Source organism: Oryctolagus cuniculus, chromosome 12 (assembly GCF_051225735.1).
Source record: "Oryctolagus cuniculus isolate XC-2025 breed Fujian yellow rabbit chromosome 12, ASM5122573v1, whole genome shotgun sequence".
NCBI lineage: Eukaryota > Metazoa > Chordata > Mammalia > Lagomorpha > Leporidae > Oryctolagus > Oryctolagus cuniculus.
This window is the reverse complement of record NC_142878.1, coordinates 3,552,358-3,622,203: the sequence shown is the minus strand read 5'-3', so window position 1 is coordinate 3,622,203 and position 69,846 is coordinate 3,552,358. Positions and strand designations below refer to the sequence as shown.

General features: G+C 58.5%; 1 long non-coding RNA gene across 2 annotated transcripts; it reads right to left on the bottom strand.

The window, feature by feature from the left end:
- Positions 1-25,373: 25,373 nt before the first annotated feature.
- LOC149122916 (uncharacterized) lies at positions 25,374-67,581 on the bottom strand. 2 transcript variants are annotated; one of them, XR_016218663.1, is made up of 3 exons: positions 67,415-67,581; positions 35,295-35,530; positions 25,374-25,873 (listed from the first exon to the last, which is right to left on the bottom strand). It is a non-coding gene; the product is annotated as an uncharacterized LOC149122916 (long non-coding RNA). The 2 variants fall into 2 exon arrangements; XR_016218664.1 differs by lacking the exon at positions 67,415-67,581 and adding an exon at positions 35,615-37,264.
- Between the last annotated feature and the right edge of the window lie 2,265 nt (positions 67,582-69,846).

The following is a 69,846-nucleotide window of genomic DNA, read 5'->3' as shown; positions in this document are numbered from 1 at the left end:
TAGTAAAAAGACCATGTGTGTAAAATGCATATTACATCACCCATGACCATCCCTCTAATTCCTCTCTCTCTGTCTCTCCCTACCCCCTGCCTATCTCTAACCACATGTAGATAGGAATCTATGTAGTTTTTTTTTAATTTATTTGACAGAGTTATAGACAGTGAGAGAGAGAGACAGAGAGAAAGGTCTTCCTTCCGCTGGTTCACTCCCCAAATGGCCGCTACTGCTGATGCTGCGCTGATCCGAAGCCAGGAGCCAGGTGCTTATCCTGGTCTCCCATGGGGTGCAGGGCGCAAGCACCTGGGCCATCCTCCACTGCACTCCTGGGCCACAGCAGAGAGCTGTACTGGAAGAGGAACAACCAGGACTAGAACCCGGCGCCCATATGGGATGCTGGCGCCGCAGGTGGAGAATTAACCAAGTGAGCCACGGCGCTGGCCCCAGAATCTATGTATTTCAATGTATGCTTTGTGTTGTGCAAAGATTTGTTTCGTAGTCTAGGTCTGGACTCGGCTTTTCCTAGCAGTCTGGCCTTAAGCAGTTCAGGCCACTTGTTCGAGCCCAGTTCACTCCCTTGTAAAACAGGAACAGCCGTATCTGTCCTGAGGACCGGATAAGGCGAGGGTACCACGCGCACCGGTGCCACGGAGGTGCCAGGGCTTTAAGCACAGTGCCGATGTCGACTGGCAGGCTAAGCGCAAAGTACACTGGGTGGACTTCAAATAAGTGAACGCAGATGCCAATGCCATGAAGTAAGTCTTAAGCACTGCCTGCTAAAAACAATCATGTACAGCTTCTCAGGTTTGCCCGGGTTTCCCCGCCGTTGAATCGTTCCACTGGAATGCATAAGCAAAAAATGCTAAAGGACCCTGAAGCTTGGGGCTGTGTGTTAAGGAAGAGTCCCCTTGGGGCGGTGGCACCCTCCACGTGCATTACCAGGCAATCCCTCGCAAAGGTCAGGGGGCACAAGTACCCAAAGACGGATTCAAGATGTTCCAGTCACGTGGTTCAGTAATTGGGTTTTAAATACCCAGTGAGAGGCATGGGGAAAGAATGGGGATTAACACATCCAGGACAGGGTGAAAGCAGTGTGGAAGGCCGCCGTCCCCAAGTCCTGGTTTAGGCAATGTTGATAGCTCCCCGGCCTCCTCCCAGCACACGTGCACACAGACACACACACATGCACACATACCCAGGTGCACACACAGGCACACACATGCATCTTCACATACAAGCACATAGACTCATGCACACACATGTACACACACAGGCACAGACATGCACACACACTCAGGTCAGCCTTCTTGGCTTGGGTTATGAAGAAGACTAGAGTAAGCAACAAGTGGGTACCCGAGAGAGGCAGGCACCTTCATGTGGTCTCTGAGCTGTGCAGAGCCGCGTGCTGCGTCACAGGTGTAGCTGCGGCCAACCGCGGGGACAGGTGGCCTTGGTCACAGCGGTGGCTTGCAGTTAGCTATGGGGACAGGCGTGCATGGTCACAGGTGTGCCTTGAGCTTAGCCCGCTGTGCTTTGAAAGCAGAGGACTGGCAGAACCAACATGGGTCTCCCTGTGCCTCCAGAGCTTAAACCCTGGTGCGCGCTGGCTGCCTCAAGTGAACCAAGCATTATTTTGAATAGTTGGTACCTCTGGGCCATTCCCCTCTTCCATCGGCCACCAGCACACATGTTCTCCGCCTCCCTGATGTGTGTTTAGCATGTCCACTCCGCTTGCCCTGCCCTCTTTGGTCCACTTCCCTTGTTTTCTAGAATGAAGTGGAGCTTCCTGAAACAATACGGCAGAGCTGAAGCGCACCCTGAACTCCACAAGTGCGACCGGGGGGGGGGGGGGGGGGGCTCGAGCCTGGGACGTGGCTCCTCCTCCCCCTCCGTGCCTCCCGTCCTCAGAGTGATGTGACCCCACCCTGTTTGCCAAATAATCAGCCCCAAGTGGGACCTGCTCAGAGGAAGGCTCCAGTGTGGCAAGTCAAGGAGGGGGCGCAGCTGCGTCCTGGGAAGGAAAACCAACGCTTTTACAGCGAGGGTCAGAAGATGGGGTGGGAGGGTGGAGCCCCCCCGCACAAACAGCACCCATCTTCACACAGCGCTTGTGCAAACCCTGCCCCCGGCCGGGCCGAGCTCCAGGTTGCAGTAAAACTCTTCCTGGGCAGCCCTTCCAACAGCAGGCTCAGGTGAGCCGGCCATGCCAGAGTTGCCATCCCAAGCCACGGAGGACGTTGTCACAGACGGCGAGGAGAGAACCAGGGGAGAGAACAGGCGCAGTTGGATTTGTGAAACACACGGTAAGACAGCTGGTCAGGTAGGGGCTGCCTGCTGCTGCCACTCAGGCTATCCTGTGAGCCCTATATCCGTTGTGGCAATCCCTTTAAGTCAGGGCGACTGTTGCCATTTGCTTACAAGGGAGCAGCGGGCAGGACATCCAGAGGCCGTCTGTTACAGTACGCACTACGATCCAAGACGCAGACTTGGAACTGCAAGGTAGTTCCTCAGTTAGGGTGAGTTTTCCATGGCCCAGGGTTTCCCAGGTAGGTGATTTGCATTTCTGGGTAGGGCTGGAAGTCTATGTCCCTCTTTGTCTTAAGGGACCCCAGCAAATGTCCTGGGGTCACCCCTCTGTCTAAACACTGCACTTCGGTTTGCATAGGCTTAAGGCAAAGAACGGAGACCAGGCTCAGCCCCGTGGGACCAACGGCAGCCCAGCAGCACACAGGGTCTGACGCTTGGAGACAGTGAGGTGACTCCTCCCTTCCAGGCTGCGTGAGCTGAGGGGACAGAGCCAGACAGACCTGAGTCCAGGCTCTTCCATCTGGCCGAGGAACTGGGGAACCTGGGAGAACCCCTCTTTTTTCTAGCCTATAAAATGGGGAGAGTAGTGTTGCTAGGAGGATTATGGGAGAAAAGACGTGCAAAGTGCTCATCTGTGAGACTGGCTTACAGCTGGGAGCCCCTCCCCAAAGAACCTGAGCTCGTCTCAGTCTGTAAGGAAGCTTCATGCTGTGTCCGGTCATCGGCAGTCACGGTGGCCCCCAGACTCCAGCTGCAGACCTGGGCAGGGCAGTGACAGGCGTGGGGTGGCTGCCGTCGGGGGAGGGCTGACTTGTTCCATGCATCTGGCAAGGCGGGACGTCGTGTGCCCCAGGGGGAAGTGTGGCTGCTCTCAGCTAGGCCTCTGGGGATTTATCGACCCCAGCCAGCAGTGCTCCCAGCATAAACTATGCTGGGGCCGCACTGCACACCGCCGGCCCCCCGGGGCCTCTAGCAGCACCCTGCGCCCCGGAGGGAGGTGTCCTGTATGTAGGTGTTCAGATGGCTCGGTTCGGTGATGTTTGTGATCCCTGCAACTCTTCCAGAAGCTAGGAAGCTAGGAGCCCTGCCAACCAATCGCCACAGAGGAACCGATCACATGACGTCCACCGGCGAAGCCTGCACTGGTGGCCATGCTGTCACCGCGCACCGCCCTGCCCAGCCTCCAGCCTCTTACTCCCAGAGGTCTCAGTGAAGACTCTCAGAGGAAGAACGGTCCAAAGCTGTCTCGGCTCAGCCGGCCCGGCCCTGTGGGGCGGGGGCGAACCCCAAGGCACACAGGCTGCGTTATCACTGCAGACTCTGGGCAGCACAGCCAGCGTCCAGCCCCACACCTGCCTTCTGCAGATAAAGGACGGCCAGCTGGGGTGACGGAGGGGAGCCTGCAGGTGCCACGTGCCTCTGTGTCAGCCAACCAGACGTTCCGCGGCCGAACCTGCTGTGTGGCCCTGGGGGCCCTGAGCTGACCTGGAGTGCTCCCCTGGCTCCTCCCCGTCCACGAAATAAAGCAAAGTCCTTCTGGGGGATGTTCCAAATTGAGATGGAGAGTTCACTTGCCAGCGGTGAAATCTGTTTGTTCTGTTGTTTGTTCCTTTCTTTTTCTTTCTTGGTTTTTTTCTCATCTGGCTTAGACCAAGAAGCACCAGCCAAAATTAACATGCAAACCTTGACCTTAAAAAAGGAGTTAGAACAGCAGAGCAGTGTAAGTTACCTGGGGGTCCTTGGGCTGCAGAGCCCACGTCTGTGTCCCCGAGCCTGGGCTGGCGTGGGGCACAGTGGACGCCGCACATGGCCGACAGGGGCTCATGCGAGGGCTGTTCCTGCTGCTTCTGGTCACGATGTCCAGGGGCTGGGGACGTGCGGGGGTGTTGGGGCTGTGTGTTCCCACATGGGCTGTGGATCAAGGGGCAGTTTGGAGAAGCCCCGTGCCCTGTGAGCAGTGTGGGGAAATGTGAGAACAGAAGCTCCGTGGGAGACCACTCAGAAGCTCCGACTCGTGTGTCCTTAGCTGAGGAGGGGCCTGTCCGGTTCTCATCTAATGCATCTCCACCTGAGCTCTGGACCTGCATGGCTGCGGCAGGGCGAGGTCCCACGAAGCCCCCTTATTGCTGTCAAGCCTCGAGCTCCCTGGAGCAGAAAGGGGCTCCTCATTCGCTGCTGCCTTCCCCCGGGCAGGTGCAGCACCCAGAGGAAGCCATCGCTTCTCAGGGGCGGAGCCCTGGTCTCCTTCAGTCTTCCCAAGCCATGCTCGGTGCTAGACAACCCCCTGCCCAGGCACCCGGGGCTTCCCTGAGCTCATGGCGAAAGGAAGCAGCCCTAAAACGCCCAAGACACCAAAGACCGTGGAAAATGCACAGAGCCAGGCTGGCTGCACGGGAGACTCAACGCCACGGTCAAGTGCTACGTGCCCCTCAAAGCGCTGCAGTTATAGGATCTGTCTTGTGATCTTGTTTGATCCTAATTAATAACACCATGTGCTACCAGGAGCAGTACCTGGCTGTGTCCTCTGGTCTCTGTCGTCTTACAACCCCCCCGACAATGACTTCATCTGATGCCAATCAGCACACAAAGGCCGCGCCCCTCACACCATAGCTGGATTCAGAAGGCACCCTCTTAACTCTTCGTAATAGGAATTAAACTCCAACATGGTCTTTGGAGGGGGCCAACTGCAGTCAAACCATAGCATCTGGGGGCTGCTGCACGTATTGCTGGCTGAGATCAAATCCTGCCTTTCTTCTTTTTTGTTTCCCTAAAAGAAAAAAAACAGCCTCCCTCCTTCCTGCCCCAGCTTGCACCTTCACAGCTTCTGGTTTGTGCAATAAATATTACATTGATCACACTGAACTGGAGTTACTAGAATGACTTGACTTCTGCTTTTCTGTTAGTTTTGATGCCCTTCAAACGTAGGCAAGCATCCGCTGCAGAGAAAATGCCTTGATTGTTTTTGTATGAGCCACTGACCACGGAAGGAATGAATGGGTGCAATTGTTTGTTAATCTGTGGAAGAAGACCAGCGGTTTTATCTGCAACATCAGCTCAGGTGACATTCCTAGAGGGATCTGCCAAGGTGACAGCTTTTGGAAAGCGGGACACCACGTCCAGGCCCTGAGACTGTGGCGTTCAGAGCAGTTTGCTCACTGCATGGGATGAACGCAGGAACACCACCTGGTCTGCAATCCTGCAGACAGGTGCACCCTGGCTCCAGGTACCCGCTCACGGAGCCGTGATGGGACGCCCCCCTGTGCAGTGCCCCTCCTCGTCCTGTCTGATCCCAAGCGCAGGAGACACTCACGCCCTCACATGTCCTAAAAGTTGACACAGGCAGTTCAGAAACTGCAGTACGGCACCACATGAAGGCTCACTGGTTATTTTTAAACCTGGCTTTCCTTCCTTGGGTTTCTAGCATCCGAGGTCATTAAAAATGAAGACACTGTAGGCGTTTCAAACACCTATCTGACTTCATTTCCACCATCGGGTTTGCATTTTCTCCCTGCGGTTGCCTGAGGTTGAAGAGAGAAAGCTCAAGGTGACTTTCAGTCTCAGCCCCAGTGCTCACGGCCCACCTCCCTTGCGAGCCTTTGCGGGTGCTCCGTCCCCGTGTTTTGCACGTCCCCCTAGTAAGAGGGTTTGCAAAACCAGATTCTGACACTCAAAACGGAGGGTTCTAAAACTTAGGACACAGCGGGCTGAACAGAACCGCCCGGGTGTCATTTGGATGCTGGCGTTTCTGCCTCCACCGGGTAGCAGGAGCAGCACCTGTCTGGAACCTCCATCCTCTCCCCGAAGCAATGCCCGGGACCAGGAGAGCCGCCCGCTGTCACCCTGCACCCAGGCAGCGCAGACCGCACCCCCACATCTCGCCTCCTCCCCCACACTGATTTGCCCCCTGGTCCACGTCTATTCCCTTTCTAGACCGCAAGGTTCTCTGAGGCAAGGACCCCCCTCACCGTCTTCCTCTCTTCCCTGCCCCCAAGCCTCTCGTGCTGTGTAGCAGACATGTGTGTCCAGTGCATAGGAACTTTCTCTAAGGGATAACAGCTCCCTATAAAGGACCGAAGACGAGACCTCCGAGCACATTGGCATTTGGATTCTGATCGGACCCACGCACGCCAGTGACCAGGGCTTCCGTTTCTCCCAGCCTGAGTACTCCATGCAGGTTCATCAACGGGATGAGAATGTTGTGTGGCCGGGGCATGGATCGCATCTCTGGGAGTGAAGAGCCAAGCCTCGGAAGGTCAGACTCGGCTTCCACAGGCACCAGACACGAGGCTGGGGGTGCAAAGACAGCGGCTGAGTTCCTGGCGGGCTGTGAGCACACACGCTCTCTAGCTCACTCTGTAACAGGGTCTGCAATCAATACCCATATGGCACACAATGGCGCGGAGATGGGAGGCCTGCAGGCGCCGCCTCTGACACTTGGGGAGCATCTTGGTTGTCCCCGACGGCTGTCTGGCCTCCTTCGAGCCCAGGGTGATGCTGGCTTCGGGGGGAGCCTGAACCGTGCTGGTCAGAAGCCCTGGAGCAGCTTCTGAGCCGTGCAAGCCAGAGGCAGCAGAGGAGCCCGGAGTCCCTGGGCTTGCGCTTCCTCCCAGCTGGCCTGCTTCAACCCAGTGGATTATCCGTGGGGCTGGCGTCCCCAAAGGCGAGATTCGCTGAGCTGCTGGATCAGAGACACGGCGTCACAAGGCTGTCCCTGATGGGTGCCAGGGGCCCTTCCAGGTAGGCAAGGGTTGGACGTTTGACCTCAGGGCAGTGGTAAGCTCTCAGCATCGACTCCTTGTGCACAGAGGCCCGGATGTCCAGGGCAGGGCCGGCAGAGTGGGAAAGCGCATGCGTCCTGGCCCCTTCTTCAGCGCTGGGATATCTAGGCCTTCTGTTTCAACCATGCTGGGGCATCCCCATTTTAAGCAAGACATAATTGGGGTCCACATATCGCCTGTGTGGCAGAAAGTTACTTTCAGCCTCCTGTCGCCTGTGGGGCACCTTGATCTTCCTGGCCTCTTCCTTCCAGCAAAGCCCGGACCTCCACCTGCCTGTCTGTCGTGTCCAAGGCGCCTGTCTCTCCTGAACGGTAGTAACAGGGCCCCCTACCTGGTCTCTCTGTTCCCACTTTCTTCCATCTCCCGCGAGTCTCCCCTTGGCAATCTGAGTGCTCACTCAACTCAGACAGGCTCGTCCTTGTTCTTGGCCTCACGCTCTCTGCTGGCTGCGTCTCTCTGCTGTCTGTTGGGTGTTTCCAAGAATCTTGCACTGGGGTCACTGCATGTTGGCCTCAGCCCGCGGGCTAAGCTCCGCCTGGCCTCTCCTTTACGTGGATTTCTCTGCTGGACAGGTGGAATGGTCTGAGCCATCTCGGACATCGCTGTGCTCTTCCTCACACAAGGGCAGCTCCTCTCCCCGTGTAGGACTCTGCCCAATTCTCTTCATGGCTGCACCTCCGCACACCATCCTGACGTGACCACTGGATCATTCTGCTCCTCTCTGGTCCCTTATGAGGTGGCATGCATTTTAGCGATACCATCTGTCATTCTGTTTATTCTACCGTCACTATTGTTTGCATGCGATCCTCCACAAGCAGCCCTGAAGGCGGGACCTCTAGGTGGATTTGTCCGGGGCTCCTGATTCCCGCCGTGCCTGCGGCAGGTGCTTTGGGGACGCCTGAACTGAACCCCTGCATTTGAGATGAACGGCGCGTGGGTTTGCCATCCATGAAAACGCATTTTCAGGTACTGACACTTCCTGCTCATTGTTACTGCGTTGGGGTTGGCTGTGGGGATTATGCTACCTTAGAGAGCAGATTCCACAGGCCTTCCCAGGTTGGCTCGGCCAAGGAAATCCCCGTAGCCAGGGGCCCTGTTGCAGTCACCTCCTGCGGATTATTTACTGCTGCAAGGTCAGAAAGGGCCATCTCCCCAGGAGCTCAGTGCAGCCCCAAGTACAAGCGAGCGGCCTCTCCCCGACTCTCAGAGGAGCAGGGTCACAGCCAGGGCTGACGTGTTGCGGCTCCGTGTTGACGTTTGTCTCATGGCTCAAGAACATGGACTGACCTGGTCTCCTCAGTTCCCCTCCAATGCCAAGTGTGTCTGGGAGACGCAGCAAAGCTCACATGGCCCCTACTAAAGAAAAGGCACCCATCTGTCTCTGCATGAACATTCCAGACCCTCCAGCTGTTGTTCCTCATTACTGTGAGTTTCTGTTTTCTAAGATTTATTTGAAAGGCAGAGTTACAGAGAGAGGAAGAGGAGAGAGAGAGAGAGAGGGAGAGATCTTCCATCTGTGTTCCCTCCCCAAATGACTGCAATGGCCAGGGCTGGGCAGGCTGAATCCAGGAGCCAGGAGCTTTGTTTAGGTGGCAGGGAACCAACACCTGGACCACCTTCCGCTGCTTTCCCCAGGCCATTAGCAGGGGGCTGGATCAGAAGCAGAGCAGTGAGACCCACTATGCCACAGCTCTGGCCCTCAGTGCCTGCAGGGAGAGGCAGGCAAGGCCCACTGTGGGCAGCGCAGCTCCACTATTGTCGGCACTTCCCATGTGCGCTTTACTTGCTGTAGTGAATCTGCCATATGTAAGGTAGGACATTAATTTGGACAATAATTTGCAAGGTAGGATATTAATTCTTTAATGAAAGAACACAGAAATAGGTTTAAAAAATCCTAGGCCGGCCCCGCGGCTCACTAAGCTAATCCTCCGCCTGCAGCACCGGCACACCGGGTTCTAGTCCCAGTCAGGGCGCCGGATTCTGTCCCGGTTGCCCCTCTTCCAGGCCAGCTCTCTGCTGTGGCCCGGGAGTGCAGTGGAGGATGGCCCAAGTGCTTGGGCCCTGCACCCCATGGGAGACCAGGAGAAGCACCTGGCTCCTGGCTTTGGATCAGCACAGCGCGCGGGCCGTAGCAGCCATTTGGGGGGTGAACCAACAGCAAAGGAAGACCTTTCTCTCTGTCTCTCTCTCTCTCTCACTGTCTAATTCTGCCTGTCAAAAAACAAAATCCTAAAAGATATCCTTATTTTGACGCCATTGTTAGACTTGTAGAACTGTATATCAATAAAAAATGCAAAGAACTATAGCAACAATGTTCATACAGTATTACTTCTGGTGACAGAGATGAGAAAATAACCTGCCTGTGTGTGTGTGATCAAAATCCACCTGTTGATGTACTATGCAGCTATCACATTTTTTTCTATTATGTTAAAAGAAAAAAAGATGTTAACAAACCAAATATACTTGCATAATGTAATCACAGCCCCTAAAAGATAAAGTGTGTTGGTTTTAAATTTCTACCCACAACATTTTGAACACTCCTTTTATGAATGGGAAGAATCGGGCCAGTGCTGTGGCACAGAAGACTAAGCCTCCACCTGCAGCACCAGCATCCTATACAGGTACAAGGTCCAGTGCCTGCTGCTGCACTCCCATTCCAGCTCCCTGCTAATGCTCCTGGGAAAGCAGTAGAAGACGGCCCAAGTCCTCGGGCCCCTGCACCCACGTGGGAGACCTGGAAGAAGCTCCTGGCTCCTGGCTTCCATCCAGCCCAACCCTGGATATTGTGTCCATTTGGGGAGTGAACCAGCAGATGGAAGATCTCTCTCCCTCTCTCTCTCTCTCTCTCTGACTCTGCCTCTGTCTCTCCCTCCTCCTCTCTCTAACTCCACCTTTCAAACAAATAAATAAATCTTTAAAAAAAAGAATTGGCAGAATGAAGCCTGACCTTGGCAACTTGCTTCTGGTGGGTCGAACAGGAAGTAACGGGATGTCAAGTCTAAGACTGACTGTAGTCCCCAGGTGGGGCTTCAGCCCAGACCCTTCCCCAGGACGTCCATCGCTCATTTGTGAGGACCCAGGCAGCCTGTGGAGGGGCCCACGTGGCTGAGCAGCCACAGTCTGCTGGCGGACATACGGGTCCTGGGGGGCTGCCAGCAGCCACATGAGCCGCGCTGGAAGAAGGTCCTTCCCCTGTCCTGGCTGGCGGGGATTGTCGCCCTGGCTAACAGCTACTGACGAGAGAGCCTGAGTGGGAACAGCGCGGCTGCACAGCCCTGGCGTGCTGGGGCCCGAGACCTCTGCAGCACCACTGTGTCTGCTGCATCGCAAGGCTGTGCTCACAACCATCGCCCCCACAGTCACAGGGAAGGCTAACAGAGGCCTAGCGGTCAGATGGCACTTTTCTTCCCTTCTCTCCCTTTCCAAATAATCTATAACTAATAAGCACTAGTTACCCAGCACCACTGAGCTAACTCTGGGTGTGGAAGGGACGTGAACTTGGCTCTTGCTCAGAGATCTGTCTGAAACGGGGAAGGATGGGGCTGTCCCTTTAAGACGTGGTTGCTCAGGCACAGGTGCACCTGCCACTAGTCGCTGTTCCTTTTTAAAGATGCCGCTGACTGGGCCACAGCGAGGGGACCACTGAATGTTTTCCCAGGCCTTCTAGAGTTCACTGTGATACATCCATATTTGGTTTCTAGAAGCTTTTGGACAAGCTATGTATTCGTAAGGCCATTTGTTGGCTTCAAATCCTTGGGTACCTAACGGCACAACCACAGTTCTCTGTGTGTCAAATGACGCTAGTCCATCCTTTCGTATGGACTGGATATGAGCATCTGCCCAGGCCCGGTGCACCAGGGCCCTGCAGAATCGGCCGCTATCGTGGTGAGCACCAGGAGAAGCGTACACCGCAGGTGCAGCGGGCAAGCAGGAAGCCAAGGAGTCGCAGCGGCTCCGCGAGCACAGCGGCCGGGAGCTCAGTCGCGTCTCCGCTCTCCGCTCCTTCCTCCGGGACTGTGCTCACCTGCTCCTGCAGAGGGCCCAGCTCGCACGCCTCTGTGCCACGTGGAAGTGATCCGTCCTGAGCTTCCAGTCGGGGTGTTTCCGAGCTGACGTCCGGTCCCGCACACTCTGGCACACACTGGAGGCGGAGTGAGCGAAGGTCCTGTCAGCACCACCCCCAAGATGACCGTGAGCAGTGGGAAAACACCCCGTGCCCCCACCACGGTCACGGGGGAAGCCCCAACACCCTCGAGGGCCGTGTTCTTCAGCTGTGATGCTCAGCGGGTGAGCTGCTCTCCGTGCATTTCTGACACGCGGCTGTCAGCTTCCGATGGGCTCACTGCGACTCCAGTTTTTTCTTTTTGACAGGCAGAGTGGACAGTGAGAGAGAGAGACAGAGAAAGGTCTTCCTTTGCCGTTGGTTCACCCTCCAATGGCCACTGCGCTGATCCGAAGCCAGGAGCCAGGTGCTTCTCCTGGTCTCCCATGGGGTGCAGGGCCCAAGCACCTGGGCCATCCTCCACTGCACTCCCGGGCCACAGCAGAGAGCTGGCCTGGAAGAGGGGCAACCGGGTCAGAATCTGGCGCCCCGACCGGGACTAGAACCCGGTGTGCCGGCGCCACAAGGTGGAGGATTAGCCTATTGAGCCGCGGTGCCGGCTGGGACTCTAATTTGTCACTGCCGGAGAACAGCTACATGGGCCCAAAGCTTGTGACCACGTCTATTTGCCATGACAGGAATTCTGCTTTAATCCTCAAATGCCGGGAGTTTGCTTTGTTCCTATTGAACTCTGAACTTAGAAAGCTGGACCCTTCTCTGGACCTGGTGAGCTCTGCCCTGTTAGGGAGCCTGGGGCCCCCTGAGACCCGGGACCGCGAGGTGTAGGCAAGTGGAGATTCCTCGTGGGGAGGTGGCTGCGGGGATCTGGGGGCTGAGACGTCTCTGTCTGCCCTCCAAGGCTGGAGACCCAGGAGAGCAGGCAGTGCCAATCCAGCGGCCTGAGGACAGGGAGGCGGAGGGTGTCGACCCCAGCGTGAAGACCAGGATGAGAGGCGTCCCCGCGGGGATTGGACGAGGTCAGCTCCCTCTGGGTGAGAACACCTCCTCCTAGGAGACTCGGTGGCCGGATTCAAATGCTACTCCCCTCTGGACCTGGAAGCAATGTTGGCTCTGAGCGTCCCAGGGGCAGTGAGGCTGGCACCAAAGGTCCAGTGCCGCACCCCCCAGAGCCTGTATCCGTGTGTGTCTGCATGTTTCTGTGTGTGTCTGTATGTGTATCTCTGTGGTGTGTATCTGGGTGTGTATGTACACGTATCTCTGTGTGTGTGTGTGTGTGTGTGTGTGGTCGCTGCAGCTGCCCCAGTCCTCACCATCGTCCTGATGCTTTGCTGATGCTGGCTCATCAGATCTGCCGTCCCACCCCCTGCAGGTGCGTCGGGACCTAACTGCCATTTCCGGGGGGTCCTAACAGTACAAGAGCCATCCCGACCCCCAGCAGAATCACCCTCTGAGTTAGCCCCACGTAGCACACCAGGACGTGACAAGAGAGGGACATGTCAGCGAGCCAGTGCTGGGAACGCCAAGCACAGGGCCGTGAGACCCTGAACCGTTGCGAACGGCCCTCCTCCCTCCTCCTTAACGCGAGACAGAAGGAAAGCCGAGCACTGGGCGGCAGGGAGGAGCCGGGGACTCAGCCCACGTCACTCTGGCCTCTTCTCATTTGAGATGCATTTCAGTGAATTTCATGCCTTTGAGTGAACGTTAACCAAGCGTCCATTCTTGAGGGAGAGACCTGGGCCTCAGAAGGACTCAAACGTGGAGAGCCCACTTCCTCTGGAAGCATTTGTTCAGGGTCACCAGGAGGCACACGGTGGAAATCCTACGGCGCGGCCGACACCATGGCATACGGAGTTTCCTTCACGCCGGGCACAGCCCTTGCAAAGCCCGGTGCTGGAGGTAATGTGCGCCTGATACCATTTTCAATTTCTTAAGACTTTTCTTAACATAAATCCCCGCATTCCCACTTTGTACTGGGCCCCTGCTTCCCCCATGCAACCATGGAGTAGGTGACAAGAGCTTTGCCGCCTGTGGGGGGGGGGGGGCTGGCTTTGTCGCCACCGTCAGCCTGCGTGGCTGGGGTGGTCTGAAAGCTCACGGTGTCAGCCAGGAGCCACGTGACCTCCTGGGACACAGGATGCTCGGCCACCAGGACCCGGGGCCGCAGGCTCTCTCGGTGTTGGCTGGATCTGCCTACACAGTGAGCATCAGATGTGGACAGTGACCCTGCCTCTGCCTCTGCCTCAGCTCACCTCGGGGACGCCGGCCGTCTTAGGATGACTGCTCCCAGCCTGTCCGTGTCTGTCTGCCCGCCGCCAGCAGCCTCCGGGAGGGATCCTACCTGCCTCGTCCTTCGGCTGCGCTTCCCCACTGATCCTGTTCTTGGAGCTTTGCACAAGAAATAGCTCCCAGCTCTTGAATTCAGCTTCCTCCGTGGGAGGCACCACCCTCCCCCTCCCCAGGTCTGGGGTAAAGAAGCCACCTGTAGTGATGCTGTGTGCTATGTGTGGGGGTGGGGGCGGGGTGTAGGACCCTCTTTGCCTGATGGCCACCCTTGTTGTCACCACGACGCCACAGTTCGCTTGGAACTCTCCCATCCTCAAGTTTGGCAGCTGCAGGGAGATGTGTGCACACACCCTGGCCCACGGCGGGTCAGCGTAGGACCTTCTGACTTCCTAATGATGTGACGGCGACAGGCACACAGCGGAGACTGTACTCGGAATGCTGAGTCTGGATCCTCCCCCCGGGCCAGCTCTGTGCATCAGATCCTCTGTGGAGACGCTGGGCAGCGGCTGCACGTACAGCTGCCTGTCACTCTGCTGTCACAACAGTGCCGAGCGTGGCGCTGAGCTGTAGGGTGCGCGGTTAGGTGCGTTAAACTGCGCTTTGACTTATGATGGTTTTGTCTTGCTGTAGCCCGTCGTAAGCTGAGTGGCTTCTGTACGGTTATGTCCTGGAATCAGCACCCAGCTGCACCTGTCCCTGCTCAGCCACTCCCTGCCTCTGTCAGTACAACCAACTGCGTGTCCTTGATAGACTTTAGTTCTTACAAGCAATTGTACAGGCTGCCGCTTACTGGGCTGGACTGGTGATGCACATGGCGTCTAAGCTTTAAAAAACTCGAACAGGTTAGTCTACCCACAGTGTTCTTCTACCCACACTTTAAAGATTAAGAGGGGTAGGCACTGGGCACAGCAGGCTAAACCTTGGGATACCCATATGCCTATAGGAGTGCCCGGGTTGGAGTCCCACCTCGACTTCCAATCCAGCTTCCTGCTTATGTGCCTGGGAGGCAGCAGATGCCGGCCCAGGTGCTTGGGTTTCTGCCACCCACATGGAGACCTGAATGGATGTCTGGGCTCCTGGCTTCAGCCTGGCCAGTCCAGAGTGCTGTGGGCATTTGGGAAGTGAACCAGGGGATAGAAATTAGCGATCTTTCTTTTCTCTCTCCCCTCTCCCTCTCCATTTCTCTCTCTGTCTCGGTCTCTCTGCCTCTCAAAAGCACGCGCGGGAATTGAGGCTCCCGGAGCTGCGGTCACTCGCCCAGGGCACCCACTCACAACCCACTCACAGGTGAAGGAGGGAGGCGCCACTCCTCTCCCAAGTCCAGCATCCTTCCACTAGAATTCAAAGCGCCCGCTGATGCGTATTCCAGGAGAAACCGGAGGGGAAGCGGCCATCAGAGGAGCCGGAGGAGGCCTGCAGGTCACCCGGGGCCAGGCCCTGCGAACGGACCCCAGGGTGTGGGCCGGGCCTGGGCACGGCCGCCCTCGCACAGACGCCACTGGCATTGCTGCAGGCTGCCAAGCCTGTCCACGGTGCTGGTCCTCCATGGGTGCACAGACGTCGTCCTCACACGCGGCCAGCCCAGGACGCATCTGTCCCAGGATGGTCGCGCGGGGCAGCGGCAGGACCCGCCACAGTGCCCGCATGGGCTGGGCAGCCTTGCCCGCCCCATCAGCTGCTCTGCATTTAGGATTCATGAGGCCTCTGTTTCCATGAAAGATAAACCAAGCGCTGCCCTTGACAGCTGTTTAGTCCAGGGTCACCCCCCCTTCCGCCCGGCTCCTCCGTGGGATTGGAGCGATGTCGCATTAGCACCATCCGTGTCCTTCCATCCTTCCAATGCAGCCTTAACTGTTTGTGTGCCAAGCCAGCCAGGGGAGAGGGAATCAGGACAGAGAAAACAAGCAGAGAAGAGCTGCAGGACAGAGCGGTGGAGAGCAGACAGGAGGAGTGAGAATGACCGCGCCGTGTGGATCAGACCCCGCTCCACCCACAGCTGGGTCCAGCGGGCACTGGACCGGGGCACTCAGAGAAGCAAGCACAGAAAGCCAACACCACAGCACATCACTGTCAGCTCTGGCGGGGCCCGCCCCTTGGTCCTGCGGCGCAGCTCAATCTTGTCGAGGATAAGGCCTTGGAAATCCGAGAGCAGCACGGATTCCTGCACAGGGGACGCACGCTTTCTGAGAAGGCAGTGAGGTGACTGGCGTCTGACAGGCCGGCTCTAGCGGAAATTCAATAAGCCCCACTGCAGGAGCAGCCTGGGACTCCCAGCAGCCTGCCACGGGCCGTGGCTCAGGGGTGAAGACGCTGGCACTGGAGCCCGGTGGACCTGGCCGTGTCTGGAGAGCTTTTCCACTGTCGACGTGCGTGCGGCCAGGAACGCTGCTCAACATCCCACAGGAGGGGCCCGCTGCACCTTCTCTCCGGAAGGTTCCCTGACGCCCCCGCACCGCCTCGCTGGGGTTGGGTTCCTGCAGCTCTGAGCCTTCCCTCCTCACCTACGCTGGTCCAGCTCAAGTGCAGAGCCCACCTCCGGCTCAAGTGCAGAGCCCACCTCCGGCTCAAGTCCTGAGCCCACCTCCTGCTCAAGTCCTGAGCCCACCTCCTGCTCCGCCCCCAGCACCAGGGGAGGGCGGGGCCTCATTAGTAAGATGAGGAGGGAGACAAGGCAGGAGTGGTGGCCGAAGGCAGGTACAAGGTGCCACTTTGAAGGCAGACCAAGAGGGTCGGAAGTCACAATATTTAGGCTAGGCCCCACCTCCCTTACACCCCGTGCCTGTGGCTTAACCGCTCGGATGGGCCTCAGTTTCCCCACCTGTAAAATGGGGGCATAGAAAACAGTGCTGTCTCTCACCATGATATTGAAGATCAGTGGGATGATGCACTTACTTGGCAGCAGGCCTGGAGAAACCACTCCACTGGTTTTTCCCCTAATCTCCCTTTTTCTAAAGATGACACTGTGGCCAGTAACAGGCATCTTGTTCTGCCTGACAGGAATGATACAACAATCAAACCGACGCATCCAGAACTGTGTGGCCCAGCTCCTTTGCAGCCTACCGGAGGTGGTTTGGAAACAGTGGAAACAGGGCTTGGCGTGGTGTCTGTGGCCATCTAAGATGGTTGATAATCACCCCCGTGTGTGGCTTAGCTCCTTGGCCTCAACCCATCAGCAAAACACTAACCAAACAGAAGGCCAGGCGCACAGGAGACGCAGCGCCCAGCTCCAGCGCGCCACGCCAGCTCCACATCGGCTGCGCGGGGCCTGACGCCCCCTTTACCTGCTGCGCCGGTGCTGCTCCAGGGCAGCTTCTGAGCCAGGCCAGGGTCTCGGCCACCAGACACACTGCTGCCCCCAGCACTCGGGGAGAAAAGCGGGCCCAGGGGATTTTCCGGCCAATGCAAGCCAAAGGGCTCTCACCCCAGCAATCCTGGGAGAGACCCAGCCTCATGTTCGAAAGAGCTTGCTCTGTGCTCCGGACCAGCCGATTTCCCCAAGGGGACTTCGTCTCCACTTCTGAGAGGAGGAATTCAGACAAACTCACAGAGCTCAGGTCTGGGGAGGGAGAGCTTTGTTGGAGTCTGCAGCCCCTCCGCCTCGCCCACTTCCTGCACCTGCCAGCTCTCTCAAGGGCCTGTCCTAGTCCCCTTCTCGGGTCTCCGCTGCTGGCTTCCCATCCTGCCCCAGGGAGGCAGGGAGCTAAAAGCAGTTGTGGTGAGCGATGGTATCAGCCGCCCTGGTGACCGGCACTTGGGCTAAAAGCCTCCGGTTCCTCCTGGCCTGTGATCGGGTTTCCCTCTCCGGACCCACCTCCCTCCCACGCAGAGGCAGGGTCAAGGCCAAGAGGCCCCTCCTTACCCACGGCCGCCCACCCACTGCACCTGCCCTGGTGGAGGTCGGGAAATGTCTCCCGGGGGTGGGGCACACGGCTCCCCTGGAGCCGGGCTCCAGGCAGGTGCCTGTCCCGGGTCCCTGGAAGGCTGGGGCTGAAATGCCAGCGAGGAGGCTTTGAGCTGACACAGCAGCCTGGAGGCCGAGGGGGTGCAGTGTCTCCTGCCCTCCAAGAACAGGTAGGGTGGGTGGGGATGGAGACCCCAGGTTCCCTGACAGGGTCACAAGGTTCAGGTACAGGTGAGGCCCCCCCAACCCCACAGCCTGCAGCCAAAGGAACCCTGCTGGGCTGGGAGAACCCAAGCAGAACTCACTCTCCAAGGGGGAGCAGGGGAGTTAACATGTACTGAGAGGGGGCTATGTGTCTGGCCCTTCCCACGCGTCACTCCGGGGAATCCACACACTGCATTTTACATTTTAGTTCCATTTTTCCACACCAGGAGCTCTCCAAAAAGCTCATGGGAAATACATATGATGAAAAAACTGTACATGCACCAAAATAAACTTATCTTTTCGTGTCATTTTTCTATAGACTTTTGAAAAAAAGTTTTTAGTATTTATTTTATTTGAAAGGCAGAATTACAGAGGGAGAGAGACAGAGACAGAGAAAGAGAACTCTTCAAACTGCTTAACTCCCCAGATGGCCCCAACGGCCAGGGCTGGGCCAGGTCAGAGCCTGGAGCTTCTTCCAGGTCTCCCATGTGGCTGGCAGGGGCCCCAGCACCCGGGTCGCCTTCTGCTGCTTTCCCGGTTCACTGACGTTTGTGGAGCAACCAGGACTCAAACCAGCACCCGTAGGGGACACAGACGGCAGCCTCACCCACTGTGCCACATGTCCGCCCCTTCCATGGAGTTTTTAAAATATGCTTGTGTTTGTGCCGGCGCTGCGGCTCACTAGGCTAATCCTCCACCAAGCGGCGCCGGCACACCGGGTTCTAGTCCCGGTTGGGGCGCCGGATTCTGTCCCGGATGCCCCTCTTCCAGGCCAGCTCTCTGCTGTGGCCCGGGAGTGCAGTGGAGGATGGCCCAGGTGCTTGGGCTCTGCACCCCATGGGAGACCAGGAGAAGCACCTGGCTCCTGGCTCCTGCCATCGGATCAGCGCGGTGCGCCGGCTGCAGCGCGCCGGCCGCGGCAGCCATTGGAGGGTGAACCAACGGCAAAGGAAGACCTTTCTCTCTGTCTCTCTCTCTCACTGTCCACTCTGCCTGTCAAAAAAAAATAAAATAAAATATGCTTGTATTTGTGTGTCTATATTAACAGAAAGGTAGTATTTTATGTATGTATACTCGTTAACCTCTTTATTTTTTATCCCTTTTTCTTTCTGGTACTGTTCTAGATAATTTATTGACATCAGTATTCTAGGGCAGCAAATTATCCCTACTTATGTATTTTTAAAAATTTTTATGCTTGTTTTATTTGAAAGAGAGACAGGAAGAGAGAGAGAGAGAGAAAGAGAGAGAGAGAGAGAGAGAGAGAGATCTCCCACCCACTAGTTCACGCCCCCAAAGCCCACAGCATCTGGGTGGGGCTGGCCCAGACCAAAAGCAGGAGAAGAGAGAGAGAGAGAGAAAGAGAGAGAGAGAGAGAGAGAGAGAGAGAGATCTCCCACCCACTAGTTCACGCCCCCAAAGCCCACAGCATCTGGGTGGGGCTGGCCCAGACCAAAAGCAGGAGCTGGCTACTCAGCCCAGGGTCCCCATAGGGGCGTCAGATCCCGGACCCCCTGAGCCATCACCTGCTACTCCCAGCACGCGGCTGATCCCGAAGCTGGAATCCGGAACAGAGCAGGGACTGGGTGGTGCCGCAGCATGCGAGCCAGAACGGGAGGTGATCTGAAGCTGCCCCCACTTTTCGGTCCCTTGCCCAAGTGACTGAGCGCAGCCCCAGCCTCCACTCTGCCCACCCCCTGCGCTCTTCCTCAGCCAGCTCCCCCCTGCCTCAGCCAAGTGCCCACCCACCCAGGCTGTCCGGACACCTAGTCTGACAGCAGCGCTCCCGCCCTCGCCGGCAGTGGCTCCCTCTCAGTAAAGCTGTCTGGCTGGGGGTCCGTGGTCCGTCTCCTCTCTGTCTCGCCCTTCCACCCTTACAGGAAGCACACGTCCCAAGCGATGCCTTTACCATGCACACTCCTGGCTCTCCTGTAACTCTGGTGCTGGTTAACCTGTTCACCTTTTTAAATCTGCGTGAATGGCCGGTTTTGAGTGTGTATTTCAACAGGTTCTGACAAGTGTGCACCTGCACCGTTGAGTGACCACAGCCAGGGAGGTCCCATTGTCGCATTTGAACCCCAGCGCCGCCCCTGGCCCTTAAAAACCACCCGTCTGCTGTCGCTGTGATGCTGTTTTAGTGGGATTTCAAACGCATTACAAACGCGCCGTGTCCACGCCCGTGTCCACGCCCGCTCACTTAGCGTGATGCTTTTCGAATCCCGCCTGCTGCTGCACATTGCGGGAGTTCCCGCCTCCGTGTCAGCCCTTCTGTGGGTCACACGGCCGGGTGTTTATCCATCCTCGAGTCGATGAGCAACCGGGTTGTGTGCAGGTGCAGGCTGTTCTGCACGTTCGAGTGCAGGCCTGTGTGAGCACACGCTTGTGTTTCCATTGGTCAGCACGCGGTGCCATTTGCACTCCCACCGCTCACGGATGGGACTTTCAGCTGCTGCGTCCCCGGCCCCCTCCGCGCTGGGGTCGCTCGTTTTCATTTCACCCGCTCTAGGGCATGCACGGTGGCGTCTCACTTCACCGGGGCGTGGCCTTGCCCTTTCCTGAGGCTAACCACGCGGCTCCTCTGTCCGTGTGCTTACTCACCAGCTCCGCATCTGCTTGGGGAACGTGTTCGAAACCACTGCCTCCCTCCACACGCGACTGCTTCTCTTCGTATTGCTGAGCGCTAGCGTTCTCTGCGGCGCCTCTCGTAAGCGCTTTATTAGCTATCGGCTTCGTATGTATTTTCTCCCAAGTTATTCCTTGCTTTTTGCATTTTCTTGACAACACCTATGTAGGAATAGATAGCTTTAGCTTTTATAGAGAATGATTTACCTTTCATTTTGTGTGTGTGTGTGTGGTCTCAGCATTCTTGTGTCCAAACTGTGAAATCCTTGTCTAAGCCAAAGTAAAAAAAAAAAAAAAAAAAAAAAAAAAGTCTTCTGTGGTGCCTCCTTCCGGATGCTGTGTAGTTCAGCTCATACTCTCGGGGCGGTTTTCCATTTTGAAGTAGTTTTTTATTTAATCTGAGAGCCAAGGATCACTGTGTTTTGCACATAGGCAACCAACGATTCAATTAAGAGCTGCTGAACAAATTGGTCCTTTCTCCACCAAATTCCCTCGGCGTCTTTTTTTTTTACTAATTAATGCCCAAATACAAATGGCTCTGTCTCTAAACTCTCTACTGTGGTCCAAAGATCTGTGTTTATCCTGATGCAAACAGTTCACTGGCTTAACTATCATAGATCTACCGTACCCAGAAGCCTCCTTACCAGGGCACCTGCTGTCAATCAGCATTCTCCATCCCACCCCACTTGAGGACGGCCTTCCCAAGCACCGCCCACTCCAGCTCCCATTCTCAGGCTGTTTCCTCCTGGCGCCTAAGGACGCCACACAGCTGCTCTCCGGAGCTCCTTCACGGGGGAGGCCCACACAACTCCAGGAGCCGCCCCCAAAGGGGCTTTGTCGACAAATGACTGCCCTTCAGGGGTCTTTTCTTCCCCGCTGGCCGGCTGAGTGCCCTGTTCTAGAGCGAACGCTCATGACCACAGGCCGTCAAATGCCAAGGTTGCCCGAGGCCCTCCGTCTCCCAGGACTCGCAACCTCACCTCCCGCACGGCAGCTCGCCGGAGGCCAAGATGAACAAAGTCAGCACCGCACCAGCTGAGCTCCGGCCAAGGCAGGACGCACCCACACAGGTGTGGGGTCCAGGCTCGCTCTTTCCATTTCTCTGTTCCAGTGACTTTCAAAGGCCCGAGGAGCTCTGACCGTAGCCCCACAGGGAAGAAAGTGGCTTTCTTTGCACAGGGCACAGTCCCTACGCATCGTCTCCAGACTGAGGTTGGACCTACGCACCTGTGCTGTAGAACACAGGTGGGCCATGGGGCAGGCAGCCTCAGAGTAGCCGGGGGGTTGAATGAGCTGACTTCTCTGATGTTGCCAATCCCAGAGTCACAGCTCTGATTCCAGACACATTAGTTGTCCTTTTGGTCTTTACAGGCATCGAGACACAGAGGGTCTGGGCAGGAGTGGAAGAGACGGACAGGTGGGCGTGGCCAGGCGAGGCCACAGGGCACAGGTGCTCCTGCAGAGCCATTCTGGGGCTGGAGGTTTCGCACCTGCTCTTCTCTCTCCATTCCAGTGCCAGAGTTTGACCAGAACTCTGAAGCGATGCCGGCTCTTCAAACGTCCACTCGCTCCCCCGTCCTCTCTGGAGACGCCTTCGTGCCGAGAAGGTGAGTACAGGCGTGCCAGTGGCAGAGCAGGCAAACCAGGCCGGGCCTTCCCTGGACAGCTCCCGGGAGAGTCGGGTTGGGTACTTTACAATTGCCTATCGCAAAACCCCGGGTGGTGTTTCTCCCGGCACCTGGCAGGTGAGATGCTGAGAACAGCTTGAGGCCCCGGGACAAGTCCGCCTTGCCTCTCTCTGACCCAGCCGCCGATCCGGCTGGAGGCAGCGACGCCTTCGGTGGAGGCAGACCCTGCTGAAGCTCCCGGGCGGGGACACGGCTGCCGCCTTGGTGGCCAATGTCTTCCCCGGCATCCCCAGGAATGTTTTCAAAACACACATCCACAAACACATTTCTCTAAAGCAAACACATTTTTGAAATAACTTGGGTTTTCTTCATAGCCTCTGGTCAAAGACCCATGAGACACCAGGCTGCTGTCTGCGGCACACACAGTGGGACTCGGGGATGCGTCTGGGGCTGGCGCGGGTCCGCCAGCCCAGTTGGTTTATCCCAAACCTCACAGCATATCCAGGAATCAGAGCCGCCATTTGTAAGCCCTTCATTTCAAAACCAACACGCGACATGAAAGAAATGAAGCAGTCCCCCGGGGGCTCTCCAGTGCACAGTGTCCTTACCTGGGGTCTCCAGGGTCGGGAAACAGCACGGCACAAAAGGGGGGACTCACCGGACGGAGCCCGGATGCCTCCGGCCAGCAGGCTACGTCAGAACACGCCTGGTGCCATCTTGCCCACTGCAAAGCAACGGAGACCTTGGGCAGCCCCCCTGGCCTGCACCCCCTTCCAGCCCCTCCCTGGCAGAAACAACACAAAGCCTGAATCTGAAAAGTGACTCTTAGGGCCTCGGACCTCCCATTTAAAATTTCACTTAGCTGGTGCGACCAGATCTGCTGCATTTTTAATCCCCGTGAAATAAAGCTGCTTTATCGTCTTCAAAGAAAGTAGGAACACACTGTATCCGTTAGCTCCCTGCCGGATACCTGGTCAGAGCCAGGATCCATCCAAACCCAACACTGCACTCTGGACAGCTGCCGCTCGCTGCACAGCCCACGCCCCTGAGATGGCCACAATGGGGCTCGGAGCCACAAGCCCTGTTTGTCTGGCTACCTCCTCCGTCCGAGGGCTGAAATCCTCAGCAAACAAGAGCCCAGGGCGGGTGGGTGGGTGGGGGATGGTTCACAGAAATAGATTCCTATCGGTAAAATTCCACGGGAGAGACAGAAACACACGTGGGCAAAATCGGGCGGCAACTTGAGTTGAAGAAGGCAGTTTTTCATGCCCGCATCAGAACGCTGGGGAAACGAGGCCAGGGAAAGGAATCTCACGGCAGCATCGAAACCGGCTGTGCCCCAGGAAAGTGAGCCGAGGCCACCTGACCTAACCCTGCTTCAGCTACAGCAGCAGTCAGAAATCACAGAAATTCTGACACTCTGCATGTTGGCAAATGCTGGGCCTAAGCTTATGCCTGGGGATGGGATGGGGGTGTCTCTCTCTCTCTCTCTCTCTCTCTCTCTCTCACACACACACACACACACACACCTGCAGATATTAGGTCTATGCAAACACCTGCTCATCTCCATAGGTTTTTTTTTTTTTTTTTTTTTGACAGGCAGAGTGGACAGTGAGAGAGAGAGACAGAGAGAAAGGTCTTCCTTTGCCGTTGGTTCACCCTCCAATGGCCGCCGCTGCGGCCGGCACACCGCGCTGATCCGATGGCAGGAGCCAGGAGCCAGGTGCTTTTCCTGGTCTCCCATGGGGTGCAGGGCCCAAGCACCTGGGCCATCCTCCACTGCACTCCCGGGCCACAACAGAGAGCTGGCCTGGAAGAGGGGCAACCGGGACAGAATCCGGCGCCCCGACCGGGACTAGAACCCGGTGTGCCGGCGCCGCTAGGCGGAGGATTAGCCTAGTGAGCCGCGGCGCCGGCCTCTCCATAGGTTTTTAGACCGCGGTTCAGGATCGTCTGAGCCAGCTTTGGGAAAAGCTTGCATCTCCAGTGCTAGTCGTAGTACGTGGCTGCGAGGTGCACAACAATAGAATGACCATAAAGCCAGAGAATCGTAACCTTAGTCCATGCCCTCAGTTAAATGTCTGCGTCCCTACGAGGTGCACGTGTTGGAGCTCTAATCCCCAGCCATGACGGCTCAGCAGGTGGATCTTTCCTGAAATGACTCAGCTATGAGGGTGGAGCCATCATAAATAGGATTGCTGCCTGTCTTAGGAGGCTTGAGAGAGACTCTCTGTCCAGCATGTATGGACACAGGGAGAGGAGAGCTGTCCACACCCCGCCAAGTCAGCCTGCACCAGACACTGCTCCTGCTGGCACCTGCATCAGGGACTTCCCAGCCTCCAGCTTGTAAGACAACTGTGCGCGTCGTAGCTGACGCAGACACTGGCGCTAAGGAGTGTGGTGCTGCGGTGAAGATGTGAGCAGGCGGCGGTTCTGCCGGGGGCGCTCCAGCAGCGGCAGGGGAGACTGCAGCTCAAGCCGCTCGGGTCTGCGTCCGACCGGGAGAGACGTGCAGATGCTTCTCTCCGGAATCTTCCGGAGCAGCAATGCTCCAGTGTTGCAGCTTTGTGTGTGCGACAGCCTCTCCGTCCTCTCCCGCCTGGTCACCGCTTCGCCTCTCTGCCGCGTTCGTCCAGTGCTATAGCTTTCTGGGTGACAGATCCCCTGCCCTGCCAGGTTCTTTGTCTCAGGACCACGATTACTGAAAAGGACAGAGAAAGCCCCCCTGGCAGCTGGGAGGGCAGCCCAGGGCACTGCCCCCCGACAAGGGGGCGCCCAACGCAAAATTGCTGCTTGCCCTGAACCGATCCTCAAGACGGCCTGGCTCAGATTTCTGTATGCTACACCCGATTGGTTGAGGTGTATGCTAACGAGGTAGTCTGTGTGAACCAATCAGGGGTCTGACAGTGGAGCAGCCCGTTTTGCACAGAAGTCTGCAGACCGTACAGCATCTTCCCCATCTCTGGGAGAGCACTTCCTGTGGGCTTCCTCCCTTCTTTCCCTTCCGGGCCCTGGAGTCCCCATCAGATGCAGCTGTGGGGTCTGATAATGAGACGAGGCTGGAGACATTTTGGCCAGCACACTAGAAACAGCCAGGGTCTGCCTTGAAGGGACTGCTGCTGTGGGTTGTGCAGGATTCGTCTCCCCAAAACTCACGCAGCATGTTTAAACCCTGATGTCTTAATGTTAACAGTAGATGGATTGAGGGAAGACATTTGAGGCAGCTGTGGGGACTGCGAGATGGGACCAGAGGGAGGCCCTTGGGTCACTGAGGGTTTTCCCCTTGGGAGTGGTTCTCACTACCTGAGTTCAAGGTCAGCCTAGTTCTCTGCCTCTGCTTCCTGCCTCAACATGGGATGGCTCTGCACCTGCCCTCACCAGCCTCAACCGTGTGGCAAGGACATCGGCACAGGTGTGCCCCTTGACCTCACCTTCTGTCCTAAAGAGCAGACTGCCAGTTTGGACTGAAGGGATGGAGACTGCTGGGCTCCTGGGAGTTTACCACTAGGAACCTGAGCTGTGCACCAAGAAAAGGGGAAGATGGGCCCTGGTGACTCCGAGAGATCATTGGGGCCATCACGTGGCTTCCAAAATCTCTGCCTCTGACCCGGACAGTGGGCACAAGTTTCCCAGAGCCGTGGTGGTGCAGCTGAGAGCAGTAACTCCACCGCGCAGAGCCCCATGAAGAGCGGCCACATGGCTGGCTCGCTGCTCCCGTGGGAAAGGCATCAGGCAAGTTACTAGCACAGAAAATGTAAACACTGAACACAACGTGATAATGTTAAGGGGTAGCTATAGGCATCTTCTAAAGATGTATTTTATTTATGTGAAAGGTGGAGTTAGAGAGCTCTTCCATCTACTGGTTCACTCCCCAAAAGGCCACGAAGGTCAGGGCTGGGCCAGTCCAAGGCCTGGAATGCCATCAAGATCTCCCACGTGGGTGCGGGGGCCGAAGCACTTGGGCTATCTTCTGCAGCTTCCCGGCAGGTGTGGGGACGGGCAGTGACTGCCAGCGGTCGGTGATCTTCAGGATGCTGGAATTTCAGGGGCAGCTGCAGCCGCTTCATCACAATGCAGGCCCTAACTGTGGTCGCTGAAAGAAGAAAATGCGTTCTGTAAGTTCCTTATGCGAAATTCTACTAAAGCTAGCTATTTAAACACTGAAACATATACTCTTTCAATTGTTTAAAAAGTATGAATCAAGTCCTTACTGATCGCGTAATTAACACACGTGCTCTGCAGAGGCGGTAAACCTGAGTCACCCCGACTGCACCCAGGTCCAGGGAGTTTCCCCCCAGACCCACCCAGGGCCTGGCCCCACCTCCCTAGGTCTCCTCCCCTCGAGAACCCACCTTGAGGACCACCGACCCCCACCACTTTCTGTTCTCCTGGACAGACTCCTTCTCCCTCATCTCTCCAGCCACCTGTCAAGCTGCACATCGGTTGCCTGGCTCAGCGCCATCGTGTACCCCCTCCCCTGGGTGCTGCCTGGCGCTGGACAGCCTGGTGTGTCCTGTGCACACCGCAGGCAGGCCAGCACCTGGTCAGCCCTCCAGCAGGCACCGGGGGAGAATGACTCGGTGATCTCTGTGCTGACCACTGCCTGAGTGACGCCCCAATCGCTGGCTTGCGATGCCACCAGGACTGATGCAGTCGCTAAGGGCGGAAGCTAGCATCTGCAATCCACAGTGACCACGCTGGTTAGGGGGGAGAGGGGAAGGAACTCAGTTCCCATTCTCCGAGGGGGGGCTGGGACCCAGGCACTGCCTCCCAGCCCTGCCCTGTTCTCGTCTCTGCCTTCTTCACGTTTTTAAGGAGCGTCAAAAGCATCAGCTTTGTGTGATGCACCTCAGTTTCCGGTTAGAAAGCCTTAAGGACCGGGCCAGCTGAGCAGCTGAGCGCCAGTGACTGGACAGGAAACCGTGGGGGCGTGGCGGGGGAGGGGCCCTGCGCTCTGACGGAGGCGGCACCCTCGCCCCAGCCTTCGCCCGGCACTGTGGGGTTGCCTGACTTTGCCTGGCTCTCTGCAGGGATGCGTTTCCAAAACTGGACTCAGACAGAGTGAACCTGGACCTGGGTCTTCGGCTCTCCATCTATTGCGCCAGCCGCTTCGTGTGAGGTTTTAAAATCTGCCCATGCGAGCCCCTGCCCACTTATTTTACTTCCTCACTCCCTTCCTGGGCTACTTTCACTTGTTCTTAAAAAATAAATGTTTCCAGCTGAACAGTGGAGGAAATACCATTCCACATTCAAAAAAAAAAATGCAATTTTGATTGGCTTGTGTGTAACGCATCACTTTGGGGACCCTTGACCTCGTAACCTCTCCTGGTGATGTCACATCTTTCTTCTGTGCAGGGTGGGGTCCCTCCACCTCCCACTCCGGGGTGGCATCTTCCACCAAGTGCAGGGCCCCACCGCCGTCTGTCCGTGGGGAAGCAGGAAGCCCCCGGCCCTTCTGCACCTGCTCCCCGCCCCCAGCCCGTGCAGCTCCGCCTTTCTCCATCCCTGAGCCTCCCCCAGGGCTCCTACCGCCCTGTGAGTCATTGCAGCCAATAGGAGTAGAGGTCCCCTTGCTCCCAGCCGCGGGCAGCTCTGGCTCTTGGCTCTTCCCGTCCCAAACACCCTCCCTTGTTCCTCACATGGGGTCATTCCTAAAAACTGATTTCTACAGTTCCAGAACGCCGAGGCGGACTCCGCTGGAGGAAGTGCCGTCCTCGGACGCTGCTGAAAGCGGGGGGTCAGGCTCGGCAGGCACAGAGCGCCAGGCAGCCGCAGACGTCCAAACCCCACCGCACCCCACAGTCAGTCCTTCCCCTCGGGGAAGAAGCGGACCCTCTCTCCTCCCACGCTCAGATCCGCTCCAGGGAGTCCCTCTCTCACCCCGCCCCCGGACCACTGCTGGAATGTGCTGGAATGTTTGCTACACTGCTCCGCTCTTTTGAGGTGCGAGCTTGGCTGACATAACGCCTTTGTCAGAACACCTTGGCACATGCTGCTTTCACGCTAATTTTCCCCAAATCTCCACTGCTGCAGCACACAGAGCTACGAGTGGTGACCACGGTCTGCAGTGGCCCTGTGACGTGGTTAGCAGGCGTGGCATAGGTCCTCATTGTCACAGCAGTGTCCAGCCCAGGACACCGGTCTCTCCCCAGAGGAAGGCCTTCCCTGGTTCCAGCACTTTGGGCCCTTATCTTGCTACAGTGGTGATGCAAAATGGGACGTTGTTGCAAAGCTGCATCCTTTTGATGCTGGCCCCGCGCGTCCCTCTGGTCACGGTGCAGCTGTCCTCAGCTGTCCTCGGGCGTGACGACTTGGGGACGTCCTATGATTCCAAGTCCTTGCAGCTCATTTGCGAGTTGGAAGTCACATTTCTGAGCACTCGGGGACAGCCCAGCTGCTCTGGTTTCTGCAACTCAGGGGGCCGTGGTGAAGGTTGAGCAGCACTAGCCACGACCCGCCCCAGCACGGCCCCGGCGGGAGTGCTGAGTGCTGCCCGCTGGCGCGCCCTCTGGCTGGTCCGCTGTGCACAAACCTGGGGTCTCCTCCTCGTCTTCTAAGACAGCCCAGCCTCTCCTGTCCGCTCTGTCCCCCTTCAGCAGTCATCTCCTTGCAGTGCTGAACATGACTCCACGGCCGTTCCTACTCAACGGCAGCTTCGGCCATGGTGTCACATCGTGGTCAGCGGGCTCGGCGCACTCTGTGCTTGTACCAGCCCAATGCACCCCCGTCCCCGGAGCTGTGTGTGGCCACCCAACAAGGCAGGAGTGCCCTCGTGTGACAGCCGTAGCCACCTGGCCAGGGGAAGACGCCACACCCACGTCAGCCCTGTGTGGGGTGGCCAACACCCCATGCCGTCTCGCCTGACGGGAGTGCCGTGACCGACGGAAGAGACCCCCGCCCCACTCTTCCCATGGCATTAACCAGAATGTGTCAGCGTCTGACTTCGTCATGTCCTCAGCACCAGCTGTGTAGGCGCCGCCTGTGTCTCGTGGCCATTGGCTCCCCGCCCTCAGCACCTAGAAGATGCTCCAACACCAGGCTGGCGCTGGGGTTTGGGGCGGCCCCAGTTAAGACCATGCTCGCGACACCCACATTCCATATCAGAGGGCCTGGGTCTGAGTCCTGGCTTCAGTCCTTGCAAAGAGCAGTGAACCTCGCAAGGTGGCAGTGATGGTCCAAGCACTTGGGTCCCTTCCCCCCGTGTCATGGCGACTGAAGTCCCAGCTCCTGGCTGTGGCCTGGCTCAGTCTCAGCTGCTGCACTGCAGAGGGAACCAGCGCGTGGGAGATATCTCTCTCCTCTCCTCTCCTCTCCTGTTCTCTCCTCTCCTCTCCTCTCCTCTCCTCTCCTCTCCTGTCCTCTCCTCTTCTCTCTCTCTCTAGAGATGAGAACAGAGAGCTGCGGGTGCAGCACTGGCACCCACGTGTGGGAGAGCCACTTCACAGCTGTCCATTTCAGGTCCTGGGGGCCCCATCAAGGACGATGGTGCCCCCCGCCCCGCCCCAGCTGTGTCTTGCCTTGGAGAGCACTTTGAGGAAGTCACACCGGGAGAGGGTCTGAACATGGGAGTGCCCTCTGCCCACATTGTCCTGGGCTCTGTCTGAGCCTAGGTGGGACGGCGCTGTGTCTGTGTGATCTGGCATCACCATGAGGGTCTCCCCTGCAGGCTGGGGGTCCCAGGAACCCTTGCCAGCCCCTCTCAGCCTGTCTCTCCACGCACGGCCCCTGGTCTCTGTACTGTGGAAGCTCAGAGCAGCTCTGACAAGCCTGGGGTGGGCAGACCCTGGAGACTTCTTGGAAGCTTCCAGACCCTCACTGCCCTCCCAGACTCCATCCCTAACCCCCCCCCCCCCAGCTATGCTATTTCCTTTTACGGAAGCAAACTCCACCTGTCAGGGAAAGGGCCCTCTGTCTGTCTCCTGACCCAGCGGCGAGTGTGGGTGCCTCTGGGAGCCAAGTGACCAGAGCTGAGCTGGCCCTGTGGCCCCAGGGCCACTGCCCACACTCCCTGCTGCAGCCGCTCCTCCACCTTGCACATTTTCCGTTCCCCTCTGAGCCCTCCCGTTGGGCTTCTTAATCCCAGAGCAGCTCTAGAAAGCGCCCTCACTTCCTGTCCCCCAGTCTCCGTGTTCCCTTTGTCGCCTGGAGCATCCGCCGGCTCCCCTCCCGCCACCAAAGCTTCTGGAGCTTTCCGGGACCCGCCCAGCATCAGTGGCCTGCCGGCCCCATCCGCTCCTGCTTGTCACACTCAGGCTGCGCAGGGTGTGCCGCCAAGGAGCCAGCTCCCAGGGCGCCAGGGCCACCCCGACTCCAGATGCCCCTCCTGCCTCCCTGGCTGACCCTCCTCGGCCTGCCTTGGAGGGCTCCCTCTCTGCTCCCGAACACCCTCAATTTCTACTCTTTCAACCACACTGTGGAATAATTACAAATCGGGACACGATTCACCAACTCTGTGCGGCTCACGTTGTTCCCATGAGCTCTGCATGTAAATAACCCTGGCTCAGCAAGCCTCGACCGCCCCCCCCCCCAATGCGTGCTGTCCCCATGGGCAGACTCCTGGTCCCTGGAGCCCATCAGTGGTCCTCACCCAGGCCGAGGGCCCTCCTGACCAGTTCCAACCTCCCCTTCTTCTGATCTGTGCCCCACACAGAAGCGAGAGTTTCTTTCTTTTAAAGACACCAGGGTGACGTCGGTTTCGGTTTGCCTGACACTTGGCGAATGCTTGGCAGGTAGGGGCTAACAGCTATCACCCGAATGCACAGGCATGAATGACTGATGAGCAGTTACGGCGAGCCGTGCCCTGGGCCCGCCAGGATCGCGGCCAGCAACGATGAGATGGGTGCCCGGCTCCCCGACCTTGTGCACCTGGGCTTTATTAAAGACACAAAGTGGAAGAAAAAATGCTGATAGTCTCACTGGAGAAGGAAACCCAGGCAGGGCAGTGGAGGGCGTGTGTGTGCCTGAGTTCATGCATTTGCTCAGGGTGACAACTCTGCCCAGTCTCCTTGAGCCGGCAGCCCGGCCTCCCCTCCTCCGCCACGGCCCAGCCCGGTCCTAAGAGCGGAGACGTAGGAGCATCGACAGCCTGGCACCGTGAGCCACTGGGAAGCAGCCACGACCCGGGCTCGGGGGCTCCCAGAGCTGGGCTGCAAGGCGGCAGGGGGTCCTCTGGCCCTTGGCTGGGCCTGCCATCATGTCCACAGGGGGTTTCTTTGTAGCCAAGGCAGGAAGAACCTGGGACACCACTGTGGAGCCAGGCAAGTGAGGCCCTGTGTGGGGTGGCTACTGCCTTGCCCTGGCGGAAACCAAGGCTGTGTGGTCCCTGTGTGCCGACGGCTGAGCCGGCTCAGAAGGGTGGACCCCATCCTCAGGGCCTGGGAGTCTGCCTGGCTACAGAGCCGGGGCACCAACCCCTGAGAATTTTAAGGGTGGAACATTCTGCTGACAGTTGGGGGCAGCCGTTGAAGCCAAGGCTCAGGGCAGGGCAGAACTGGCCGTCCAGGGCAGGGCACAGAAGAGGCTCAGGGAGGGAGGTGGCTCAGCAGGCCCCACAAGCAGCAAGGTGGACAGGGCTGGGCAAGCCGCCTGGAAAGGAGAGGAGCAGGCAGGCATGGCTCAGGGGCCCGCGAGGACCCAAAGGTGTGGGGAGCAATCCGGACTGGACTGAGTTACTGGAATTAAGACTTATTCTATGCATCTGCTCTCCCACAATATGGCGCTGGGAGAGGAGTAAACAGCTTCCGCACAGCTGCCTCCAGTTCAACTAATAAACTGTAGGACTTGCTCCTGATTGGAGGAGAGCAGCGTACTCGGCGTGTGGGCAGCCGAGTTAGGATTGGCGGAGGAGGACTATAAAGGAGGAGAGAGACGGCATGCACCAGGAACATCTATGGGGAACATCTAAGGGAACCCGTGCAGCCCCCGAGAAAGCCGGCCGGCGGTGTGCCGCTCCCCTGCGGAAGTGGGGAATGTGGCCAGGGGGAACTGCCCTTCCACGGAGGTGGAAGGGATAGTAGCCAACCCGGGAAGAACCAGCAGCAAACCGGGGGAGGGCCGAGCAGACGAAAGAACAGCGCAGGGTCCTGTGTCGTTCCCCCACGAAGACGGGGAGCGACATAATGGTGCCGTGACTCGGATATGAAGCCTAGGCAGGGTTTAGTGTCGTTCCCCCATGAAGACGGGGAGCGACACAAAGGGACGGGCAGCTGGAAGGCACAGTGTCCGCCTGAGCCTGGACAAGGGCAGCCCAGCCCCTGCCGCAGCCATGGAGCTGTGGAGCCCAGGCCTCTCCCCCTCCCAGAGTGGGCCTCCATCTCCAGAGGCTGGTGCCGTGCAGAAGGCGTCCTCGGGAAATGAGGACAGCACGAAGCACATAGGCCTACTCTCCAGACACAAAGTAGGAGCGAGTGTCAAACGCTAAACCCACCTTCATTCATTCATTCGTTCAACAAATACTTATTGAACATCTACTGTAGGCTGGACTTGGGCATCCAACAGCAGGCAGGACAACCCCTGCCCGTAGCACCTACAGAGAGCTAGAACACTCACCTGCGACCGGTTTCTTATAAAGGCTACACATGTGCTGCGTTGAGCTCCAAGCCCTGCCCCGGCTTAGGGCTTCCCCATGAATAAGGGAGCTGTACTCTGAGAGATGCATAAGAATTATGATAGGGTAGCAGGCGTTCTAGGTGGGAGGAGCGGCACGAGCAATGCTGAGCGTGGAGAAGGCTCAAGACGGCAGCGGCCAGCCGAGGGGTGGGCGGGCACGAGGTCCTGGCGTAGACGCTGAAGGCAAAGGCAAACCTCGCACCCAAGGCCAGGCCACAGCAGAAGCCAGATGCAGAAGGCTAGAACACGCCACACGTGCAGTCAGAAGAAAAGATGTGTTGATAAGGCCGAGGGGCCCCGGGCCGGGGGCTGCCCCTACAGGCAGGCCACACTCTCTCCCGCTGGGTGTCCGGGACGGAGGAGAAATGGGAGGCAGCTCAGGCACAGGGGCTTCCCCAACGGAGCCCTCGTACAGTGTTGTTGTATCCGTCCGTATGTATGTGCGTGTTTCCCCCGACCCCATCTGCAAAGCTCTGTAGGAGGGTGGCTCACCGTCCCCTTTCACGAGTGGCGAGCTACGGCTTAGCGCAGTCACTTGACTGGCCGAAGGTTTGAAAGGCACAAAGAAGGAAGACTAGATGACACACTTCTCTCCAAGTGTCCCGAGCCCGAAAGTGCCAGCAGCCGCCATTTGACAAGACAATGAAATGGGAAATGTCTCTCCCCATAAATGCACCCTCGCACGCCGGTGAAACAGTTGGATAAGACACGGACAGGGTTCCACGCCGGGTCTGCGAGTACAGATATTAAATGCTAGGTCATTTACTGCAAGCCTGCGGACTAAAATAAGCCGTTTCCAGACATTGAAAACCATAAAAGGAAACGCAAAAGAGTAACTGGAGAAAGGGCGAAATGCATGAGACACTGTCAACTCGAGGACTGGTTGGCCGCGCAGTGCTAATGAATACCACACCATGCAGGGCAGGACTTGCCAAAGGCGGGGCAGGGGTTCACCTGGAAGACGGGGTTGTCAGGGTCATCCAGCATGGCCACCCTGGCCACTCCAAGGGCAGAGAGGCAATGTGGGGGTTGGGGGGCTGCAAACTCAAACCCTACAGATAAGGATTGGCTGGGCATGGCAGGGGGTGGGGGGAGGTAGTATGTGGAAAGACAATGCCGGAGAGCCAGACCCCTGGCCCCACCCTCAGGTTCCCCCTCTCCTGCTCCCCTGCCGCATGACAATATGCTTCCAGTGCCCACCTGAGCGCTCACCAGAAAGCCTGGCTCAAGCCCCAGCTGTAACAAGCTCTCTGGGGGCTCCACACGGCCAGGCGAGGGGGCCGCCTCCCTGTCCTCCCACCCTGCACCTCTGACAGCCCCACCTCAGCTAGCCCAAATCCAGCCAGCGGCGCCTGGCTGCTCCTCCCTGCAGGCCACCAGCTCACCCAGCCCTCAGATGCCCGGAGCCCGAGGGCGCAGCCCACCCTGAGCCAGGCACTCCCTGCCCGCGCGCTTTGCGGGGCTTAGCTGCTGCCTGTTCCCTGGGACAGATGCTCCTCTCTTCTTTTGTCCTAACTCCATCCCAGACGTGCATGGCCCCTGCTCTGTCACTTCAAAATGCACTCGACTCAAGGAAATGAGGCACACCCCCCTTCTTTAAGGAAAGATGGGAGTCGGAGTTGATGGAAGAAACCCCGTGGGGGCTTCCAAGCACCCGGCCAGCCCCACTACGCTCTACATGGGGGGAGGGGGCTCTGGTCCCAGCAGGGTCTCCCCGAGGGCAGGCCGGGCACGGGCCTCAGCCGCCCCTCCCACTGCGGCTTCTTGTCCCTGGGCCTCCCCACTCACCTCTTCTCACTCACAAGCTGTGGGGTAAACGTGGGCTGAGCCTGGGGTCCCTGCGGCAGCCCTGTGGGAAGGGGGCTGGGGGAAAGGCGGGGGGCTGCTCCCGGGGTGGGGGCTGGCACCGTCCCTCCCCATCCAGGGCTGCTCGGCACTGCAGTGGGCAGGCCTGGTCACCAGCTTCCCCCCTCGCCCCCGGCAGGTGCAGAACCCCATCTTTGGGGCCTCGCATCCCTTCTCTCCATCCCGAAAACCCTCTCCGTGGCAGAGAGCAAGCTGTCGCCCCTGCAGGGCTTCTGTCTGCGTACCCCCACCCGCACCCCCACCCCGCGCAGCGGAGGCCAAGCTGGAACCACCGCTGGGTAGCTGCAGGTCCCCCTCCTGAGACCTCGTCTCTGCACGGATCTTTGCCCGCCTCCGCTGCCCCACGTCCGCCCTCCGTGGCGCGTGCACGCCGTGCCCCACGGGGCTGGCCAGGCAGCCGGAGCCGCGCCCAGGGTGGGACGGGGTCCAGGCTGCCGTGGAGAGGCTGCCATTGAGCTCCCTCTTTCACGCGTGTCGCCGAGGCCACGGCGAGCGTGCGAGCGACGAGCTGGAGTGCGTTCCGAGTCATTTCTCACATCTGAAGCTACGCCCTCTAGGGGTCAAGTGGAAACAGACCCTCGGGCACCCCCTGCAATGAAATACTAGGCCCTGTGTAGGGACTCCCAGAAGGGGACCCCTCCCCTGAGAGCTCAGGCACCCCTGGGGAGACTCAGAGCGAGTGAGCGGGGAGGGCGGGCGCTGGCTTCCCGTTTGAACTGCACCACCCACCGGTGCAAACCGTGGCTGGGCTCAGTTTAGCCAACCGAGCACTGGTGTTGCAAGGACACAGCATGGGCTAAAAGTTGGCTCGAGGGAGAGCGTGTGTGTATGTGTGTGTGTGGACAAAGAACCGGACTTGGCACGTGAATCCGTGAAGATTTCGTCTGCCATGGGGAATGTCCCGGCAGGAGCTGGGGAGGGGGAGCCGCCTGTGTGTTGCAGGTTTTTCATCTCCGTTGTGTGTGTCTGAGCCCCGCTGTTTGCCTCAATGGCAGCGGAAATTTAAAAGGGACTTTTCTGGCCCAGGAAGAGAAACCCACCTGCCTGTCTCAGCGCCAGCCCCACGGGCACGGTTTGTCCACCTCCCACGGAGGTGCAGCCTGGAGGAAGCGGCTGTCCCCAAGTCACTCCTGCTTCTCTCTGGCTCATCTGGGTCGTCCACTCTGTTGAGAACCCACTGTGGCTCACTGCAAGGATGGGCTCCCGGGCAGCTGGGGTGCCGGGTCACGGGTGGGTCAGGAACAGGCGTGTGGAGGTGGAGGTGGTATGGAGCGACCTGGAAGAAGAAACTCTTAAGGAGAAGTCCCAACCCCACCTCCCAACGTGGACGCACCCCCAGCCTCTCTGTTCTGCTCCAGACCTGTGTTCAAGGCGAAGTACGGAGCATGGGGGAGGGGCCCAGTGTGCATTTTCCAATGAACTTGACTCTGATGGGCGGCGTCGGTCCTCAGAGGCCTGACCTCCTGCATCTTGTCATGAACCACTCAGTAGCACGCGAGCCTTCCTTCCCACGCTGGGCAGGGGAAGCCAGTGCCTTCTGCCCTCGCCCAGGGGCTCTGCCCAGAGGTACTGCAGGCTTGTTTTCGGATCCAGAGAAACTGAAGGAAGGGGTCCAGGCCGGGCCCTAATGACACAGGTTACGGAGAGCCCCTACCTCTCGTGGCGCTTGCATCGCGGGAAGTGGCAGAGCCGGAGTGGGTGGAGAGGGCTGGAGGAGGAAGGGCCCACTCGGCCTGGGTCTCGCCGTGCGCCGTGCGTGGTGCACGGGTCTCAGGGGGCAGAGGCTTCATTCACATTCTTTTGGAAGAGAAAAGGCGGGGCAGGGCGGGGGGGCGGGAGAAGCCTCACAGGAAGTGTGCATGTCTTTCCTCCTGTGGGGACACAGCGTGGCCGTCCGCGGTGGAACCTTGCGTTTCAAATGCAGGCTCTGCAGCAAGGAGCAGGGCCTTGGACCTGACCACGCGCGCGGCCTTTGCAAAGCGTTTTTCCTTTTGTCATTTCATTGACATTTACTGAGTGTTCCCTGCGGGCCTGGGCCAGGGCGAGCACGCGGCCGAGGCCCGAGGCCCTGCCTCCCAGGACTCCACAGTCTAACAGTGAAGATTCGGTTGCAGTACCGGGCCGGGGGCGGGGGGCGACCAAGCCAGGAAGCAGCCACGGCCCACCTGTCCCCACTTGTCAGGAGCAGGGGCTTTGAGGCAGTTGCCTCCCAGGAGGGCAGGGCAGGGAGGGAAGGCTGAGGGATTACCATTCCTGTAACAAGTCCTCCTTCCCTGTTTGGGGTAAGACACCAAGCTCCAGCCTCCGGGTTTTGACTGATCAGAGTATCTTCAGCCGTGCAGCGAGGCAGACGGCAAGGGCTCGCGTGAGCTCCCTCCCCCCAGGGTACAGAACAAAGAGTACACAGTTGGCGCACAAAAGACGGGGGCACAGGTGCCCCTAGAACTGGCCCTGCGGGAGCTGGGACAAGTCTGCTTATGCACAGGGTGTTTTCCAGCTCTGGAATCGGGACTTGGGAAGTGAATTCATAGGCAACGCAGGGGAAGGGGCGTCCCTCCCCAAAGGCTCTGTTGGGGCTGAAGCCTGGAGATGCCAACCTGCGCTCGGTGTCCCCGCGGTGCTCGGCACCCGACGGACGTCCAAGGCGTGGGTCGGGGCAGCCTCACAGACCCCGAGGGGGATGAGTGTCTCGCTGGTCTTGTTTCTTTATTCTTGCATTCCAACGCACATATCCGACTCCCCCGCCCCACGGGGATATGAGCCCCAGAGCGGAACTAGAAGGTGGAGGGGTGCCTGTCTTTGGCCTCTCCACTTCCACTTTGGTATTTCCCTCTGATGAGCCCCTCTGAACCTCCGGGAAGCCCCGGGTCCATTCTGCCCCTCCAATTGCAGCAGCCATGGGTGCCCAGTTATTCCCCTGCGTCCGTGGCTCGGGCTCCCCAGAAAAGCCCAGGCCTGTCAGGAGCGCCCCTGCCTTCCCCTCCCCCTCCACTGGGCCAAGTATTGTGGAAAGAAAAATACGAATGCCGCAGCCCCCGAAGCCGGCTAGGCCTCTCACCTCCTCCCCCACCCCACCCCCACCCACGGGGCATCCTGTGGCTCACTTCTGCCTACACACAGCCAGCCACCAAGTCACAAGGCTGCCTGTCGCCGAGGCCCTGCGCCCCTTAGGAGAAATGTGGGGTGCCTGCTTTTCCAAGCAACCCAGAAAGAGGTCAGGTCTCTTCTGGTTTAAGAGGCAGGATCTGCAAGTGAGCCCACTGCCCTCTCTGCTTCCCCGCCCCCAGCCCTCTCCCCGCTCAGCAACACAAACTTTGGGGAGCACCTCTCAGGCCCGAAGCCCCGCCCTACTGAAGCCTTGCACCTGTGCCTCCACACCTCTGGAAGGAAGGGCCCGCGAGACGAAGGTCCTGTTGGATGCACCACTGCCTCCTCACAGCCAGGTGCCCATTGGCTGATGATGTTGGGTCACCACAGACAGAGTAGCTATCCTGCCGGGAGAACTGACAGCCGCCAGTTGCGACGGCCCTGCCTCGAGCCCACAGAGGCCGTGGGCTCCAAGACTGGCAACCTCAGTGGAGCGTGCGGGGGGCGGGGGGAGCTCTGTTTACTGGGACACAAGGAGAATGCGGTGCCGCGGCTGCAAAGAAGGCAGAAAGCCCGGCCAACTGGCACTGGCAAAAGACAGCTTTGTTCTGTGCGGCGAGAAGCCTATCACAGAAGAGAGAATGGGCCCGCCGCCCCCCACTCTGGGATCACAAGCCTTCTGGGGGGGTCCTCTCCCCACAGAACCTCTGGTCCCTCCTGCCCACCGGCTCTGACTCCTCACAGCTCCTGACTTGAACACTTGCGGCCTGGAGCCCGGTGTGGCAGGTCCTCACCCAGCCTCCGATTCTCTCCAATGAAACTCTTCCATGGGGCACAGGGAGCTCCTGCAACTGCCCAGCAGATGCCTTGCTCCTCGGTGCACCCCAAGTGCAGTCAGTCGAGGACGGGGGCCAGGACCACCTGGTGACACAACCAGGAGGACGGTGCAGGCCTCCTGGATGGAGCCAGGACAGTGCGGGGGGGGGGGGTCAGCACTGAGTGTGTGGCTCCTCCCACCAAGCGTGGCTCCTCCCACCAAGTATATGGCTCCACCCACCAAGTGTGTGGCTCCACCCACCGAGTACCTGGCTCCACCCTGCACCCCAGTTTCCTCTTTTGTAAAGCAAAAGTGGCCTGGGACCAAACCCTGAGGCAGGCCAAGCCCAGGAAAACAGGTTTGTTTGGGCTCATAGTTCCGAGGCGCCAGGTCCCAGGGCCACGGGGTCCCCAGGCAGCACGTGCAGGGCTTCACGTGGCAGAGACGGGGACGTGGGCTGCCATCTGTCCACATCTGTGTGGGTGGCACCTCCCACCTGACGCAGCCACCAGGCGCAAGCACGGGGCTCCACCCTAAGCGCCTGATACCACCTGCCCACGTCCCCCGGGCCCTACCCACACTCACCCCTGGCGGCAGCACGGACACCCGCCTTGGGGGCGCACCCCAAGTGAGGATCATCTGTGGCCGACTCCCGGGTCCATGGTACGTGCTCAATAAATGAGGCGTCGGCAGCACAGGAAGCTGCGGCGGCAGGAGCGCTGCTGGCTCTGGACACCCGTCACCCACCACACCCACGCATCTTCACCCACACGGCACGTCAGCACCTTCCCAGCTGCCCGCCAGAGGCACTGGGCAAGAGGGTCCCATCCCACTGGCCACAGCAGCGGCCGGCAGTGGGGGAGGGGAAGGGCGGGTCTTGACCCCCTCCTAGCAGGGGGCCGGGGGCCTCAGTGTCCCCATATGTAAAATGGAGGGCTTGGGCCTCCTGACCTGCTGGGAGCATCTCTTGTCAAAGACGCTGAATTTGGCTTTTGAAGGGAAAGCAGACTCGTCTTCCGAGGCCGACGCATGCAGAAAAGTGGGGGAGCCACACAGCCACGCCAGCGTCTCCCTTCCAAGGAGCCCTTAGAGTGCCCCAGGCGGTCCTCCCAGGTCTCCCAGCTGCTCTGGAGGCTTAAAAACCAAAACCACAAAGCAGCAACAGCAGCAGGAAGAGCAGCACGCGGCCCTCCCACAGGGCAGGGACAGGGGACACAAGGAGGCGGCTCGCTCATGCTCTCCACTCCCTCCGTTCTCGGTGAGCCCAGTCCCAGCGCCCTGGCACTGTCTCTCACCCAATTCCACACCCCCGCCTGCAAGGCTGCACCTCGAGTCCTGCAAAGCCCGGGACCACGGCTGGGAACTGAGTTCAGAAGGCCAGGGGCCCACACCTATGAAACCCCAGGCGTGGCCTGGACGGGCAAGCCACAGTCCTCTGAGTGCCGGCCCGGCCCCAGCTGTGCAGCCCACGGGGCCGGTGCCCGGGGTTCTGGACCCCCTCTCGCTGGACCGTGAGCTCCTTGGGAACACTGGCAGCACCTCGCTCCCTCCGCCTGGCAAGCAGCCGGCCAAGGGACTGCACAAAGGGGACGGAAAGGTGGCATGGGGGCGTGAAGAGCGTGAGCTCACTGGCGGCACCCAGCGAGGTGGCAGGCCCTGGAGCGAGGGTGGGAGCTGGGGGACGGAGGACGCTGGGGTCAGCAGCGCTGGCTGGGGCCCAGGACAGAGGACGCTGGGGTCAGCAGCGCTGGGTGAGCACAGTGGGCGTGTCTGCAGTGAGCAGGCCCAGCAGGAGAGGAGGAAGGGGAGGGGAGGACACTGCGGGGTGGGAGAGAGAAGGGGAGGGGAGGACAGGGCGAAGGGGTGGCAGAGAGTCACTGAGGGAGGTGGGGACGGGCAGAAAAGGGGAGAAGGGGGAGGGGAGGACGCAGCAGTGAGGGGGAGGGGTCCCCCATGGGAGTGAAGGGAGGAAGGCCTTTCAAGAAGGAAAGGTTGGCCGGCGCCGCGGCTCACTAGGCTAATCCTCCGCCTGCGGCGCCGGCACACCGGGTTCTAGTCCCGGTCAGGGCGCCGGATTCTGTCCCTGTTGCCCCTCTTCCAGGCCAGCTCTCTGCTGTGGCCAGGGAGTGCAGTGGAGGATGGCCCAGGTGCTTGGGCCCTGCACCCCATGGGAGACCAGAAGCACCTGGCTCCCGGCTTTGATCAGCGCGGTGTGCTGGCCGCAGCGGCCACTGGAGGGTGAACCAACGGCAAAGGAAGCCCTTTCTCCCTGTTCCCTGTCTCTCTCTCACTGTCCACTCTGCCTCTCAAAAAAAAAGGGGGGGGGCGCAGGGCCCTAACAGAGTGGTTTTGAGAGAGATGCAGGAGGGGCTGGCAGAGGGAGAGCAGCGTGGGTGGTACTGAGTCCCCAGGACACTCTGACACTCCAAGAGAGCTCTGAGCCCGCGCGGGCTCTGGTTGTCCGTCTAGTGAAGGTGAGACTCCCTGCGCCGTGACCTGGGGTTGACCCGGAGACGAGTGGAGACTTCCCGTGTCCAAACTCCGCATGGACAGGCACCCTCTGCCTCCTACCGTGCGGCTTCCTCTGCGGAGGGGGGCACTGAACTGCTTCACAGGGGAACAGGCACCAGGGGGACCCCACCCAGGCCCCCTCGGCAAGCAGGCCTCACCCACGCTGAAGCCGCCTTACCCACATGGCCCAGGTGAGCCGTGGCCTCCTCGGCTTGGAACACCCGGCAAGGAGCCCGTGCTGCCGCCCAGAGCTTGCGTCCCACAGCAGGGAGCAGTGTTCGCGTGGCTCCTGGAACCGCAGAGGGAAGCAGCAGGGTGCCCTTGCCTCTGGAAGCAGGGCGAGCCCGGTGCGTCCGGGACCCTGGACTCCGTGAGCGAGATCTCGGTGCCTGTTTCTTTGTTTGCGAAGCAGGAAGAATTTTTCTCGAGTTTTGGAAGAACGCCCACGTTTTCAAAGCCCTTGGGGCAGTGACCAGCACATACACGGCCGAGCTGGCTCCTTCCACTGGGAATGCCGTACGGGGGCCGTACACACAAGCCCACGACGTGCAGCCTGCGCCGTCTTCGCTAGGAATTCATTCATTCATTCAACACAGGTTTTTGGGGTGCCGCGGCAGCGCCAGGCACACCGGGAGGATCCAGTGTCCCGGCTTTGGTCTCCAGCGCCGTGCAGGTGCTCGCGGTCAGGCGTGGGCGCTCAGTGGGAGCGGCTCGGCTCAGCAAGGGAAGTGGAGCTTCCAGCCCAGGCACCACCCCGTCTCTGCCCCTGGGGGAGTCGCCGGCAGCATGGGTCTGGCAGCCGTGAGCACGTGAGTTGCTGGGCTTTTCCTTTGTCCGCTCAGCTGTTGTGCAGAATTTCTCCTGGCCCTCCTTGTCCAGTTGCCCTCGGCTCCCAGCAGGGCTAGGGAGAGGCCGGAAGCTACGCGGTTTTCTTCTCCTTGACTGATTTGTTATTCCGTGGCACAGCCCCCACTTTGGCAATTTTTCTGCAAAAGTTGACCCCAGGTTTTGCATCCATGGGCCTGGCTGCTCTACTGCGAAGCCAGCAGCTCACCCGCCCCAGCCGCTGCTGACGACGAAGCCGACACTCAGTGCTTGGGGGATTCTCAGCGTTCGGCATGGGTGTCCCTGGCATCCTGCGCCCACGGTACCCTCATGTCATGCCAGAACGGCATTGGGGGCCTCGCGGGAGAGCTGGCAGGCCTGCAGCGGCTCCTGCAGAAACTCCGAGACACCTCTCCCGGGGCCGAGCGGCGGGCGCCGCAGGTGTCTGAGTCCCGCTCCAGAACACCCAGTCATTGTCTTTGCAGAGTGTTCTAATGTCGACAGCGCCGGGAAGGCAGTAGCTGGGACTCGTGCTTAGGCCTTTGTCATTTGTGATCTTCATGCGGCTCACAGCGACTCGCTCACGCCATACCGAGTGCTATTCTGGGGCTCCTCCCTGGAACCTCCGTGGCCGCCCACAGCCGCCACTCACAGCCTTGCTGCCTGAAGCGTGGTCCCTGGGCTCGCAGCACAGTCACAGGCTCCACCCAGGCAGCTGAGCCGGGGCCCGGCCGTCCATGCGTATCCCACAAGTTACTACTATGCTCCCATTTTATGGATAACAGGACCGAGGCACAGCGAAGCTAGGCAACCTGCACAAGGGCCCCCAGCCAGGAAGCGGCAGAGCCCAAGGCCCCTCACACCACACGTGCACTGTTGCTATGACCACTTACACATCTCCCCAAGGCCACTTCTTGTCCCCAGGACCCAGGGAGCCCCGGCCACCCCCTCTGCTACTGGCCCCTCGCCGTGCTCAGCACACGTCACAGCCTCTCGTGTTCAGTGCCTCCCCAGGACTCCTAAGATCGCTTCTACCCAGAGGGGAGCAGACGCAGGACAACGTGGCGCCGGGTTGTCCTCATGCAGAAGGCTCTCCACTAGAAGGCTCCATGTCCCTGGGAATCGGAGCCCACAGGTCACTGCTGCCCAGAGCCCTGGCTCGCCTGGCCACGCTGGCCAGATGGGGCCGTCTGTGCTCACAGCGTGGGGATGGCGACACACTGGCCACGTCTGTGTGTGGTGTGAGAGCATGGCTCTGCTCCGTCACCCCTGTCAGAAGAGGGCACCCTTGGGTTTGCGTGGGTAGACGCTGCTCCTGTGAGTCAGTGAACTCCTGGGGTATCCGGGTCCCGTGAGAAATGGGGAGAAAGGGGCATCCGGCTAAGGACAGCTCTGTGTAGGAGAACTGGCCACCCTCCAGATTGCACTTGCCCACCAGAGGCCGTAGTGGACACAGCCCAGGCTGTTTAATGAAGAGTCTTCATCCCAACAGCCACCAGCTGGACACCCGAGCCTCCGCGTGGAAGTGGACGTGTGGTTTTGCTGCCAGAGCCACTTGGGCCTTGGAGGCGCCTCCACACCTGCTCCTTCCTAATCTCAGTGCTCACTGCACTAAAGTCTTAGCACGCGGGGGCTGATGCCTGGGCCACGTGGCATGGCCTGCCCAGCCCCTTGGGACCAAGGAGGAGTTCTTCCCGCTGCTTCTAACTTTGGGCCGCCAGGTACTGCAGGTGTACGTAGCTCCTGCTGTGAGTTTCAAGGTCTTGTGTTAAGTCCAACTACCCTCTACAATCGGCTTTGGGGAAATCCAGGATGGAAAACTGAGTCCTGGGCCATATCTGCCTGTGCAGCAGCATTTGTGTGTGCACACTCACCTGTGTACACGTGTGTGTATGCATGCAGGCATGCGTGTAGATGCATGAGTGCACGTGTGCTTTAAATCTCTGATGCTAACGCTTCCTCCAAAATGGTCACACAAGAAAAGTCACAAAATAAATAAAATAGCCCAGAGACTGTCAGAAGAGGGCTCTGAGAGATGCCCCCACTGGCTATCGCCAGAGGAAGTCCCTCCTTGGCGGGAACCCTCAGTATTTTGATTGGCAGTGAAGTAATAATTACCCATTGGTTTTTAAGCCTTTGTCACATTTGCATGTGGCCTTGCTATGGGAAGAGGGAGGAGTCCTGTCCGACCGTTCAGCTCCTACCATGTCGAGATGCAGAAACCCCCTGCTCAGCCACGCCACCCAGGGCCCCGGCGCTGTCAGCCCCGGTCCTGGAGCTCACAGGCTCGCGACAGGTGCAGCAGTGAGCCACTCCCAGGAGCCACTCCTCCACGACCCCACAGAACCCCCGGAGACTTGCCTGTCTGTCATCATGCTAAACCCCACCCCTCCCTCAGCCTCACAGAAGGCTCCTCCACCCGGCCCCTGTGGTGTTCTCTGCTGTGGGTGACCCTGTGCCTGGCTGGGAGACTGCCTGCCTAGCCCATACAGGAAGTTAAGAGGGCACGGCACACCATGCCCCCCGGGAAAAAACCCTGGTTGAGGGCTCAGCACACTGAGACCCCCCACACATATGACCTGACTGCTGTCAGGAGGCAGGAGCCCCAGGCACATTTCCCCCACCCCCACTTCCTGTTGAGGGGCCTTGCGATTGTCAACTAGGTGAGCAGCTCCTGGGTGTGGCCCAGACCCTTAAGACCATCTGGAAGTCTACGTGGGCTACGTGACCTCAAGCTGACTGGAGAAGCATAGTGGCGCCAGTATCGGCTTCATCCTATAGAATTAGTGTTGCTACCCTGAGCTAGCTACTCCCCTTCGCCTGCCCTATAAAAGCTTGTGCCTGACTGCTAGTAAAGGGACACGTTCACAGAAACGGTCTCCAGTGCTTCTTGTCAAAGAACGCCGTCACCCCACCATCCCCACAGTGTGGGCCTCGCAGGACGAGCCCACACTCTGCTGACTCCCATTGCTAGAAAAGACTCCTGGAACTCAGTGGGACCCCACGCTCCCACCACCTGAGCCCAGGAGCTGAACAACCCCCCCCAAGCCTCCCCAAGTGCTGGGTATCCCCTGCTGGATTCCCGAGAGGAGGACGGCTGCCCAGCGCTAGCCTGTGACTCTGCAAACCCCTGGGCGTGCTTACGGATAGCGACCCCTCGTGCCTGTTCAAACAAGACAGATGCTCGTCCCCCGTCATCAGGAAAGAAATGACCGCTCCCACGGAGAGGGCGCTGGTGCGGCCCGCCCAGAACCTGTGGAGCAGGAAGACAGGAAGGCCAGGGGAGCCAGCACTGTGGCCCACACGCGTGACCTGAGCCCCAGGAGGGGCGGATGCTGGAGGCGCCCTGGGAAGTGCCGCAGGGGAGGGTCTGGGTGAAGGAGGCCATGGCCTTTGAAGGGGCTCTCAGGCGGAAAGCACACTTCCTTTTAGGATTTGCTCTCTCTTTTTCCCTAAAAGAAGACGACGTAGCCTCCCCCAGCAGCACAGAAAGGCCCCCGTTAGAAGTAACGCACGGATTCTGGTGTGGATTCCCACCTGTGAACTCATCCGCACCGAAAAAGAAGAAAAGGCACGGGTGAGACAGGTAAGCGCGGCGGGAGCTGCTTTTACTGACAGACAGAAAGGAAGCAAGTGGGACTCTGGGGGTCCAGAGGGGCCCTGCTTTGGAGCCCGACTTTTGTCTTGCTAAGCAGGGAGCCCCTTCTGACGGGCTGGCAAGGTGCTAGCACGGCACCTGAAGCGGATCGGTGGCTAAAGACGGAAAACAGCAGCCAGACAATGGGTCGGCGGGCTGTAGTTAGCCAGAGGTCTCGGCCCTGTGCCGGGGAATTTTGTAGGCAGCTTGAGAGAGGTTTTTCGCCTGTGGGAGCTTGCAAACAGCATCCTCTCGGCTTCCAAGAGGCAGCTCCCACTGACGAGCTGGAGGTGTTTCTGAGCCTCGCTTGGAAGAGGGAAAACAAGGGGAGGGGCGCCCCTGCCTGTGCATCTCTCTAACACCGCCTCCTCTCTCTGAAGGGACGTGGAACAGCCTGGGCAAGCAGACCGGGCCTCCCAGCGACCACCGGGACTTTGAGCAGGTGAGCTGTTCTCTCTTCTGCACAGTGCGGGTGAGCGCACTTTACTTACCCAGCTGTTCTGAGAATGAGGGGGTCAGCGCTGTCCAGCACTTAGCTGTGTGGGGGGCGAGTCCTGAACGGGCACCGTGGAAGCCACAGCAGCACCAGGGCAGCAGTGACCAGCAAGGCAGAGACACGGCCCGTGAAGTGTCGGCACAGGTCTGCCCATTCTCACGGCACCGTTGATTCTCCAAGAGTTCTTTGTATATTCTAGACACAAGCCCTTTGTGACATACACATATAACACACAAATAGACATTATATTGAAATATCTCTCAGTATACATTTGAAATAAACACACCATAAGGTGCTGGATATCGTGAGCGGTTAGGGAAAGGCGAGGTGGGGCCACGGTGAGCTGACACTCACGCGTCACAGGTGAAAGCACACCAGCACTGGGGAGGGTGTGGGGACACGGCACGCCCACTTGTGCCTGCGGTGGGGGCGGGGTGCAGATGAAGGAATCATTTAGGAAGACAGTTTGGCTGTTAAACATTCACCCACGGTATGCCTTGGGTATTTACCCAAGAGATATGAGAGCCTATGTTTATGCAAAGAGCTGCCCGAGGGTGTCCTAGCTGCCCCCTGCTCCCGGGAGCAACTAAGTGGCCCAAGTGCCCAGGCCCAGCGGAAGGGACAGAGGCTGCGGCATACTGACCCCCTGGGACAGACGGGAGGACGAAGGCGAACCTCACGGCCTCCATGCCGGCAAAAGATGCCAGACACCAAAGAGGACGCCTGTGCGCTTTCTTTACGTAGAGTTCAAAGACAGGCAAGGCTGCTCTGGAGAGAGGCCACGGCGGAGCGGCTGCCTCTGGGAGGAAAGATTGGCTGGAAGGGGGCTGGGGAGCAGCGGGTCTCACCCGGGAGATGTGTGCCCCCCAGAGGCGGCAGTGCTGGGCACGTTCTGACGGCTGTGCCAGCCACATCCAGCGGGCAGGAGCCAGGGATGCTGGTAAGAAGCCCCAGGCACAGGACAGCGACTGGGGACTGGGGACCCCGCCCTGGGGAGGCGGAGGTGGTCTGTGGCTTGATCGGTTCCATGAGTGTCACACACCTGTGACAGGGTGTGCACGCTGTGTCATGATTCCCCCCCATCGAATAAGACACCCACCAAAATAACCGAGGAGAGGAATCAGCCAGGGATGCTGCCTTGGGCACAGCTGCCCTCTGCCTCCTGTGAGCTTGTTTTCGCTTAGTACAATGACCCCAGCTCGCTTTTGGTTACTCTTCGCACAAAATGGCTTTCCCATCCAGCCTCTCGCTCTCAACCCGTTTGTGCCTTTGGATCGAGAGACTGGTGGAGCGCACACAGGAGGTCTTCCAGAAGTCCGTGCAGAATGTGTACATTGAGAAAGCTAGGCCGGCGCCGCGGCTCACTAGGCTGATCCTCCGCCTGCGGCGCCGGCACACCGGGTTCTAGTCCCAGTCGGGGCGCCGGATTCTGTCCCGGTTGCCCCTCTTCCAGGCCAGCTCTCTGCTGTGGCCTGGGAGTGCAGTGGAGGATGGCCCAGGTGCTTGGGCCCTGCACCCCATGGGAGACCAGGATAAGTACCTGGCTCCTGCCATCGGCGGCCATTGGAGGGTGAACCAACAGCAAAGGAAGACCTTTCTCTCTGTCTCTCTCTCTCACTGTCCACTCTGCCTGTCAAAAAAAAAGAAGGAAAAAAAAGAGAGAAAGCTACATGCGGATTGCAAAATTTCTGCACCAAAATAGACATTATCTTTCCATTCAATTTTTCCAGGAACTCTTTGAGGTCCCCTCAGTGAGCCTTTTTCCTCCGTTCTCTCATTTTCTACGTTTTAATGGGAACTTCATTTGTATGTAAGGTGACTGTGATCAGGACTGACTTGCTCCTGACACTTGGCTATCTGTTTCCTGCCTGTCAGTTCATCCCCGCCTTCTCTTCTGTTGATTTTGACCCTCAGCCTCTCCTTGAGTCTTCTCATTTCTTTTTCTGCATATTTTTACCCGTTCTTCTGTTACTGGCTTTCCCGAGGACCCCACCACCAGAAATTTAGAAGGGTCTGGCTTGAACTGATGGCCTCTTGGCTTCCATGATGACCACCAGCCCTGCCCACCACGACTCCCCATCCTTTCACTCTGTGAAGGGCGTGCCTTGCAGCTGCCTGAGCGTCCACTCCCTGGAAGCCATCGGGCAGGTGACTCCAACGGAGCCATCTCCAAGCCGGCTGCCTCTTTCTTCCACCCTCTCAACTGTGTCTGAACCCCCGGCAAAGTTTCCCTCTGGCTATGGCCCATCAAAGTCTCAGCGTGTCCGTGAGCTCCCTGATGGTCGTCTCTGTTTCGTTCTTGAGAAGCTCTTTTTCGTGGTGGATGATCCTCCTGCGGGGTTTCTGTAGCTTGCTGAGCGCATTTAAAAGCCGGTGCCTTAAATATAAGGTCTTTGTCTTGTTAGCCAATGTCTTGGGCTTCCCCGTGAGCCATTCGGTTCATTGGTTTTTTTTTTTTTTTTCTTTTTATTTTATTTAGTTCTGCTGTGAAGTGGCCCACCTTCCTTGCTTGTCGGCAAGTCTCATAGTTTCTGGTTGAAAACTGGATTTTGCACAGGATACTTCAGGACCTCTGCCCCCTCCCCAGAGATGACTCCTGTGGCTTGTGGAGGGTGGTCGCATTGTCACGCTGTTCTTTGTCCTCCTCCACTGCTGGCTTTGTGGTCAGCCGGCGGCTTTGACAGAGATGCCCTGGAACACCTGAAGCCAGAAAGGAAAGCAAAGCCCCACGCTCCCAGTCTGCGCAGGCGGCTGGGAGTCGCTGCTCTCTCAGCCCTCACTTTGTGCTCTGCAGAGCCTGACGGTCAGCCGGACACGCAAGGCTGAGGTCTTCTCGGGTCTCTTCCGAGCCCACGTCTAGCAGCAGGCGTGCACTGGGTCCCGCGGCGCACCCAGGAGCTTTCTCAAGCCTTGAGGTGCCAAGCGTCCCCTCCTGCAAACTCTGGTTGCCTGCTGCTGGCTCAGTGGCTGTCCCCAGCCCCAGCTGGCTGCAGGCTGCAGGCTGCGTGCCCCTCCCATGCTTTGGACACCGACATCCAGGAGGCCACCTCAGCCCTGACAGTGTTGCGAGGGTGAAGCGGGAGCCGACTCTGAGCTGCAACCTCGGGGCGCCTCCAGACCACTGGCTCTTGGAGAACAAGACCCCTGGTGCCCCCTCTGCCTCGAGCAAGCCACAGAGAGTGCGGCGTAGGCTGGGGTGGGCGCCAAAGCCGCAGTGAAGCCGGGCATGGGGGATTAACACCCGGATAAGCAAAGACACCGCCGGTCTCACCAAAGTTTGGTGCCTTCTTTCCTTTGCACTTCTCGGATCATTTTGAGTTTTCTTTACCAGGGTCTAGATTTCTGGAAGCGCAGATCCTGGCAGCTTTGGGGGCTGCTTCATCTCGCTTCACTGGAGGGAGACGGGTCCTCAGAGCTCCACCTCCACCATGCTCCCAAATGTTACTTTTTAGATTTTTTTAATCTTTCATATTTTTCCAATGGAATCCCCAAAAAGTCTCCGTTTTAAACATATTGAAGTCTCATGTGCTGCCTTGAATAGGATCCGCTTTCCTTAAAACTTGGAGAGAAGTTTGCAAGAGATGTTTGCAACCAATAGGACACAAAGTTTAACTTCCATCCACTAAATCAACCACATTGGCTCTTTTAATCAAAAATTCTGTTTTCTTGTTAGTCAAAGATGAATCGTACATTCAGTTCTCTTGTTGTCTTCTCCTCATATTTCCAAGTTAATGCTCTATAACTTATGCTGTTATTCATCAAAGGAAATTGGTTCTAAATCCCCATTGTACCTTTGCATTTTAGCTGTTTGTTTCATTTAATGCTTTTCACCTAAAATTTGATTCTGTCAAATATTTAGCCTGCCTTCTGTGCTTTTTTCCTTTGTAGTTTTCCCACTCGTTTTTGGCGTTTGTTTCACTTTTAACTTGAAAACGTGATTCGGGGGCTGGCGTTGTGGTGTAGCGGGTAAAGCCGACGCCTGCAACACGCATCCCATATCTGCAGTGGTTTGAGACCCGGCTGCTCCACTTCCTGTGCAGCTAGTGTGCCTCGGAAAGCAGCAAAAGACGGCCCAGGCGCTCGGGCCCCCGCACCCATGTGGGAGACCTGGAAGAAGCTCCTGGCTCCTGACTTCAGCCTGGCCCAGCCCTGGCCGTTGCGGCCATTTGGAGAGTGAGCCACTGGACAGAAGATTCTCTCTCTCTCTCTCTCTCTCTCTCCCTCCCTCCCTGTAATTCTGACTTAGACGGCTCTAATGCAGCATTCAGCCTGTTTGACATCATCTCATGGCCACTCCGTTGGGACGAAACATGGCTGCTCTTCTGTCACGTCAGCCCACGCTTTTGGTCCTCCTGTTCCCTGGCTCTTTTCCACTTTATTTCATTCCAGGCTGAATGGTCCATTTCTGTGTATCCTCGGGTTTACAGCTACGCCTGTTTTCTAATCTACAAGTGATTTGTTTAATTTTAAAAAACACATTTGAACTTTTTCCTCTAACTGCTAGAGTCAAAAGTTGAATGGCCTCGGTAGGGTCACCGGGACCTTGGTCCGCCTCCTCTCCTCCGCCTCACTTTCATAGAACTCCAGCTTTAGTTTTAGAAACCTGTGATTTGGGGAGCCTATAACTCAGTATGTCTTAACACTGTTTGTCTACTGTTTGGCTAGACGCTGGAACTGGTGTCCAGTCGTGTGGACAACTGCTCACGCCTGCATTTCTCGCCAGTTTCTCTGCTCTAGGAAACCATGACTTCTTCCTCCTTGCCAGCGTTCTGCTTCTCGGGCAGAAGGCGCACAAGTGCTCCAGGAAGAGTTCACAGGGCTCAGTGGAGGACCCCTGCCCAGAGTGCTCAGGTGGCGGCACGGGGAGGTGCGGCCGTGGAAGCAGCGCGCGGAGGAGCGACTGAAGGGACAGAGACGGCCCCGTCTCCGCCCTGGGAGGAGAGACAGCCCCGTCTCCGTCTTTCCCCAGGTCGCAGACTCTCTATCAAAGCAGGGCCAGTGTCCCCATTATGTGCAGCCCTGGCTCGGTGCCCAGGGCCCAAGACCCACTCAGGACTCATAAAAATATCTTCCGTAACATCTGAGAGGGAAAAAATGCCTCTGATCCAGCTTGGAGTCCGCTTATCTTCACAAATATAAGTTCAAAATCCTTTGGTGGAGGGAGAGCCCACAAAGGAGTGCCTGCAGCCCAGGAAAGCCGTCAGGGGACCCACACACGGGCGCCCTCTGTCCCCCGGAGTCGCCATCTCCCCCCTCAGAACTCGGCCTGGCAGTAGCGCCGGTGAGGAGATTGGTGGATTTGGTTTGCTGATATTCAGTGTGCCCCTGGGATCTGGAATATCCCGCATTCCTTACACTCACAGTTTACCTGGGCGAAAGCAGTTGGAGATTACCTCCTCGTCATTACTTCTGTCCAGAGTGTCTCAGGCTCACGCGAGCTGACATCTGTTCGTCTGACGGCTCCTTCCCGCTCTGTCACTTTCTCCCTCTGGCAAGTTTTGGTTTGTGTGCATTGCATCGTCCAGGCAGGGGCCTGCATCCCTGCGCCATTCCTTGTCCTTGGAGAAGCACTCCCAGGGGAGCGTCTCAGGCTGCTGTCTTTAATTGGTGCGGTTTCCGGGGTCGCCAGTGTGCCGCCTACTGTGTCGTGGACGTGGTGAGCTGGACCGAGCTTCCACTCCCTTCAGGATGTCCTGAGCTTGCTGCCACCCCGGCAGCGGCCAGGAATCCTGCCGTGAATGCCCTCTGGTGCCCCTCTGGCCCCGGCAGGCTGTGGTCCAAAAGCTCATGTCCCCCCCGAAATTCACGTGCTGTGACCTGGGAGCCGGACTTCCGGTCCTGAGCAGGCTGGGCTGGGATACAGACGATGGCCGGGTGCAGACGCCGTGGACAGCAGATTTCCTGGCTGCTTCCTGTGTCCCTGCAGTCACTGCATGTTTGTGAGTGGTCGCCATCTCTCCGGCACAGGGACAGCCTGGTGTCGGTGCGGCAGCCACTCCCTCACCCACTTCACCACTCCCTCCGTGGGGAGTCTAACGCCTGCGTCCATGGAGTCGTGACCGAGACCATGGTTGTTCAAGGTAACACTTCGTGGCCAAGGCAAGCGTCAGCGCCAACTTTGAAAACGGAAGCCGGAAAGCCTTGCTTTTCAAATCTCTCACATTCTGGACAAATCTCAGGCACGAGACCGGGGGCCTAGCAGGCAAAGTCGTCACCATGATCCTACGAAGAACACTGGGCACGAATTTCAAAAACCTTCTTGTGCCATTTCTCCATTTTTCCATGAATTTTCTGAAGAACCCTACAGGGTTGCGCTGTGATGTCTCACACCCAGCCACCCAAGCCAGCGGACTCAGCACCAGGAATCACAAACCCTCGGCCAGGAAGAGCACCCGGCAGAGAGCCTTGCACGTTTCCAGAACCTTCAGCACCGAGCAGCAGCTACCAGGGGTGCGTGCTCACGGTCGCCCTCTGCCCCCCAGCCTGAGCCCCGTCTCTACGCTGGAGAAATGGGAGGTCTCCAGAGCTGCGCACTTGCTGGCCAGGGGTCCCACTGTGCTCACCTGGGTCCCGCTAGCCCTGCCAGAAAGCATCGAGTCCTCCCGTGAGCCATGTCTGCTATTCCGTGTTCCTTGGATGCACCCCTGGGTGGAACAGGGCTCCCAGGCTACGCTTGCACACTGCGTCACGCGGCACTGGCCTCTTGCACGCATTGGGAACACTTACCCGCCACCAGCCAGCACCAACCGTCCAATCTCCCATAGACTGAAATGTGAGGGCCGTGTGGGAACCGGTTTACCTGGACGTTGGGGACACAGCACTGAGCCGCAATGGCGTCCATCAGATTGCAAACCGCTCAGTCATCGACAGCAGCCGGAGTAGGGAAGACTTGAAAAGCTCAGGAAAAGCCAAAGGTTCTTTTTGGTCCTTGCTTTTCCTAAAAGCCGAATGCCAGGTACTTCTTGGTGTGCCCAACAGATGCAAGTGCGGGGCCCAGCCAGTCGCGGCAGACTTAATCCTGGGTAGGGGACTGTCCAGGGTGACCAGGAACCCAGGGGCGGAATGGCGGCCAGTCTGTGCTCCCGCAGCTCCGGCATGAATCCCAGATCACCCACAGAGAAATGAGCAGAGCTTCGGAGGAGCATGGTCCTCATCGCAAAGCCCCCACAGCGCCTGGGAGCCCAATGTCAGCTGAAGGATGTATGGACTGAGTCCCAGGAGAGCAAGGGCTCTGCGCCAGGCAACCCCGACTTGGCCAGCAGTGAGCACACTTTGGGGAACTGACTGCTCACCCCTGAAGTGTGCCGCTTATCACCCAGCCCCACGCTTGGTGTGGAAATTCAGGGAGCGCGCTCTTGAAAACACTAAACATTGGGCTTGACACAGAGAAGTCACTCAGGAAAGCGTGCCGTCCCACAGAGGGCAGAATCACACTATGATATGGCTGCTGCTTCCTTGTCAAGGGACCAAGACATTGTATAGATACCAAATCCTGCACTGTCCGGTGTTAGCCATAGAAACCCAGCGTCCACCGAGACAGTGCCCAGTGGGCCGTCCACCCACAGCAGGCGTGATCTAGCAGGTGTTGGCCAACCTGCTAGGCCTCCTCACCCACGGCCACCCCCGCTGCCTGACCCAGGGTGGGGCACTCAGGACTCAAACAGAGCTGACCTGCCAGGGAGCTGGTGTGGGCGATGGGACAAGGCAGCCGGCGCCTTGATAAGCACACAGTGGCTCAGAGACTCCCGGATGAGAGTCCTGGGCTCCCCAAGTCTGGGCTGTGACGGTGCCTAGAGGGGGAGACGCTGTAGACTGAGGAAGGTTGGTCACTTCTCTGTCCTCAGCGGGATTATCAGGGAAGGGCGGAGCTGGGCAAACAGCCCAGGGCCAGGCACGTGTGGGCTCTTTGGGGCAGGGGCACAAGGGCAGCAGCCTGGCTGAGTCCTGTTCCCACGGCGGAACCCCAGCCTCCCTGCCAGTAAGGACAGGCTCGTTCAGTCCCAAGGATCTGTCTCCCATCGGCCGGGGGCTGAAGGTGGTTTCCGTGCATTTCCCAGGCAGGGGGCACAGCGTCGTTGTCCTCCCTCTCATGAGCCTCTGACCTGGGGAGCCGAGTGCGGCTCGCTGCCCGCGCTGCCGGCGGAGCCTCCAGACAGTGCCCCCGAAGCTGAGACGTTTGTGGCTCTCAGCTATTTGGTTCCTGGCTCAGCCTGTCTGTCTGTGCCAACCGCTGGGATTCAGCACGCGTCCAAGGCAAACCTCAGGCAACGTGGGGGGCGCTGGGTGCCGGAGGGTGGTCACCCACGTCGTCGCTCGCCCCGAGTGCTCAGAGCCGGCAGCCCTGTCCCACCTCTGGAAATTAATGGTGCCAGCTCAGCATATTGGCAGAGAAAGGAAATTTACACAGCAAACACACGTGCTGAAAAACTGGAGATATTTGCTTAGTGGGAGCTCATTGATTGCAGTGACTCCAAGATCAGATGACACGGCCGGCCAGGCGACCTCAGCACAGCAGGCAGCGGCCTCGTATCGGCAGGGCACTGATGGAGAGCCCTCTCCCGGGTCCAGATGAGCCATACGAGGGGTGTTCATCTCAGAAGTGGCCCGTAATTTTTCTCCAAACCCAAGACTCTGCATTAATTCCAGCACAAACAATAATAAGGAAATAAAATCAGTGATGTATGTCTTTCCAATATCCGTCCTCGCTAAGAACGCCCCACTCCTCTGGTCAATTAGAGCTCATCTGAAATAAAAAGCTGAGCCCGCTCCAATAGGCTTCCAAGGTTTCTCGGTTTCCCAAATCCGCCACAATTTCAAAGGAAAACTAAGGGCACTGCCCCAGCCACTCCTTAGCTACAAAGGCAAGCAAATCGCTAACCGTGCTTAGCAGCCGGGTTAGAGCAAAGGAGAGAAATTAGCAAAGTCCACAGGTGCCTGGAGAGGGGGTACTTGAGGATGGGGCCAAGGTCAACCCAAGGTCAGCCGGCGACTGGGGGGCAGTGTGCAGGGGCTGGCTGAGTCCTCTCTGGGCCTGGCCACTGCCCAGCAGAGGCACCAGTCCCTCCTGACACCCCCAGAATGAATACCCCTCACCCTCTGTGCCCCTGGGGTTTTCAACACTCCGCATCTCAAGGTCAGCCTTGGTGAACCGAGGCCGGCTCAGTCTCTGGCTCAGGGGCCTGAGGAGGCTTCCCCAGGGCCTTCTCCCAAACAAGAGGCCCAAGGGCCTGAGACCAAAGAGAGAAGGCACTTCAGGGGCCGGGTGACGGCAAGCCTGCCCTGCCTCGGCCACACAGGACTCCAGGGGCCACCCACCACTCCCCGGTTCACACTGGGAACCGCCCTCTTCAGCACGGCACTCCCCGACCCAGCCACTCGGCTCTGGGCTGAGCACCCTCGTCACAGTGACAGGGACGGCTCCAAAAGGATGCGCCTGTGGGTGGGTCCACCCCTCACACCCCCTGACCTGCGTCCCTGCCTGCCCCAGCCTGCGGGCACCGGCACAGCTGTGACAGCAGCACTCGGGTGGCATCTGAGAAAGGTCTGGTTTATAGCAGCTCACCAGGAGCCTGGGGAGGCGGGGGGTGCAGGGAGGTGGGAGAGGGAGAGGGGAGAAACCAGAGGAGCAAGGGGTGGGGTCCCCGACTTGGGCACTGGGGTTCCAGCGTTCAATGGGTGTGCTTTTCCTCACTCACCTCATTTCAACACTCACACACGCCCTGGCGGTGGGAGAGACGCGTCCAGGAGGTGAGCTGCCCCCAGGGCCAGCTGAAATCAGCCTCTCCAGGCTGGGCAGTGCCGGGCAGCAGCCTGGACTGAGAGGCAGCACCCTGAGGACCTCAGCTCCTATGTTCGGAGGCGTTACCCGCAGAGGCCCCCAAGGCCTCCAAGGGGTCGGGGGTCTGCTTTCTGCCAAGGGGCTGAACTGGGGGGAATTGTCTCCCTTGAGGCTCGTTTCAGTCTGGAAACACGGGGTCACGTGTTTTAGAAGACACACAGCTTCTCAGTTAAGAAGTTGTTTTTCCGCCTTTTCTCGTGGAGATGGAGCCGGGGCACGGAGCCCGCCGTGGCTTGCTGATGACACACGCGGTGAGCGGCCAGGTGTCACTCTGAACATGAACCTGGGAGCTTGGGAGACAACGCCTGCTCCAGTTCCTGATCCTTGATTTCCAAGGCTCCGATCTGAGTTGCGAATGGCTCCGGTTGCCCAGATACTTTGTGTCTCACCCGAGCTCTTAGAAAACTCAACGCCCCTGATGCTGACGGCAGGAGGAGTGGCAGCAGAAGTTTGGGGTCATTTCTCTATTCTTTAATATCATTCTAAGGGTCCTGGTTACAAAGAGATGGAGACAAGATTGCACTTTTCAGGAGCTTCTCATCCTAAGACAAGGCTCAGCTCTCTGGCCGGCTGGGAGATTAATCCTGATAACGCCACCTGAGCCCAGGGGCCGCCGTGCGGGGGCAGGAGGGGGACACTCAGGTTCAGCTGCCAGTGGCTAAGTCAGGACGGGAGCCAGGATCCCTCAGCACGAGAGAGAGCGTGTGCATGCACACGAGAGCCAGAATTGACCAAGCCCAGCTCTGACACTTGCTCCAAAGGTCCAACTTTGAGAAAAGCGCGTGCTTCCCTCTGCAGGCTGCAGCTCCGTGCTTTGTACACAAGGCAGGGTGGGAGAGAGGCTTTGCAGCCAGCAAGTGCCCTGCCCAGCACCCCACTTGCTCTGAGGAGGGGCACGGGGCGGCCCCCAGGCCTCCTCTCTCCTCACCGAGCTCTCTGGACCTCGCCGTGTGTTCAGAGGACCCCCCCTGCGCTCTCCAGAGCTGGGACTTGCGCTAGGCAGCCTCACAAGGTGAGGCACAAAACCTTCCAGTCGAGCCCCAGGAGCAGGGCAGCGGATCAGCAACCCCACGCCCTCCCCCCAGTGCCCTGCCAATGCCCGCTGTGCAGTCAGCACCGCCCACCCCGGCTCCCGCCATTTGCCCGAACCTCTGCCCCAACCTGCCTGCCACACCACTCTGCTCGGCCCACCCTCCATACCTCTTCCCTGTGTGTGTCTCCCGTCTGCGAACGCCACCCCTGCTCCCAGGGCTGGAGCTTAGCACTCGGCCCCGCTCTGCCAGGCCCAGGTTTGGCACAGCCTCCGGAGCATCACAAATCCAAGGTGGCCGGTCCGGCGTGTCTCCTCCAATGCCTCAGGCCCTTCAGTAGGACATGGGCCAAACGGTCCTTCAAAGAGTGAAGGCAGGAGAGGGCATGGGAAGATCGGACACGGGACTCGCCACCTTGCCCGGAGTCTCCACCGCTCTCGCAGGAGGTCCCTATCCATGCCTTGTTCCCATCCAGCAGCAGGCACCATTGTGCCCTGTCAATCACGGCTCCTTCACCTCTCGGCGGCTCTGATCCCTGCAAACCCCATGCTGCTCGGGGTGCCCTCCCCTGCAGAGCTGGGTGTTGGGTGAAAGGGGCCCAGTGTACCTCCCGGGGGGCCGAGACACCGCAGCATGTCCACAGATGTCTCTGCCCGGCCTGCCCCTCGTGAGGAAGTCTGGTGCCAGGGGCCTCCAGCCCGGGACCCCCGGGGGCAGGAGCTGAGTCTAACAGAGAAGGCTCCTGTGCCAGCTCCAGGCACCTGTGTCTGGGAACACGGCCTGGGCCCGCCACGGTCCCTTGCAGGCCCCACCCACGCTGCCCCTCGTCTGGCTGTGCCTCCCGCACTGCCGGCCTCCGCCTCGCCCTTCCAGCCGACACTCTGACAAATGGCTTCGGGGGCAGACTTCTCGCTCGTCTCTGCTTTCATCGCTGTCTCCTCGTGGACTCCCGAGCCGAAGAAACCGGTACAGTTGGGTCATCACCGGCACCTGCTCCGCCAAGTCTGATGGCCAATCCACCGCCCTCAGGCTAGGAGGAGAGGAGACCTGGCAGTAGATCTGCCCCGAGTCACAGGCACCAGGTGTTTGGAAGGACCTCGGGCCACAGGATTTAACCCTTCCATTTTTCCATTACAGAAATGCAGCTGGAGACCCCACACGGCACATTTCCCTAGAGACCTACCATGAGTTGGCAGATCTGGGTTTGCATCCTGGGTTCCTGACCACAGCCAGCATGGCCCACGACACAGATGTCCACTCTCTTGCACTTCCAGTGGCCGTGGTCTGAGGTCCAGATGTGGGCAGCACCTCCACAGGCTGCACCACCCTCTCCCGGGTTCCGGGAGCTCCACGTGCGCATCTCATGTCAGCGTCCGACGTGTGTGTGTCTGGCCAGCTGTGGGTCACCCCAGGGGTGACACCTGCACTGTTTCAGACTCAGCTGTAACAGGAACCCAAATACCAGCTTTCTGTTGTCCTGGCGAGGTGGGCTTCCTCAGAGCTCCACCCCTCACAAAGGCAGCACGGAGGAGAGTGTCCCAGGAAGAAACAGGAGCAAGGCCAAGGTCCCCACCCCTCCACAGCAGAGGGGCCCACAGGGTCTCCTCCATTCTGCACCTGGCAAGCATCCCTGCAGAGGAGACGGCACCTTGGGCATGGGCGGTTCGTTGTCTTCTCCCACCTGGGAGAGCAAGGGCAGGGCACTGGGGCCAGCTCGCTGGGCCCAGCTGGGCAGGAAAGGTAAGTGGCTTGATCAGGGGCAGGCTGGCCAGAGTTGCATCCAGGGCCCTCAGCTATCACTCAGTGTTGCTCCCCTTAAATCCCACCCCCTACCCCCGTGGTGTGGTGAAACGAGAAGGCGGAATGTGGTGGAATGAGAAGACCATGCCAAGATGGCCTCTGGAAACAGAAACTGCCTGGCAACAGGCTGTGATTGGATGGCTTCAGAAACTGCCTGGCAACAGGGTGTGATTGGTTAAGGCATAGACCGCCCCTTGACCAGATTGGCTGCCTCAGCTATATAAGCTGCTGCACCATCTGAAATAAATGAGTCTGTGAGCTGCTCACCTCTGGCCTGCTTTCACCTGACTCCCAGGGTCTGTGTGGTGACTCCACGCTTCTTGCCCCCACCATGTTCCTCCTCTCAGAAACGAATCCACAGAAACACCGTGGCCCTTTAGGAAAGCTTTGGTGACACTGGCCCCTTGACCTTCCATGAAAATTTTAGAACCTGTTTGTGGCAGTCCAAAGCAACATCCAAGTCCAATCTGAATTTTCATAGATCAGTTCCGGGGATATTAGCCCCTTTATGATATTCAATCATCTGATCTATAAACATTGTATACCTTTCCATTAGCAGAGGTCTTTCTTGAAGCCCTCAATGATGTTTTATATATTTAACAGCAGCCTTGGCCACTGTTTTTAGGTTTATCTCCCATATGCCCTACCTTTGCTGCTATTTTAAATGATATCTTTTAAAATCATGAGTTCTGGTGCTTGCATAGAAATGCAATTTCATATTTATGTGCATTTTATATCAATAAAAACAGCCAGTAGCTTCGATAGTTTCCCTGTGGGTCTTCAGGGTTTCTGTGCAGAGAGCCACGTCCCAGTAATGGCACTCTCTGTCCCTGCTGATTTTCCCCAAGTTTGTTGCCATGGCCAGGCCTGCAACACAGCCTGGCCTTGCTGGTGCTGACAACAGGCATCCTCGTTTCTCAGCAAGCCTGAGGTTTACTGCAGATGATTTGATTAAAAGTATTCGGCCCTGGGGCTAGTATGGTGGTGTAGTGGATTAAGCCAGTGCCTGCAACGCCAGCATCCATATAGGCGCCAGTTCAAGTCCCAGCTGCTCCACTTCTGATCCTGCTCCCTGCTAATGGCCTGGGAAAGCAGCAGAAGAATGGCCCAGGTGCTTGGGACCCTGCACCCACGTGGGAGACCTGGAAAAAGCTCCTGGCTCCTGGCTTTGGCCAGGCACAGCCCGGCTATTGTAGCCATTTGGGGAGTGAACTAAAGACGGAAGGTCTCTCTGTCTCTGTCTCTGTAACTCTGCCTTTCAAACATAAATAAATAAATAAATCTTTAAGGAGACGTCTTCTGCCATAAAGTTGCCGAGAATACCTATGAATAAACGCTACCTTTCATGCAATGGCTTTTCTATATTTATTGCAATTATCCTCGAATCTGTGTCACATAATGAATAGCCATTTGACTCGCTCTTGTATTCTCGGTTTGCCCAGGTAAAACCTCGTTACCCGGAAGCGCGCTTTGCTTCTCATTTACACAGTTCCAAGAATAAGCAGCCACGGATGGTGTGCCGATCAGCCTCCTCCCATCCCGCAGTTTCCTGGTATTGGTGCTTCGGGTGGAACACGGAGGCTTTCTGACAGCCCCCACCTCAGCGGGAGAACGCAGCTCACGCTCTCGCTGGGACTGCTGATGCGTTTGAATCCATTTCACCCTCTGCGCCCGGTCAGGTTTTCCCAGTATTCTTTTTCCTGCTGGCCGGTGTTTGTGTTGACTGCGATTTGTCTCAGTGCATTTTCTCCTCCTCTTGGACGGGATTTATGTCCTATTTTCCTTCCTGTGTTTCTGGGTTTCAGCCATGGAAGTCCTTGGACTCACGTCTCCTTAAGCCAGGGCAGGGCGAGGCCCCATCGGTCTCTTGGCCCCGACGCGGGCCCCCGGGAAGATCCAGAGCCCCCGCGTAGCACAGGCTCCAGCCCCGCACCCACGTGCCGGCCGGAGCACAGGGAGGACGCCTCGGCAGAGGCTGAGTTGTTTTCAGGTTTGGGTTTTGTTGTTGCTTCGTAGAGTTTCTGAAGACAGAGCCAAGAGTGATGCAGGGAAGAGTCCTCTCGGGGCCTGGTGCACACACAGCACCTATCACAGCCGGCGCTGGCCTGGTGCACACACAGCACCTATCACAGCCGGCGCTGGCCCTGGTGCACACACAGCACCTATCGCAGCCGGTGCTGGCCTGGTGCACACACAGCACCTATCACAGCCGGTGCTGGCCTGGTGCACACACAGCACCTATCACAGCCGGCGCTGGCCCTGGTGCACACACAGCACCTATCACAGCCGGCGCTGGCCCTGGTGCACACACAGCACCTATCACAGCCGGCGCTGGCCCTGGTGCACACACAGCACCTATCACAGCCGGCGCTGGCCTGGTGCACACACAGCACCTATCGCAGCCGGCGCTGGCCCTGGTGCACACATAGCACCTATCACAGCCGGTGCTGGCCCGGCCTGGCTGGCTTCCGTCTCGGGGCCTGGTACACGCACAGCGTCAGCCCAGCCTCCCCCTGCTGTCAGCTGGTGTGCACCTGTGCGTCTGCGTCTCACGTTGCCATCGCTCCCTTCGGCAGCAGCCACCCTCACGTGTGTGCTGCCTGTGCTCAGTCGCACAGCGCCCCCAGAATCACAGGTCCACTCAGAACCTCGGAGCAGAGAAACGGGACCCCCGCAGACGCAACCACAGTGGATTAGACTAAGTCCTAAACCCAACCCAACCGGTGCCCCCCTAAAAAGAGACAGGCTTAGGCCCCGAGAGAGACAGACATTCAGGGATGAGAGACAGAGGCAGAGACTGCCGGGAGACACAGCTAGGGGCCAAGGGCAGCCAGCAGGCCCCAGAGGCTGGGGAGTGGAGGGGCGTGGAGCCGCTGCTTGGGCGGGGCCACCGGCAGGAGCAGCCTCTGCCGCACTCTCCAGTGGTTAGCTGTCAGCGTGTCGCCAGTCTGGTGCGTGGAAGGTACTGTCACATGTTCATCCGCACATTCCGACTCAAAGCTCTGCGTGTGCCCGTCTGCTCTTTCTGTGACACCTGATTGCATTGTTTGATCCTTTTTCTGCTGATAGCCCCCTGCGTCTCGTTGATTTGTAGGAGTTCTTCATGTATTCTAGATCAGCAATTCGAAAGGTTTTAGGAGGGCTCAGCGTGCTCTTGTCCCTCTTACAAATAATTTAGAACCCAAGCATTTTCCTTCTCCTCTCATTCGTTACACCCACAAATGTTTTACCTTAGATAATAAAGCAGAGAGACATTTAAGAGCTCTCTTAACTCACTTAAAAGTAATGATTACAGGGGCGTAGTGGGTAAAGCCGCCGCCTGCAGCTCCGGCATCCCATATGGGCGCCGGTTCTAATCCCAGCTGTTCCACTTCCCATCCAGCTCTCTGCTGTGGCCTGAGAAAGCAGTAGAAGACGTCCCAAGTCCTTGAGCCCTTGCACCCATGTGGGAGACCCAGAAGAAGCTCCTGGCTCCTGGCTTCGGATCAGCACAGCTCTGACCATTGTGGCCAACAGGGGAGTGAACCAGCAGATGGAAGACCTCTCTCTCTACCTCTACCTCTACCTCTCCTTCTCTCTCTGTAACCCTTTCAAATAAATAAATAAATCTTTAAAAAAAAGAGTCACATTCACCAGTATCACTGCTCATCAGAAAAGCCTCAAAATGGGGGCCGGTGCTGTGGCATAGTGAGTAAAGCCGCCACCTGCAATGCCGGCATCCTCTGTGGACACTGGCTCAAGTCCTGGCTGCTCCACTTCCGATGCAGTTCCCTGCTAACAGCCTGGGAAAGCAGCAGGGGATGGCCCAGTGCTCGGTCCCCTGCACCAGGAGGAAGTTCCTGGCTCCTGCTTTCAGCCTGGCCCAGCCCCAGTCATTGTGGCCATCTGGGGAGTGAACCCGCAGATGGAAAATATCTGCCTCTCTCTCCCTCTCTCTCTCTTTCTCTCTCTCTCTCTGTGTGTGTATGTGTGTCTCTGTAACTCTGCCTTTCGAATAAATCAATCTTTTGAAAAAAAAAAAAAAAAAGCCTCTGAGTTTTCAGGAGCTCTCAGCCTCGTGATGACAACGGGGATGTTTCCCAGAATTCCGACCGTTGCTTGGGAGCTGGGACGTCGTCATCGCCAACACAGAGGGCCCGCGGTTTTCTGCGAGGTGACAAAGTCGCTGCACTCCCTCCCGAGAGAGCCAGGCAGGAAGCGCCGGCGCAGGAGCCCGTGCTCTGCCTCCCATCTCACACACTGCGTCCCAAAAGGCTCCCGAGGGCTGCTGTCCCCGACAGGAAGGCAGCTGAGCCCCCAGAGCTAATCCGGGCCTGGGCTCACGGCGGAGGGCACGCCCAGCCCACCCGGAGGGCACAGGAACCCCGGGAGCCTGGAACCGGCTGCCCTCCAGCTGGGCCAACGGAGTCTCAGTGTCTCAGCTGCAAGACAGACAGGACAGGAAGTCCAACCGCAGTCCCTTGAGCACCTGTGATCTCCTAGCCTCTGGGAGCGCTCCGGCCAGACACGGTGGCAGAGAGGCGCTCACGGTGGTCGGGTGGGCACAGGGTGGGCCCCGTGGTGAGGGCAGGGTGTGGGGATAAGAGAACAAGAGCCAAAGCCGATCCAGGCCTTCACTGAAGAGACTTGGGGTGTCACCTGACCCAGTGGTCCCCACTTCTGATCATCCTCCACCCCCAAATGCCACCAAATATCACCAAAGACAACCACGACGACTTGGTAACCAATATCTCAGTTCGCTGAAACAGAACTACTGCAGATAAAGAAAATATTACACGGAGCTCCTGCACAGCCCGCCACGGGCACGCCTGGGCTCTGAGCTCCCTGCGTGATGCACAAAATCCTCGCGTGTCCAAGCAGCAGACTTCAGGTTCTAGGAGTTTTGAACCCAGCCCTCCCTGCGTCTCTCAGTACACGCGCACACACACACACACACACACACCCCACCATTAAGGGTCCATTCTTTTAGTGTCTCCTAGGAATTTCGGTCTCCCAGGAGCGAGTATAAACAAATGCAAATAACCGGAACCCTGGAGGCCATCACCAGTTAATTAACTCTTGGGCAAGGCTGACAGCTTGACCAGCTGACCTGAGTGGCCAGCCACAGACTCTTACTCCATCAACCAGCGCCCCCAAACGAAGGAACTCAGGCCCAGCAAGAGGGAGCAGCCCCCGGAGAGGCCCGAAGCCGTGATGTCCATCATGCAACACCCCAGTAATCCCCTCCCGAACGGTGATACTCTGCCTGTGTGGGCTCAGCAGCCCGAGGTGCCTGCGGGGTGGACGTGAACGTGGCTGTAGGAGCACCGGCCAGCCCTGCCTCCTCCAGGTGAGCCGCCTCTCGCCCTCCACAGCCAGGGCCCCGACCCTTCTGCTACCTCTGGGGGAAGCTGGGCCTTCTCAGAGACGTCTAGGCAGAGCGCACAGTCCCGGGGGAACCTTCCTTTCCATAATGAGTACCCCCAAAGCCAGCCACCGCCCCCAGCCCTGGAACTCAACCAAACATCCCATTAGAAGTCCCATCAGTGGAGGCTGTTCTCCAGCCACCTCGTCCAGAGTCCCCGGAACTGGGGAACCGTGTGGCCCCAGCCCCTGGCCCGGTTCTCAGGACCCACTCTCTCCATGGACTGACTCGCCCTCTCCCCTCACTGGGCCACCCCCACCCCTCCGCTGGCCTCAGTGCACCACCACCCCACGCTCTGAACCAGAGCTCAGTCGGCCTCTTCCTGCCTCCCCAGCCCTGCTTGTCGGTCGATCATTTGTGTCTCATTATAAAGATTTGCACCGGGGCGCTAGGAACGTTTTGTTCCTAATTTGAATGTTGGTTATGAGCATGCTCAGTGGGCAAAAAAATACTTCAACCTCACTTGTCTGCATACTTAGGTACAGTTCTCGTTATGTAGACTGTATTTCAATGAAAGTCCAAGTCAAAAAAATTGCAACTGTGGAACCCAGTTTTCCTTATGCATCTTTTTAAAATGATTTATTTTTATTTATGTGAAAGGCAGAGTTACAGATGGAGAGAGAGAGAGAGAGAGAGAGAGAGAGAGATCCTCCATCTGCTTCCCAGATGGCTGCAACAGCCGGGTCCGGGCCAGACCAAAGCCAGGAGCCAGGAGCTTCTTCCAGGTCTGCCACGTGGGTGCAGGGGCCCAAGCACTGGGCCATCTTCTGCTGCCTTCCCAGGCGTATTATCAGGGAGCTGGGTCAGAAGTGGAGCAGCCGGGACTTGAATCGGCACCCACGTGGGCCGCCAGTGTCACAGGCAGAGACTTCACCTGCTGTACCACGCCAGCCCCTCTTACTCACCTCTGCACATCGAAGCACGCCAGCCCCTCTTACGCACCTCTGCATATCGAAGCACGTGGTCCACATGAACAGCTACTCTGGGGGAGAGCAGTGTTTCTCGCAAAATGTTGTCACTTAGGTGGTTCACGTGGAGGGGAGACCGCCCCCCATGCAGGGGTTGCCATGAGGGATCGCAAGGAGCAGTGTCAGCTGCCATCCCAGCACCCCTGCCCCAGAGACAGGCTCCGGTCTGGGTGGGATTGGTCGTGCCTGAGTGAGCCCGGGGGGTCTGGAGCCAGATTCACAGCAGCCCAACCCCACTCCTCTGGAAGGGAGCCTGGGACATCTGAGACGGAGTCTGTGTTTGGGAGAAGGAAGTAATCTCTCTCTGTCTTTCTGTCTGTCTGTCTGTCTCTCTCTCTCTCTCTCTCTGTCTCCAGCTGGAGGGAGATTGCAAGAGCGTGCACTCCCCGTCCACGTATTCCTGGCAGTCGTCGTGGGTGTCCAGCCTCGGGATGAGGGAGACGCCCCGGGAGGCAGAGGAGAGAGGCAACGCGCCCGTCCTCGGTGCCTCCGGCTGGGCGCGCTGTCAGCCTCTGCACCTGCGCTGCTGTCAACTCCCTCCTGATCTTCTCAGCTGCTTTGGGTTGGATCTCCTGCCACTGACACTAAAAGCATCTTAACCGACACAGCGTTTCACCAGTCCGGCAGGGGTTTGGGATGGCCTTAGATGACGCCTAAGGACGCCCCAGATTCTGACTCTCAGAATATCTTCCCAGGGAGACGTGGATCGGGGTGGATGGTCCTGAGCCTTCAGAAGCCCCTCTCTGAAGAACTCAGCGCTGGGCTCCAAGAGCCCCTCTGGCGTGGACAGCCCTGCAGCAAGGCCCCCACGGGGCTGCTGGTGGCACAGAGCAAGCAGAGGACATTCTTATCCCGTCCACCAGATGTTCAGTGCTCAGGGTTCCTTCCCGAGGGACGCACGGCTCCCAGCGGCACCAGTGGGCACGTCCTCTCCTGCCTCTCCCCCACCCTGTCATGCACCCTACGGGTTCAGTGCCAGAGAGAAGCCTGTTCAGAACAGCCGGAAGCAAAGCACCACCCTGCACCACAGCAAGCGTGCAAGGGCAGGAGGTGGAGGGATTGTTTTCCACGGGAACGGTGAAGTTATTGAAGTCACCGGGTGGGACGCATCCGGACGATCCTGCCTTTGACCTCACAGATCTCGCCCGGCTCCGATTTGCATAATGAGCTCAGAGCCCTGCTCACGGGCAAGGACTTTTTATGTCTAATGTTCTCTCTGCAGGCGCTGAACCTTCTTTAAATTTGTAAAACACCGTTGCTCCTTTGGAAATAAGCGGCAGGGTTGGAGTGGGGCAGTGGTCCCACCCTTTGACCCTGCAATGCCCCTGTTGGGCAGCAGCCAGCCACAGTGACACGCTCAGCAGGTGAAGTACGATGCCCACAGCAGCGTTTCTTATGATAGAAGACAGCCCTGCAGGTGCCGGGTCTGTGAGTTGTTGCACATCCACGTGGGACAACGCCCTGGGCCATTCCAAACACAAAGTAGCAAGCCAGAAAACCTCCGGGTAAAAGTGCAGGGTGCAGAACAACGCGTTGAAAGTGCAGGGCGTGGCCGGCGCCTCGGCTCCCTAGGCTAATCCTCCGCCTAGCGGCGCCAGCACACCGGGTTCTAGTCCCAGTTGGGACATCGGTTCTGTCCCGGTTGCCCCTCTTCCAGGCCAGCTCTCTGCTGTGGCCAGGGAGTGCAGTGGAGGATGGCCCAAGTGCTTGGGCCCTGCACCCCATGGGAGACCAGGAGAAGCACCTGGCTCCTGGCTTCGGATTGGCGCAACGCAGGCCGCAGCGGCCATTGGAGGGTGAACCAACGGCAAAGGAAGACCTTTCTCTCTGTTTCTCTCTCTCACTGTCCACTCTGCCTGTCAAAAAAAAAAAAAAGTGCAGGGTGCAGAACAACGCGCCAGGCTACCCGTGCCTGGGGGGCACAGCGAGGCAGCAGGATCCTGAGAGCTCCCTCCTGCCCCTCGGTCTCTGAGGCCTTCTTTTCTCCACTTAGAACGGTAATGAAAATGTCAGTCCATCGTCTGTGAGCACACAGGAAACCGCCGGGTTGTACACTCAGCGTAGGTGAGATGCAGCTTAAGGAAGCTGTCACAAACACATCGCCTGTTCTTTACAAAGGGAGCCACTTTCTACAGAGAGAGAGAAGGCCTTGGTTGCTGACGTAGGGAGCAGCGCCCTGAGCAAGGCATTGAACGCATTCTCAACAGGATTAATCAGGCTGCGCAAACACCACCCTGCGGCCGGCTCCCCGGAGCACTCCCCCACCCCCGTGACGGAGGCGGCAGTGGGGGAAGCTGCGGCACAGCACTGCCCCGACCCGAGGCTCCGGAGCCCCACCCTCCCGGGGCCCTTGTGAGAACCAGGCTGCCCCAGACGTGGAGGCCAGTGAGACTGGATCGACCCCGGAGCTGCCGCGGATCCACGGAGAAACAGGCGCCGCCGGAGCGGGATGCAGCACCAGTGTGAACTCTGCTGGGCGGGCGGGAGTCCTGGCCCGGGCCCCCCTCACTCGCCCCCAGCCCCCTGCCCAGCAGCACTGTGTCTGCCCCCACCCCAGCCCATGGAGCCCAGGGACGCCGGAGCACAGCGCTCCCCGGGGCCCTGCGACCATGGCCGAGGTGGGAGGGTTTCTCTCCTGGGGAGATGCCAGATGGTGTTACCCCCTCCCCACCCTCCTGCTGGGATGGACCCACCGCCCTCCCACTCCTCAGCCCCACGCCCACCCTCTGACTTCCAGAACACATACCTCCAAATGTCTATCAGTCGCGGTTGGCCCGTGCCATGCGCCCACCCCCACCCCCACCCCATGTTCTCCTGGTCTGGACGCCCGGGACCGACACCGAGAAGCATGAGCTGGGAATTCTTCCCATGTTGCCACGGAGCTCACTCTGGGCCCACAAGGGCAGAGGAGCGCTGCTGGGTTCTGTGGTCCCACCCATGGCAGGCAGGCTCACCCCCAAGCCCCGCCCTCCCAGGCACAGTGGCACAAGTGAGCACCCCCAGCTCTGTTCTATGCCCCCTCCTCATTCCCCAGCCAGGCCCCCCACTGCTGCCACCAGCAGCAGCAGGGAGCACTCTGCAGGGAGCCCAGCACCCCCAGTCCAGGCCAATGGCAAGAACAGGCACCCTAGCAGGCTGCACTGTGCCAGGACAGTGATAACGGGCACCCCAGCACTGTGCCAGGACGGTGAGCAGGGCAGGGAGCGGGGCTGAAGGGCCGGCGTTGCCGCCTCCCAACCCATCAAGAGCAGGATGGGGGGACAAGGCCTTCACAACTGTGAGGCATGTGTGACGATGGCCAGGGCAGTGGCAGCCCCCAGGGATGTGCGAGGCTTTGCAATTGTGCACAAGACACACATGCAGGGTAACTGCCTCGAAGGGACAAGCAGAGGAAGTGCCCGGAGCCTCCCTGGGGGGACACAGGCCCTCCGCCACCCCACGACCTACGGGCGCACTCTCTGCCCCAGCCGCGCGCTCTCTCGCTCTCGCTCTCCCTCGCTCTCGCTCTCTCTCTCTCGCTCTCTCGCTCTCACTGTCTCATGCACTCGCTCTCTCTCACTCTCTCGCTCTCTCGCTCTCGCTCTCTCTCGCTCTCTCTCGCTCTCTCTCTCGCTCGCTCTCTCGCTGTCTCGTGCACTCGTTCTCTCTCGCTCTCTCGCTCTCGCTCTCCCTCGCTCTCTCGCTCTCTCGCTCTCACTCTCTCTCGCTCTCTCTCTGTCTCTCTCACTCTTGCTCTCTCTCTCTCTCTCCCTCCCATGGACTTACCCTCTTTTCCTCACTCGTCATGCACGTTTCTGACAGCGTTCGACCTCTGCCCCTCAGTAACTCGCTGTCCCCGGCTGTGGTTTCCTCCGCGTCACTGCACCAACTTGAAAACCAGCTCTGCACAGGCGTCTTCCTTCTCGCTCCCCCGAGGTGCTCGTAGCTGTGCGCCCCCGCCACCTGCCTCACCCCTCCCCTGGCCCTGACGTCCTCGGAGGACAGGGGCCAGCAGAGCCTTTGCACACTGCAGGTGACCTCAAGGTCACGGCCAGCAAACCTGCTCACCCTCCCTCCAAACACTGGGGCAATGCCGGGGACACTCCAGGAGCACAGCCCACTCGGGACCAAAGCCGCCTCTCCACTCTGCCCTCACTCAGACTGCACGGCACAATCAGAACGTGTTCCCTCGCTAGGGGTCTGGGGTCACAGAGCCCCTCAGAAATGCTGAGGAAACCCACGCACTGGTCCCCAGGGGCACAGCCCAGGCTGGCTTCATTGTCACGTCTCTGCTGTGGCCCAGCCCGGCACTGACCCGACCTGGCATAACCAGCAAGCTCAGAGCCCTTTAAAACAGACACGCATGTCATTTATGAAAATAGGAAACGGGGGCTGGCGCTGTGGCGTAGAGGGTTAAGCCACCACCTACAGCGCCGACATCCAATACGGGCACCAGCTGGAGTCCTGGCTGCTCCACTTCCGATCCAGCTCTCTGCTGTGGCCTGGGAAAGGAGCAGAAGATGGCCCACGTCCTTGGAGCCCTGCACCCACGTGGGAGACCAGGAAGAAGCTCCTGGCTCCTGGCTCCTGGCTTCAGTCCAGCCCAGCCACAGCCATTGCAGCCATGGAAGACTCTCTCTCTTTCTCTCTGTCTCTCTCTCTCTGCTTCTGTCTGTTCCTCTCTGTAACTGCACCTTTCAAATAAATAAATAAATCTTCAAAAAATAATAATAATGTCAGAAATGAGGAGGACGACAATTCGCGAGCATGCTTAGTGGGCACCAGTCTTTCCTAACCCAGCGGCAGACTCCGGCACAGGAGGGGTCCGGAACCCCGGGCTCCCCCTCATTCCGAGAGAAAGACCTGCTGGCAGCTGTTTCCATCAAGGCCACGGTCAAAGTGACCCTGGAGTGACAGACAACAGCTGCCATGAGTGCAGAACACCCCTGCGTTTTCCCAGGAACCAGTGCAGCAGGACACCTGGTCTACCAGCCCCAGCACTGGGCTGTGGAGGAGTTAACGCCTCCATGTCTTGACCCAAATCCCCAGAGACCAAGGGTGGCCTCAGGACGTCCTCGTACTGGACGCTCCAAAATGAGCACCACGGAGGCACGCAGCGTGGACCCGAGTAGGAGGCGTGGCAGGGAGGGCCGCCTCCTCCGACCAGACGTCTTCTGCCAGCCCACACGGCCCTCTGGT